At 34.8% G+C, this 72089-nt stretch overlaps 3 protein-coding genes and 2 pseudogenes across 3 annotated transcripts; 3 read left to right on the forward strand and 2 right to left on the reverse strand.

The window, feature by feature from the left end:
- The first annotated feature begins 1824 nt into the window (after window positions 1-1824).
- Window positions 1825-2787, forward strand: LOC134375727 (olfactory receptor 52N2-like). Its single transcript, XM_063094396.1, has one exon. It carries the CDS (start codon window positions 1825-1827, stop codon window positions 2785-2787), a length of 963 nt encoding a protein of 320 aa, XP_062950466.1.
- Window positions 2788-16297: 13510 nt separating this feature from the next.
- On the reverse strand, window positions 16298-17232 carry LOC134375726 (olfactory receptor 52N5-like; annotated as a pseudogene).
- Window positions 17233-27249: 10017 nt separating this feature from the next.
- LOC134376366 (olfactory receptor 52N1) lies at window positions 27250-28215 on the reverse strand. Its single transcript, XM_063094947.1, has one exon. The coding sequence runs from the start codon at window positions 28213-28215 to the stop codon at window positions 27250-27252; it is 966 nt and encodes a 321-aa protein (XP_062951017.1).
- Window positions 28216-46181: 17966 nt separating this feature from the next.
- LOC134375717 (olfactory receptor 52N2-like) lies at window positions 46182-47149 on the forward strand (annotated as a pseudogene).
- Window positions 47150-62811: 15662 nt separating this feature from the next.
- LOC134376367 (olfactory receptor 52N2) lies at window positions 62812-63768 on the forward strand. The gene has a single exon (XM_063094948.1). It carries the CDS (start codon window positions 62812-62814, stop codon window positions 63766-63768), a length of 957 nt encoding a protein of 318 aa, XP_062951018.1.
- Window positions 63769-72089: the final 8321 nt, after the last annotated feature.

The following is a 72089-nucleotide window of genomic DNA, read 5'->3' on the forward strand; positions in this document are numbered from 1 at the left end:
GTGCCATGGTAATATCTTGGGAAGAACACAGCAGGCAGTGAAAATGGCATGTGGAAATATCCTGAACTGCACATTTGAGTTTGAAAAACCTCCAGAGGTATGAATGGACTGAGAGTGTCAGAGTTAGAATGGTGGGAGATTTACATTCAGAGATTTAAAAGGTTTCTAATAATGTATAACATTTTGTAAATAAATGTAAGAACGTAGGTGTTTGCTCTGAGTGATATGGAATAACACAGGAGATTTTAAGGGAAGGATAGACACAATTTCTCTTACATTTATTTTATTGATAAAATAATGGTAATAATACAAACAATAATTGTGATAGTCCTAGATATTTTGGTTTTTGTGTGCCAGGTTGTACTGAAAGTTTCCATGATTTACTCTACTTAATGTTAAAAGCATTTAATAATATTCAGTTCTTAACTTTTTCTGTTTTCTAGAAGAATTTGCTTTGTCTTTTTTATGTATTGAGATTATTTACACAGCAACGTTTGAAAAATTTTCCACTGGTTAAAATTAATGGTTAAAAAACCCCACTTATATAGAAAACTCTGGGCGATATATATATATCGAGGTGGAGGGAGGGAGAGAGAGAGAGAGAGAGAGAAAGAGAGAGAGAGAGAGAAAAGCCATCAAAATTAGAGATTAGGAAAAAGCTGTTACATGGGGGATATTAAAATGAAACAGAAGATGATATAAAATATAACTTGTGAAAATGCAATAAAGTATGCTATACAATGCTATGGGAAGATGCATAACTCAAGTTGATAATATAAAACAACCAATCACTAAGAAAATATTTTTAAAATATAAGATAATGAAGAATTTTCTCAAAAAAAAAAAAAGAGCCTGGAATCTAACAATTTTAATCAGAAAAGCTTTCAGGATGGACCCATGTCTCAGAAAATAGAAGAAAGATGAAAAGCGAGGTGTTGTCAAAAAATGACTAACATTAATAAGGATTCCACCCTACCCAATATAATTGTCTATAGTTATTTGGTGCCTAAAAATAATATATCAAAAGGAGACATAAAAATTATGGTTACATATATACTGAATGTGTGTCTATATACATATATTGTATCCATATATATCATGCTTATATACTTAGAAACTTGAAAGGAATTAATATATTGGAATTAGAGCTGAACAATGTCAGTGGTGAAATGTAAATATTATGAGAATATTTGATGTTTACTAGCAAGAAACAATTAGAGATATAATACAAAATGCACATGACTATGCTTTGTAAGTTGTAACTTATTACGAAACTTTTTGGCCTGTCATATCTTGTGCTCTTGATTATTCTGACTTGCAGACTTGCCAGAGTTAGACTTGTATAAAGATCAAGTCAGGCCCCATAATAGATGTGTGTAATAAGCAATTAGCTATAGCCAGATGGGAACATTTGAAATGACTTCTTGGAACAAGGGAATTTATGTGGGCAGTTAGGAGAAACAATGTTATTTAAACATCACTCATAATATGAAAATTAGTTGAGGGGGCAAAAACAAGCCTTAGTGACTGGACTGCGAATATGAGCAAGTACATATGCACAGCATTTATAGTATAAAACCAAGCCAGGTCAGGGCTTTGAACTATGCTTGCAGTTATGTTTGCATACTTTTGATTCAGTAATAAGCTTAGGACAATGCAGCAGGCTATAGAAAAAAACATAAATTATTTTCTCTAAATTTATCATTTATATTGTACAAAATTCTATTCATCTTTTGTTTCTGGATGACAATAATCTCACTCCTCTCTTCCTGTACAGGACACCTTTATTACCACAGAAAGTAACATGTTTTCTAATTGACCATCATGCATGGGGCTAACAGCTCCAGCCTGACACCAAGGTACTTCATCCTTAATGGGATTCCTGGGCTGGAAGCCGCACACATCTGGATCTCCCTGCCATTCTGCTTCATGTACATAATTGCTCTCATGGGCAATTGTGGGCTCATCTACCTCATCAGCCATGAGGAGGCCCTGCACCGACCCATGTATTACTTCCTAGCCTTGCTGTCCCTTACGGATGTTACTGGGTGCACTTCATTTGTCCCCAATATGTTATGTATCTTTTGGTTCAATCTGAAGGAGATTTACTTTAATGCCTGCCTTGTGCAGATGTTTTTCATCCACATGCTGACAGGCATGGAGTCTGGCGTGCTCATGCTTATGGCTCTGGATCGCTATGTGGCCATTTGCTACCCTCTGCGCTACTCCACCATCCTCACCAACACTGTAATTATCAAGGTCGGGCTTGCCACCTTCACTCGAAGTGTGTTGCTCATGATCCCATTTACTCTCCTGATCAAGCGTCTTCCCTACTGCAGAGGCAACCTCATTCATCACACCTATTGTGACCATATGTCTGTGGCCAAATTATCCTGTGGCAACATCAAGATTAATACTATCTATGGTCTCATAGCTGCTATATTGATTGGGGGGTTTGATATGTTCTGTATCTCCGTATCTTATACAATGATTATCCGTGCTGTAGTGAATTTGGCATCTGCAGATGCTCAGCACAAAGCCTTCAGCACCTGCACATCTCACATATGCGCTATTGTCATCACCTATGTCCCAGCCTTCTTCAATTTCTTCACTCACCGCTTTGGGAGATGCACCATACCTCACCATGTCCATATTTTTATAGCCAACCTCTACCTGTTGTTGCCCCCCACCTTGAATCCAATTGTCTATGGAGTGAAGACCAAGCAGATTCGTGAAGGAATGATCAAATTGTTTTCCAGAGAGAAAGATATATTTAGTATGAGATAAATCTATGATATAGATTTCTGCACTTAACATAAAGGTGAATAAATTTATAGTGGAGGAGAGTAAATACAAAATTCATAAACCATGAGCTCAGGAGAAAAATCTCTGTGAATATTCTGCCATAAAATTAATGAAATCATCAAGAGATATTTAATCAATGACCTCTAAACTGATAGAAAAAAATACAAAGGAAACAATTATACTTTTCACATAATTTCTCTTTAGATAGACCACATGGAATGGACACACAAAATGAAACAGCTAGAATATCCAACTTCAGGTAAACTCTTGATGATTAATGCACTTTTGACTAGTTATACTTGGAGAGTATATAGAAAATAATAAAGAATGTCAGATAGTCTAGAGATATTACACAAGATTGAGGAAGGCACATAAACAAACTATCCCATGTGTTACATGGAACTATTCCCCAGAATGTTTGTACTGAATTGCAGGGGTTCATGTCATACTTATTGCAAATTTAGGTGAAACATATATAACTTCCAGGAGAAAAAAATCTTCACCTGTTCATTTGTCCTTGACATTCTGATGACTGGTTAATTATTCACAGTCTTCTGAACATACCGGTGCATACAGAAATAAAGCTGGAGTAAGTATCAGTAACTGAAGTTCATCATAACCTGAGAAGGACTCCTTGCAGTTAATGTCAAAATGAATTTTGAAAGATACAGTGGTTACTATTTTACAGCTGTATGAGGAGAGGATTGACAAGTAGAGGAAAGGAGACTTGAAGAAAACTTATATACTTCACTAATCATGGGTGTCTGGGCTTGACTCTTCTACCTGCCTTTAATTTAGAAGGAGAAACAGTAGAGTGGTGAGAGACAATAAGAAAAAAATAGCACCTTATTTAGATTTCTGAAAATGCCAGAGGATAAGCATGGGAGAAGAACGATTAATGAGGTATTAAGAAATAGCAAGATTGAATGGAAAGTGGGAAAGAATGAGAGCATAACCCAAGAGAAAATTGGAGTAATAAATAAAATGTGATCAGGAAATAGATTTAAATAGATAAATAGTAGAGATATTATTTATATTGATGAAAATTAAATTATCTACTAATACAAAAGATATATTTTAATATTATGTTATATGTTGTGTATGATAAAATGGTTGAGAAATATATCCATCGCAGCATGTAGTTTGCAATATAATTTTTACGTGTTTGGAAACAAAACCAGAGGTTTTTTAAAAAATGTATTAACATTATAAACATTCCTCTCTGTAACATAAATTTAAAGGTTATCATCAGTAAAGTTGCTATATCTTGGAATTACATCTTTGGATATGGTAAATTTTGTTTATCATATAATGTCATCTAAGCCATATCAAAACATTATCAAACAGATAAATTATTTTTACTAAACTGCCATATTTAAATATATACATTTTTTCAGGTACAATAATGCTTTAAATATATCATTTCATTGAGTTTTATCTCAAAATTATGAGGTAGGTATAACTGAATTTTATAAATAAACATGAGCTACAAAAATGCAAGAATGGGTGAATCTTAGAACATTATGATTAAAATTTAAAGACAATAATGTTAGTGAGCCTATGCTGTAGGTTGGGGGAGAAGAAAACAACAGCAACAACAACAGCAATGAAGTAAAACCAGAGAATAAGCTTACAAATCCAGATGAATAAAAGGCAATTAATAAATTTTATTTTAGGCACATTGACTACAATTAATTTTGTCATCTTCCCCATTATAAACTCAAAAGTGTGTTTCATACAAAAATAATAACTTTGTGAACTGAGACTCACAACTGAATTGGAGCCAGCAAGCCAGAATGTTTGAACAATTTAAAAAAAAATTAAAAGAAACATGGTGATGGAAGAAAATTCTACTCAGTATTCAGGGGAGAGAAAGAGGGAGAGAAGAGGGAAAGAATAAGAGGGGAGTGGAAAGGAAACAAGAGAAGTGGAAAAAATGGTCAAAAACACTTCATTTCAAATACTATCTCTTGTCCTAGGGACCAAGTGTTGAGGCAGAGATCAGTGGGCTTTGTGAAAAAAGACCCAGTATTTCTACATCAACCTCATACACTTTGATTAGATCTAGAACCAAGGTATAAGAAACAAAGTCACACCAAGCTTTCAATTTAGTTAAGCCTTATTTCTCTTCTAAACATAAGAGATATTAACTATCAAATTGAAATAAAAGAAGTGAAATTACCTTTGTTTTCAGATGGTATGATCTTACATGTGGAACAGCCTACAAATTACACACACACATACACAAAAATTGTTAAAACTAATAAGTGAATTAAGCAGAGAGATCAGATACATAGACAATACACAAAAAATAGTCGCATTTGTATAAACTAACAATAAATGATCTGAAAAGAAAATTAGGAGAATGATTTCATTAACAATAGCATCAAAACGAATAAAATATATAAGACTTAACCAAGGAAGTGCAAGATTTGTACAATTAAAACTATAAAACATTGCTAGAGGAAATTAAAGACCTGAATAAATGGAAACACATCCCATGTCCAAGAGTTAGAAGACTTAATATTGTTGAAAAGTCAATGCTACCCAAAGTGATCTACAGATTTAATAAAATCCCTCTCAATATCCCGATAATGTCTTTTGCAGAAATGGAAAAACCCATCCTAAAATTTATATAAAATCACAAGGGACCCCCACTTTCCGTAGCCAAAGCAATCTTAACAAGAAAGAACAAAGATGAAGTACTCATACATCCCAATTTCAAAACTTACTACGAAGACAAAGTAACCAAAAGTGTGCTTCTGGCATAAAGACAGATCTAGAGACCAATAAAATAGAATAGAAAGCCCAGAAATAAATCCTCATATTTATTCTCAAATGACTTTTGGCAAGAGTTCAAATGGTGCTGGGAAAACTGGATATCCACAGGTACAGTAATGAATTTGGACCCATATGTAATACCATGTACAAAAGCTAAATGAAAATGAATCAAAGACCTAAATATAAAAGCTAAAACCATAAAACTCAACAGAAAACACAGAGAAAAAGCCTCATGACATTGTACATGGAAATAATTTCTTCAATATGACACTGAAGGCACAGGCAACAAAAGAAAAAATAGACAAATTGTACCCCATGAAAAATTTTGAAAATCGTGCATCAGAAAAACACTATCAACAAGTAAAATTGCAACCCACAGAATGGGAGGAAATATTTGCAAACCATGTATGTGATAAGGGATTAGTATTCAGAAAATCTGCAGAATTCTTAAAACTCAACAACAACAGAAGTCTGATTTCAATATTGGGGAATGAGCTCAAATAAACTGTCCTTAGAGAAGATATACAGATGGCTAATAAGCACATGAAAACATGCTCCACATCAACAATCATCAGGAAAATGTAAATCAAATAAAATACCACCTCACAATAAAATACCGCCTCACATTCACTAGGATGGATACTATCAAAAACAAAACAAAGCAATATAAACAAATCCAAAAAGAATAATAATTAGTGTTGGTGAGGATGTGGAATACCTGAAAACCTTGTGTTCTCTTGATGGGAATGTAAAATGCTCCAGCTTCTGTGGAAAACAGCATGATTGTTCCTTATAAAATGACAGGTAGAATTGCCATATGATCCACAAATTTTACTTCTGGATATATACCTAAAAGAATTAAAATTGTTGTAAAGTTGTTTCAGTACCTTGTATATTCTGAATATTAATCCTTTGTCAGATGTATATTTTGCAAATATTTTCTCCCACTCTGTTGATTGTCTTTTAACTCTGTTAATTGTTTCTTTTGCTGTGCAGAAGCTTTTTATTTTGAAACAATCGCATTTTTAAAATTTTTCTTTTGGCTACCCTTCTTTTCGGGTCATATTCATGAAGTCTGTGCCCAGTCCTACTTCCTGGAGTGTTTCCCCTATCTTTTCTTTAAGAAGTTTTATTGTTTCAGGGTGTATATTTAATTCTTTAATCCATTTTGAGTTGATTTTAGTATATGGTGAGAGGTATGGGTCTAGTTTCTTTCTCCTGCATACGGATATCCAGTTATCCCAGCACCATTTGCTGAAGAGGCAGTCTCTTCCCCAGTGTATAGGCTTGGTGCCTTTGTCAAAGATCAGATGGCTGTAGGTGTGTGGGTTGATTTCTGGATTCTCTATTCTATTCCATTCATCAGTGTGTCTGCTTTTATGCCAGTACCATGCTGTTTTTTTATTATAGCTTTGTAGTATAGTTTAAAGTCAGTTAGTGTTATGCCTCCAGCTTTATTTATTTTTTGGCTCAGAATTGCTTTGGTTGTGCATGGTTTTTTGTTATTCCATATAGATGTCTGGAAAGTTTTTTCCATTTCTGAGAAAAATGTCATTGGAATTGTGATGGGGATTGCATTGAATTTGTATATCACTTTGGGTAGTATGGACAATTGCAGATAGATCTACCATATAACCCAGCTATCCCACTGCTTGGAATATACCCAGAGGAATGAAAATCATCAAGTCGAAGTTATACCTGTTCTCCAATGTTCATTGCAGCACTCTTTACAATAGCTAAGAGTTGGAACTAGCCCAAACGTCCATCATCAGATGAGTGGATATGGAAATTGTGGTATATCTACACAATGGAATACTACTCTGCTATAAAAAAGAATGAAATACTGCCATTTGCAACAACATGGATGGACCTAGAGAGAATTATATTAAGTGAAACAAGCCAGGCACAGAAAGAGAAATATCACATGTTCTCACTTATTTGTGGGAGCAAAAATAAATAAATAAATACACAGATAACTGGGGGGGGAGGAAGGCACAGCAATTACAATTCCTTGAAGTTGACATGACTAGCGTACAGAAAAGAGGTTGTTGGGAGGGAAGGGGGAGAGGAAGGAGGGAGGGAGGTTTCGGTAATTGGCCACAATAACCAACCACAGTGTATATTGACAAAATAAAATAAAATAAAATAAAATAATTAAATTAAATTTAAATTTAAAATTAAAATTGGAGTCCCAAAGACATATGTGTGCACCCATGTTCATAGCAGCATTATTCACTACAAATAATAGATGGAAGCAACCAAACTGACCATCAATAGGTGAATGGATAAGTGAGAGATGGGATATATGAATACATATATTGAAATGTTCACCCTTTAAAAAGGAAGTAAATTCTGACTTATGCTACAACATGGATGAAACTTAAGGACATTAAGCTAAATAAAATAAGCCAGTCACAAAAAGACAAATATTGTATGATCCTGTTTATATGAGGTACTTAAAGTAGTCAGAATGATAGAGACAAAAAGATGATGGTTGCCAGAGGCTGGGAGAAGGGATATGGGATATTATTGTTTAATGGATATTGAGTTTCAATTTTGATGGTTTATGACATTATGAAATGAGTGTATTTAATACCACTGAACTGTAGAGTTAAAAATGCTTAAGATGGTAAGTTTTCTTATAGATATATTTTTTTCTTAAATATATAATATATATAAGTAATATATATATATATAAATATATTCTATCACATTACAAAACTCAGAAAAAAAGAGAATGAGTCGGATCTAACATTGCCTAGGTCAATATTATTACAAACATTTATGAGCAAAACTGATAGATTATAGGGCACCCTATTAACTCTATTTGAAAAACCTCTAAATGAGGTCTTGATGCAGTTGGGTATGACCAGCTTAGGAGTTTAGGAGCCATGGTCTCCAGTATAAGAACTCTGCTCTGTATCTAACCAATGCTTCATGCCTATTCTCATTTCTCTATATTTTTAGATCTAAAAGGAAAGGATTACAATGATAACTATATGTAATTTTGTTGCAGTTTCATTGATTTAAATTTTCTCAAAAATTTGAGCATATTCTATTGGTCCGTGACAAAATTAAACTTTTTAAAATTTAAATAAAAGTGGTAATTTCAAGTAGTCACCTACTTGAGGGAGTCTTTGTACTCCTTTACCTAATTTTCCTAATGCTAAAAGCTAAACAAAACAAGAACAAAGTAAAATATTAATTTTTTAAATGCTTCTTTAAGTAACTTCTAGAAGTACATACACCAGACTTCATGCTTTAATAACACATACTTCAGAGAAATAAGGTGATATGTGAGCTTACAGGAAATAGCAATTCAAAGATATGGTGCCAATTTTTGTACAGATTTGTCTGATCTGAGAAAGATACTATCTATATTAAAGCAGTACAGACAGTCATTAATCCTTAGAAACCAAAGGGCTTCATGAGTGTAAATCTAGCATGGAGGATGGATTGGAAACTAATAAAGAAAAAGGGGAAATGGCAGAAAATCCGAAAGGAAAGCATGCTGTGTCCAACCTAAATTCAAATTTTTAGTAAAATCATTACTACAAGTGCATAAAAATTGCTAATAAAATAGAGATGTACATATTTCTTCTGTTTTTTTAGTCAAGAAATTCCTTTGAAATTATGGAGTATGAAAAACCTGATATTGACTTCAGACAGAGTTTGAATATGAGAAGTACCAAACCCTTATTAAGTCAAGCATTCATTCATTCATTCACATATTTTTATTATCTACACTGCATTCCCTTGAGCAAGTTATATGGGACATTACTGAAAAATTTTATAGAGAGAATATAGGCTTTCTTTGATGTAATCAAAGCAGGACAAAAGTGCTAATTTTTGAACTACTGCCAAAACTGGAAAGTTGAACTGCTGACAAGGATTGGTCAGATCAAGATGATCCTGTAAATATAACCATGTGATTTTAGTAACAAGACTCAAGTAAACCTAGCATGGAAAGAATTAGCAAAGAAAGAATAGGAGTGGCTTATTAGAAGGTAGACAGTTGCAACCTAGCTCAAGGTTTGCTGTTGGAGTGGAGTGGAGTGGAGGAGGTGTGCTGGGGAGATGTGTGGAAAGTGAGGGTAGTTACTTAGACAAACTTTGCTATGGGACAATGAGTAGTGTAACAATGTACTGTTTAATGACCTTTAGACATCACAGTTCAAGGTCTCTTTTGCTAGAGATCTTCCTCCCTCCCTCCCTCCCTCTCTATCTCTCCTTCCTCCCTTCTTTCTTAGCACCCACTTATAAGTGAGAACATGCGGTATTTCTCTTTGCTAGTCTGGCTTATTTCACTTATATTTTTCTCCAGACTCATCCCTGTTGCTGTAAATGGCAGAATTTCATTTTTTATGGCTGAGTAGTACTCCATTGTGTATATATTCCACATTTTCCTTATCCAGTCATCTGTCAAAGGACAGTTATATTGTTTCCATATTTTGGCTACTGCAAATAGAGCTGTGATGAACATTGGAGTGCAGATATCCCTTCAACCTGATGATTTCCATTCCTTTGGATATATACCCACTAGTGGGATTGCTGGATTATATAGTAGCTCTATATACAGTTGTTTGAGGAACTTCCATACTGTTTTCCACAGTAGCTGATTCTTCACAGGTAAAGAAAAGTAATCCTAACTTCATTTGGAATAACATATGAAGTGAATAGCCAAAGCAATCCTGAGGAAAAAAATAAATAAAGCTGGAGGCATGACATTACCCAATTTCACATTATATTACAAAGCTATTGTAACCAAAGCAGTATTGTACTGGCAAAAAAACAAACACTTGCATCAACGGAACAGAATAGAAAAGCCAGGAATCAATCCACATACTTACAGCCAACTGATCTTTGACAAAGTCAACAAGAACATACATTGGGGAAAAGACCGCCTCTTCAATAAATGGTGCTGGGAAAATTGGACATCCATATGCAGAATGAAACTGGACCTGTACCTCTCACCATACACCAAAATCGACTCAAAATGGATTAAAGAACTGAATATAAGACAGAAGAACATAAAATTACTAAAGGAAAACACAGGGAAACATTCCAGGAAGTAGTGGTCAGAGACTTTATGAATAAAAAAAAGCACAAGAACAAAAGAAAAAATAAATAAATGGGATTATATCAAACTAAAAACCTTCTGCACAGCAAAGGAAATAATCAACAGAGTGGAAAGACAACCTACAGAATGAGAGAAAATAATTGCAAACTATATATCTGACAAAGGTCTAATATTCAAAATATACAAAGAACTCAAACAACCATACAGGAAAAAAACAAAGCAATTAAAAAGCAGGCAAAAGAGATGAATAGACATTTTTCAAAGGAAGACATGCAAATGGCCAAGAGACACATGAAAAAATGCTCAACATGACTAATCATCAGGGAAATGCAAATCAAAACCACGTTGAGATATCATCTCACCCCAGTTAGACTGTCCATTAATAAGAATACCAAGAATATCAAATGCTAGTGAGGATGAGGGGAAAAGGGTACTCTTCTAAGTTGTTTGTGGAATTTTCTTTTAAACAGATTCCAAATGTAAATTCGAGACAGTTTGGAACATTACATTGCATAGATTCCGAATGTTTTTTTCATGTTGAACAAATTTTAAATGACATGTACACCAAAAAAAAAAAAAAAAGTGTGTATTTTCTGATCCAATGAGGACCTGGTCTTGAGGGAAAGCCATAAAAATAAATAGCTTCAGGATCTGTGTAAAAGGCCTTTAAATCTTGTTTTAGTTACTTAATTTACTCCCACTATTCTTTTAACTGCATAATTTTGCACAGCTTCTTCAGTTATAAAAACTATATCATGTTTATCTAAGTTGTATTGATTTCTTACCAAGGAGAATATTCATATATTTATATCAGTATTATCTAAATGAAAGATAGGGATATAGGCAAAGGAAAAGGGCCATGGAAACAGAATAAACAACTTCTCAAAGAAAATTCTAAGAGATTTTTGAAAGAAGTATAAAATAAGTCTTAGAAATTAATACAAGGAGGTGGTAGAAAATGGAGGAGATTCATCAGCAAAACCTGCAAACACTTGGGTGTGGCTGAGTTCATAGCATTTACCAATTGCTACTCTCCCTCTGGACAGGTGTAAGGGAGGAATGTATACAGAAAGAGACAATGATGATAAGAACTCTGTCATGGACTACGAGAGAAAGGGGGGCACCAGGTGATGGGGATGACAGACACATAAAAGGGAGGATGAGGGATAGGAAAACTGAAGAGACAAGGAAGAAGGGAACACGATTCATCAGTGAATCTGTGGCCCACTGCAAGCATTTTATTAGGAATAGATTTTCTTTCTCCTGGTTTGGCATCTGAAATGCTACATGTTCTATCACATGACAATATTCTAGCCTTGACTTCAAGTCTTCACATTGCATCTTTCCTACTCTTATGCTCCAGGCAAGCACCAGCTCCATGCTGGAGATCATAATTATTATTACTCCCTGAGCTGGATCCCGTGGAAAATTAACTTTTTCACCAAAATATTCTGCTCTTTGTCTATTGAGTCAAGAATCAATTCTTTACCCAGAATACCATCAAAATCTTGTTACATTCCCTACCAAATAAAAGTTTGTCTCTTCAATGCAAACCTTATACAACTGCTAGAAATTGTGAAATGCACATTTGAAGTATTTAAGAAAATTATATTAAGAGAAACAAGCCAGGCACAGAAAGGGAAATGCCACATGTTCTCACTTATTTGTGGGAACTAAAAATAAACAAATACACAAACAAATGGGTGGGAGAGGGCCAGGAAGAAGACACAACAACCACAATTCCTTGAAGTTGTTAAGACAAGTGAACAGATTTGAGCTTGATGGGAGGGAGGGGGGAGAGGGTGAGGCGAGTGAGGATTCAGTAAAGGGACACAAAAATCAATCACATTGTATATTGATAAAATAAAATAGTTTTTTTTAAAAAAAGATATTGACATCAAGATTCTCAATAACAAAAAAACTTTTTTTGTAAAAATTAATTTCATTTTAGAAATTCTCCCATTTGCAACACCATGGATGAGCTTGGAGAAACTTGAGTGAAATCAGCAAACCACAGAGGAATAAATATTGTATGTACTCACTCATAAGTGAGAGCTAAGAGAGAAAGAAGGAAGGAAAGAAAGACCAAAGTGGTGCGTTGGACTTACAGAGTGAGAGAACATACCTAGGGATACAAAGTGGTGTGGGGAAAGGGAGATGTGGAGGGAAGTAGGGGATAACTGGGGGGATAATTGGGTGGGGGACATGAGATATAATAACAATTTGTGGTAATGGTCATGCTGCCAGTATGGATCTGGCCATCATATCTTAGGCACAAGTGGTGACAATTTGCTTTGTACCCCATGAATATTCATAACTAATAAAATAATTATTTAATTACATTACATTCAAAATTTTTTTCAAGTATTTTAATGCCCAAGTCAGTAGACAACAGCTACATTCTTATATCTGCTTCTGCATGCAATATGTTGAAATATGTTGTTTTGTTTAATGTTTATGAAGAAAATGTGATCTCACACAGATACATAGAAGAGGGTGGAGTTGAGCTGTTAATAACTTTTTTAGATAAATACAGATATTCTTCTTTGGTACTATAGGACAGTCAATGAAAAATAGTTTCTCAAAGATTACTTTCAATGTAAAATCTGAAGCCATATCAGTAAACTTTTGGTATGCTTTTGCATTAAAACTCCATTAGTATATCTTGCACTTGAATTAATCACTGTAACATCAAGCATTTTTCATACTTATAGATATTGACTCACTGAGTTAGGCAGATCTTCCAAATGTTGATATAGTTTATTATGCAATATTATCATACATCATGAGGACTCTTGAAAAAGTTTCTGTATATGAGGATAAAAGTTAAAAGGGAAAGAATGCTTTAGTATTACAATGAAATTTGTTGTGACTTCATAGATACCTCCAAATGGTCTTCAAGTCCTCAGGGGCCCATGTATAACACTTCAAAACAGCAGTTGTATTAGATATTCCAGAGGTAAAAGTGGAGGAAGCTGGAGATAGACGACTAATGATCAGAAAGCCAGAAAAAAATATGACTGAACTGAGAGGTTATAGTGGAAAGAGTATGTCTAAGACTTTTTCACACATGCAGTAGTTGTAGGCATTATGTATTATGTATGCCACCAGTATTCTTAATGGGCAATTGTATTCAATATAGAAAAAGACCCAAGATCACTAAATAACTGATGAAAAATAAAACAATATTCAAAAACGCTATAGGTGTTTTACATACGATATTGCATTTATTATTTTTGAGGGCTAAAATACATATTATACATATTTTTTAATTTAATGAGTAAACTGGCCTGCATAGCGTTCTATAATATGATGTTTACTAAATGCCATTCTTTAAATCTTTGTTGCTTTTACCTGTATATTATCGGCATAATTCTTTAATAATCATTGAGCAAATATGTATCTACTTTTAATACCCCTTCTATTTGCTGATATATAAAAATTTTAAGACAATAGGTACATAAATCCCTCATTATAAAGGTGTTTATAAATGGCATGCACTCGTTCTGAAGGGATTCGGCCACCAGGCAATATATTACCTTGACCGGAGAAAGAAATAAAACTCTGTCTCCTTGATAAATAGGCTTTTTCTTATCATTTACATCCTGTTTTAAATGCCATCACTCTATGGCTTTCTAATTCTCCCAAAGTTAGATGATTATCTTCTGGGATGTTTTAGGACTTGTGCAAAACTCTGTTATTTTGATCTTCTATGCTATAATCTAATTCTGTGCATACTTGTTTACTTGAGTGACTAAATTTTCATTCACTCTTTTATTCATCTGCTGCTAAGAAGACGTTCCAGTAAACACAGCTGCTCCCTTTACTTTCTAGTTTGAGTTGACTACTTTACTCTTCCACACCTTCCGTAAGACTATTAGTGTAGCACTCAATTCAACATGTGTTTATCGATATTTCAAATCCCAACTGGACTATGAGCTTTTTTCTGACAAGGGGAATGTCTACAGTGTTCCAATTGTTAGTACCTAACATAGGACTTAAACGAATGTATACTCATTCATTTAGCCATTTAATAAATATTTGTTGTATTTATTTTTTTATTTATTTATTTTTAACTCAGAAGCTATTTTATTTTTGCGTTCAAGATTTTAAATTGTCCACGGTATATTTGTTTAAAGAAATAGCAATCTTTATTCCTAAATCATTCAAAAACATTAAAATAAAGGCAACAAACCATTGTTTGATAAAAATTTAAATGAGATTAGTTTCCACTTTCAAGATTTACAATCACTACAAAATAATCAAGAAAAAAACAAATCTCTCTAAATCATGCATCTTTGAGTTTTTTAAAAATTAACTTATTTTTTTATTTTTTTTGCATCAGAAGTGTTTTTTTAATTTTAAAGTTTTATTATTAGTATATTCATTCTTACAAATCATGATATTTCTTTATGCCCTTTACCTGACCTATCACATCTCTCCCCCACATCTCTAGAATCCTTAGGTTTGTTCTCTCGTTCTGAAATAAATTAACTTTATTTTTTTATTTATTTTTATTTTTTATTTTCTTTGTATCTCATGAATATTCTTAATAAATAAAATAGTTAATAAAAATATTTGCTGTGTTTATACTTTTTGATTTCCTTTATGTTAGAGCTTGAAATTAAAAGATAAAGATATATCCAGTGCTTTCAAAGACAGCATATTTTGGTGCTAAATAAACAAATAAACTTATTATAAATGTATTGTGATAATAGCATGTATGTGACCACCAGGAAGAGGGAATATGTCTATTTTAGGCTTTAGTTGCACTAATAACAATACCCACTAATATGGAAAATAAAACAATGAACAAATAAAGCTTAAATGAGTGAATGAATCAGTCAATCATTTTATCGATTAGTTAGAATTCAACTGGTAAGCCACACCACATATCAAATAGTTCTGGCATTGTGACTCATGGAGTATATAAGTCTTCAGGTAAATAAGTCTTGTGTGTCTATTCTAAGAGCTGGGGTGACATTAGACAGTTCCTAAATTGAATATACAAAAAAAAACCCATGTTTCATAAAATTGATTTATCAAATGAATTTTAGCCTCAAAAACTGCTCAAGCTGGAAAATGTTCTGAAAAAACATTTTATTCTTAAATATAAAGAGGATTATCAACATAGACGAGAAACTTAAGGACTCTCCCAAAAGGGTAAGAAAATATCTTAAATTGACACATTACAGGAAAGTTGTTGTTAGCACATAACAATGACTTATTTAAAAGTATACTGACGATAACCACCATTCCATATTCTACTTCTATGACAGAAACTATCCTTTCCACAATGTGTTTGTGTATATACAGAGACATATTCATATATATTTATATATCACAAAACATCATGTTGTACATGATCAGTACATTCAATTTTACCTATCAATTACAAACATTTAAATTAATTTACATTTTAAAATAAACTCATGATAGGGAAAAAAATAAGGGAAGATGTAAATTCAGAATTAGCTATAAATTTCCCCAATGTAGTAATGGAAAACATACTCTAGGGGAGATTTAAAAAAATGTATACCACACATGAGTGAACTCAAGATTCCACACATGACCTTCTTTACTATGTTTCACTGGTCTCTCTCTCTTCTATCTAATTTCAATTGTCTTGTATCAGCTTGCAACTTTCTCACCCTGGAAAAACTTTGTAACACTGTCTCGGATCTGTTTGTCTTTACCCCATAAACAACGGGGTTTAGAGTTGGAGGAAGAAGAAGGTACAGGTTAGCCACAATAATGTGAAGAGAAGGGGGAATGGTGTGTCCCCCGAAATGGTGGGTAAATAAACTGAAGAGTGCTGGGACATAGGTGATGATGATGGCAGATATATGAGCAGTGCAGGTGCTGAACGCCTTCTGCCGAGCATCTGCTGAGGAGAGGCTGACCACTGCCCGAAGGATCATAGTGTAAGACATGGATATACAACAAATGTCAAACACTCCAATCAGGAGGGCAGCCATCAGACCACAGACGACATTGACCTTGGTGCTGGCACAGGATAACTTTACCACAGACATGTGGTCACAATACATATGGGCGATGATATTGCTTCTGTAGGAGGGCAAACGCTTGACCAAGAATGGGAAAGGAATCAACAGCAGCACACCCCTCAGGAAGGTAGCAACCCCAGCTTTGGCAATGAGGGGGTTAGTGAGTATGGTAGCATACCGCAAGGGGTAGCAAATGGCCACATAACGGTCCAGAGCCATGAGCATGAGCACCCCAGACTCCACACCTGTGAACCCATGGACAAAGAACATCTGGACTAAACAAGCATTGAGGATAATTTCTTTGAGATTGATCCAGAAGATGCAGAGTACATTGGGTAGGGTGGTGGTGCAGGTAAGGAGGTCAATGAGGGAGACCATGGCCAGAAAGAAATACATTGGATGATGTAAGGACTCTTCATAGTAAATGAGGTACACAAGGGAGATGATATACATTGTGCAGAGTGGGAGGGAGAGTCATACATGTAATCTTTCCAGACCAGGAATTCCATTAAGAATAAAAGATTGGGGGTCCACATAGGAATTGCTGTAAATCGGCATAACTAATTTAATAGATGAACTTTCGTTTTCCAGAAGTCTCTATTCTGAGGAGAGGAAATTAAGAAACAGAAATTTGATTCAGATTTTCCTTACAAATACAAACTTAAATTTGCAAGAAAATTGCATTTATAATAGTACCAACAATTTTGAATACTAACGACTAAGAATATACAGTTTATTGAATAATAGTATATTTCAGGTAATATTTCAAAAGTTCTTTAAGCACTCTAAATAATTTAAAAGCCATAACTACAGAGCTATAATTTTTTTTTTTTTTACTTGCTAGAAGTAGAAACTGGGACACAGAAAGGTTGAATAATGTGGGATACAACACAACTGGATTCAGGAACATAAATTGTATTCACATTTGATTTCAACACTCATACAGTCTATCAGCGTGTATCCTGTCTTGAAGGAGCACATATATTACAACAGCAAGCTGTAATTTTGTGTGAAGAATGGCCTGAAATTTGTTCACTAAATTAATTTTGTGTGGCAATATGTAATAAAACTGTGGCTATTTCTACCAAGTAGCACTTTATTCATATTTCCACTCTACCAATCGTGTGACTTGGTGAGGTTTACTTTGCTCTTGAAGTTTCTGTTGCTCATCTATAATGTGAAGATAATGATACCCACCACAAAGAGTTCTGAAAAATAATCAGAAGTTTATTTTACTCCTAGGTTAGTACTCTGGTGAACTGGACATACTAATCATTAGAGATGCAGGTATAAATGTTATATAGATATAAATTATAGGAATAATGACTCTGGAGTTCAATCTGATTTGATTGTCCATAGAAGGAGAAGGATCAATATCCCTGACTCAAATACCCTGTAATTTACCCATGTAATTGATTTCATTCATTTCCTTTCCAAATTGTCTGTTTTTATGTAATTCTTGAGAAGCATATTACCTGGGAAATATTTTAACTGTATGACCTCAAGTATAAGCAACATTAAGATAACTTTTAGATAATTAATTTCATAAATAAGCTATGTCAGAAATGCTGAAACCTTCTAAACACATGCTGGATATTTCCATTATAAATGTCCATGGAATTTAAAATTTGTCATGCTCAAGACTACACTCACCACTTCAACCCATGCCAAAGACAGGCATTACCTCTGAGTTCTCTCTCTGGGACAATAATGTCATTTCCACCATGTTATCTAAACTAGCATCTTTTTTTATCTTTTCTGGTATTTCTCCACCTCATCTTGGATATAAATTCTTTATAGAATTAGAATTCTTTATATTCTAATGTGTCCCAATCTTCACAGGGCATCTCAACATCCAATTTCTGTAGTGTCCTCAGAAAATAAAACTTTTATTTTTAATCCAGAAATATTTATAATAACAAGTTCTTCCTTTCTGTCTTTACTCTCACTGTCCACTTTAAAGACCACCTAGCCACATCCATGTATTTCTTTGCTTTCCCTTTTGCATTTTTCAAATCAAATTTGTCCTTTAGAATAATTTTGAAGATGTTTGTTTTCTCTGGAGGAAAATGAGGTTTCATGTTTCTAATCATGTTTCTAATGCAGGCTCTCTAAGGCTCCTTCTTCTTACAATTGCTCACTTGTGCATCATTCCAGTCATCTGCCAGATAAACAGCGAGAGGATTGTATAGACGATTTATATTTGTTCTTTCAAAGGGGAAATAATTTGATTACAAGTACCATTTAGACATACCCTGATGCTCCCCCACTTCCTTATTTTTGCCTACGGTTCTGGAAGAGTAAAAAGGAGACAGAATATAGGCAAGCATTGGAACTATAATATTGACAACAAAGCAGCATATCACCGCAACACATACCAACTAATGTCAATCACAATATCTCGTCACTCCTTGACAGTAGGTTCCGTTACCTGATCTAGGTGTCTATGTTCCCATGATCTTGTGGGAAGTGCAGTGATTGATACTGTCACTGCTGCTGCTTCTGCTGTTTCCTCATCATCCCACGCTGGGCAGCCACCTGACACAAATTGCATGCAGCACCCATGGTTGCTTCTGGCTGTTTGAAATGGAAAACAGGCTCCTTTGGATTATCACTTGATCCCAGCCTCCAGAAAAATATATGGACAAATCAGGTACTTAGAAGCTAAGAAAACCAAGGAGACTTAAGTTTTTACTTAATTTTCACTTCCATGCTATGCTTCTTTAATGGTGGCCGAAAATGGTGTTTGTTTGTTTGCTTGTTTGTCTGTTTGTTTGTTTGTTTGAAGGAATTTAGAAAGTGGGACAAAGAATAAATTTCTGTCAGGCAACTGAACAACAGCCTCTCCAATACTCAGAATAAGAATATCAGCAAAATGCTATATGCAGATAATAGAGCTTTACAGTCTCTGATACTATTTTTCTTTGCTGTTTTTGTTCTGAAATTTTTCTTCTGAAATGTAAAATCCAGCCTTTTAATGACACAGTGAAATTTTCAATTCCAAATGCCTCAAGTGTATAGTCACTAAATTAAGTTAAACCAATTCTATCTGTTAAATTTTTTATAAGTCCATTACCCTCCATCATGTGTGTGCTGGACAATGTATATTTGGCACTTAGCAGAAGGACTTTCTGTGTCTCTATTCTGATAAATTTAGGCCTACCTTGCACACAAATAGCTTATTTTCATACTAACTAAAATATTTATTCACAAGCCCAGGTAAAAAATAGCATTAGTACTATTTGATTTTTTCTATCTATAAAATACATTTACTTATTTGCTATTTAAATTAATATATGAATTTAATCATATCCTTATGATGAGTCTATCAGTTCATTTTTATCATAGGCTTTTTATATCGCCAAGATACAGTGTACAATAGCTTTTCCAAAGATACAGAAGTTTGTGCTGTCTGCACTAAATACTGGAGAAGCACATTCTCACCTCTCTTAAGCCAAACCAGATTTATTATTTGAAATTCATTTTTATTTCTCTTTACAACCCTCATATTTTATCTACTTTTTAATGACGATGATAACCTAGGAACCTGTGCTAGAACGATTTATATTTATCCTATCCCATTAGTGACCTATGAGCTGCTTTAGTGTGTGGGACAAATCTACCCCCTATTTTACCCCATGAATAAGGACAGTACATGGATTAAAAAAGACTACTCAGTAAATTTAAATTTTAATGAATGACTGCAAGTTGCATGACTGAATTTAAGAAAGGGAAGCAGGTGGGGAGGGGTAGGCTCGTGACTCGGAGGCAAAAGTATGTACCTATTTCTTTTCCAGATTTAAGGTATCTTAACGTTGTGTTTTCTAATTCTCTGTCTTTGGCATTGCAGCAGATATTTCAAAAAATGAATAAATGTAAGGAGAAAGGGTTTCCTATACTCTAAAGGAGATTTTGAGAGCATATAACCTGTGATTTGCCCACCGAGAACTCACATTCCTTACCAATGCTGTCCCTACTTTGAATGTGGAATGACCATTTTCTGTTTCCAGTCTGAGGGATTAGCAATATCCTCTGTAGGTCAGTGCCTTTGCTCCTTATGATGGCACAGACTGACTAGAGCAAGACTTGGCTTTGTCATACAATAAGCCTAGGATTGAAATGTCTGGGAGGCACAAATCCTCCTTTATCTACATTATAGCTCCAGATGAGAAGGAATGTGAAAGGTGTTCATCCCAGGGAGAGGGCCAGGAATGTATGTGATGACAGCACCCTGGCTTCACTTTATAGTCTTTGGATTGGAAGTACTTAGTCTAGCTGAGTTCCCTCAGGAAACAGGTATACTCTCCTATACCCTCAGGGGTCCCAAGTCTCAATGTAAAATAGGGTGTAAGAGCCCCCAGAGACCACCCAGCCCTAAGGAAAAGCGTGATATGAACCTTCATACATTTGGTGAAAAAAAAAAAAAACCAACTTCCCCAACCACAAATCATAACTGGCCTCCAAAGGAGGAACTCCTTTGGGAAGAAAGCAATTCACATGCCACAGATATCGCACCATGAGGACTGGAAGTTGGAGATTCTTGTCTAAAGCAATTAAAAGTAAGCCAAAGATATCTATGTGAATGTGATATTATATGTGTTTAGCTACTTATTATTGCTAATTCAAAAATAGTAAATGCTCAGAAGATGAAAAAGAGAAAGAAGTAATGATAAAGATATTTCTAAATAACACATACTCTGATACTCAAATGTCTGCTATTATGATTTTGTGTGTCTTTATTTCCATGTCTGTGTAATTGTTTTCAGAAATTTATGATCATAATTCACTGGGTATTTCATCACTGGCACCTCTACCAAAAATCTCCTAAAGCTGATAAACAAATTCACTAAACTTGCAGGATACAAGATCAACACATGAAAATCAGTAGTGTTCTTATACATCAACAACAAACAAGCAGGAAAGAGAAATCAAGAAAGCATGCCCATTTACAATAGCTACCAAAAGAATAAAATACCTGGGACTAAATTTAACTAAAGAGGTGAAAGATCTCTACAATGAGAACTACAAAATTCTGCTGAAAGAAATCAAAGAGGACACCAAAAGAAGGAAAGACATTCCTTGTTCAAGATTGGAAGAATTAACGTGGTGAAAATGCCCATACTACCAAAGTAATCTAGAGATTCAATGCAATACCCATCAAAATATCAATGACATTCTTCACCAAAATAGAAAAAAAAAATCCTAAATTCTCATGGAACAACAAATGACCCCGAATAGCCAAAGAAATCCTAAGCAAAAAAAAAAAAAACACCTATACTACCTGACTTCAAATTATATTACAAAGCTATAGTAAACAAAACAGCATGGTACTAGCACAACAACAGGCATATGAACTAATGCAACAGAATACAGAACCCAGAAATCAACCCAGGTACTTACACCTGACTGATCTTTGATGAAGGCACCAAGAAGTTACATAAAGAAAAGGATAGTTTCTTTAGTAAACGGTGCTGGAAAAATTGGATATCCTTATGCAGAAGAATGAAACTAGATCCATACCTATGACCATAGGCCAAATCAACTCGAAATGGATTAAAGACTTAAAATATAAGACCTGAAAGTTTTAAAAAAAAAAAAAAAAACTTAGGGGAAAAACTTCAGTATGTAAGACTGGGCAAAGACTTTACAACTAAGACCCCAAAAGCACAAGCAACAAAAGAAAAATAAACAAATGTGATTGTATCAAACTAAAAAGCTCTTTCAGAGCAAAGGAAACAATCAACAGAGTGAAAAGACAATCTACTGAATGGAAGAAAATATTAGCAAACAATACATCCAACAAGAGATTAATATCCAGAATATACAAGGAACTCAAATCAACTTCACAGTAATAAATAAATAAATTAATTAATTAGCTAGTTAGTTAGTTAGTTAGTTAGTTAATTAATTATTAATACAACTAAAAAATGAGTAAAGGAACTGAATAGACATTTTTCAAAGGAAGACATACAAATTGTTAAGAGGTACATGAAAAAATGCTCAACATCACTAATCATCAGGAAATGCAAATCAAAACCGCACTAAAATATCATTTCATCCCAGCTAGACTGACTATTAACTAAAACACTGAGAATAAGTGGTGGTGCAGATGTGGAAAAAAGAAACTCTTCTACACTATTGGTGGGACTGTAAATTAGTGCAGCCATTATGGAAAATAGTATGGGGTTTTCTCAAACAATTACAGATAGAAATACCGTACAATGCAGCAATTCCTCTTTGGTGTATATAACCAAAGGAATGGAAATCATCATATTGAAAGGATACCTGCACTCACATATTCATCTCAGCTCTATTTACAATAGCGAAGATATGGAACCAACCTAAATGTCCATCAACAGATGACTGGGTAAGGAAAATGTGGTATATATACACAATGGAATGCTACTCAGCCATAAAAAAAAAAAAAAAAATGAAATTCTGGTATTTGCAATAATATGAATGAGCTTGGAGAAAATTATGTTAAGTTAAATAAGCCAGGCAAAGAAAGAGAAATATTGTGTGTCCTCACTCATAAGTGTATGCTAAGAAACAAAGAAAGAAAGACTGTAATAAAACATTGAACTTTCAGAAGGACAGAACAGACCTATAGCTCCTAGTGGTGGGAAATGGGGAGGGTGAGAAGGGATTGGGAGTAACTGGGTAAGGGACACAAAAAGTAATTATGATTTGTAATGATGAAGATGCTAATAATATTGGTTCAATCATCAAAGACTGTACACTAATACTGACAGTCAACTCTGTGCCCCATAAGTATGTATAAATAAATATAATAAAAGTTAAAAATTAAAAATAAAAACTGACTCAAGAAAAAAATTAGTGAATAAACCTATCATAAGTAAAGACATTGCAAATATATATATATAATAAACTTTTCTCTCATTAATAACTTCGTTACATGTTTCCCAAAGTCAGTATAATAGTCTACTTAATGACTATAAACTTTTCTTTAAATATTTCTCTAACTTAGAACTTAATTTTCAATATGTTATATTATAGCTTTATAATAAGTATCAACTCACCCATGGCTAATTTTATTGGAAAATTCAGAAAACGAATAGATATTAAGTAAAATAATCCTAATTTTAAAGCATTTATAATGCAAAAATATACCCCAGAAAGGTTTTTCCAAAACTGTACACTCCATGCCCTTGAAAATGATGGTGAATATATATGTCTCCTTGTTCAGTGAGTTTCTCTATGAGTAACTGGTCTTCTTCAACCCCAGTTGCCAGGTAATGGGAAGCCTACATATTATACATATATAATACATCCATATTATATATGTATAATACATACATATTATATATGTATATATAATACATACATATTATATGTGTATATATATATAATACATACATATCATATATGTATATATATATATAATACATATCATATATGTATATATAACAATATATAATAGAATATTAAGTCCATTATTTTTAATTTTTATTATTTATTATTAGCATATTCATTCTTGCAAATCATATTTCAGATCAGCCTAGAAGACATTATACAAAGTAAAATAATCCAGACACAAAAAGACAATTACTTCATGATCTCACTTATATGTGGAATCTACAAAAGTTGAGTTCATAGAAACAGAGAATAGAAGGGCATCAGGGATGTAATGTAAATGGAGAGATGTTAGATTAGATACAAACTTGCATTTATAAAATGAATACATTTTGGAGACCTAATGTACAGCATAATGACTTTGGTTTATAGTAACACATTGTATATTGAAATTTGCTAAGAGAGTAGATCATACATAGAGTCCAGATTTGAGTCTTCTGTAAACAATTTATCTAGGTATTATGGAATTTCTTGGCATTTCTTCTTGTTTCTTAAAATACAAATTTAAAATTTGGATATGGAAGATATTATTTGATAATGGTTTGGTTAAATTCTGCCCTTCCTTTTAACAGTATTTTCTTTTAATGACAAACCTATAAGGCAAACATTTGCCCTCCTGGGTAGAGGATCTATATCTCTTTACTTTTTTTTTTTTTTTCATGTTTTATATTGCCTTGCCTTTTTTGCCACCATTCATTTTTATTTGTTATAAAAGTTATTTTATAACTTTCTGCTTGATTCTTTTCAACAGAAACACTTTCATCTTTTGATCAGTGCAATATATTCTCAAATATTTCTGGAAAGTGTTGATGCTGGAAATATACTTCAAGAACAGTAAGCATGATGGAATTAAACCAATAAAGAAGGGAATATGATCCTGATGTGGCAGTAAAATGATCAACAGTCATATTTAATTTTCATATTAATATTCATTAATTATAGTAATTAAAATATTATTTGTTAGTTTTCAATTATTATAATCAAGTTATAGACAAATCTGGGAAGATTTCCAGAATCATATCAAGTGGTAATGATCTTAAAAACAGAAAATAATATATGTGACTGACTAACACTGAGGTTGGAAACAGTGGGGAAAGAAGGAACTATACCCATATATACTTTATATATGTACTTAATATATGAAATATATGTGCCATTATACATACATCTAAATATTATAATATTTTGAGGAAGAGGGCAAGTGACACATGCAGTAATTGAGATAAATCCTTACTGTGTATAACATAGGGGTAGGTAATCTAATTAAAGTTCAAACATAGCTTGGAGTAAATGAAATAACCACCAAAAGGAGTACAACAAAAACCCACATGCAGACAATATTTTTTAAAAAGGTCATTTCTGGAACTGAACTACATGAAGGTGAATTTTGAGATGGAGGTTTTGATTTATTTTTTGCAATGATCTTGGCTGCAGAGTTTGGTTTTAATTTGTAAAAACATGTGCATATTATATACACTAACTTTAACTTACTTTTGAAAGAAAAGAAAATATACACACCAGGTAAGCCATTGATACATGGCACAGGAGGCAAGAAAAAAATGTTTCTCATGACAGAAAGGACACTGTGCATGCTCAAGACATTAGCAGCAACATGGATGAGCTGTAGAGAAATAAGTCAGTCACAGAAAGACAAAAACTACATGTTCTCTCTCATATGTGGGAGCTATTAATAAATGAATGAATGAATAAATGAATAAATAAATAAATAAAAATACTAATAATAAGTTGAACTTTTAGGAGAGAGAACTGCGGTTACTAGAGGTTGGAAAGGGTGGAAGGAAGAAGATAGTGAAAAGCTGGTTAACGAACTCAAAATTACAGCTACTTAAGAAAAATGAGTTCTGCTGGTGTACAATTGAGTTAGGGATCTATAATTAACAATAATTTATTGCATGTTATCAAATGACTAGAAGAGTGGAGATCAAATGTTTACATCATGAAGAAAGGTTTAAGTTTTGAAATGATGAATATGATAATTACCCTGATTTTATCATGATACATGTGTACTTGTAGTGAAATATAACTCTGGGGCCGACCCCGTGGCTCACTCAGGAGAGTGCGGAGCTGGGAGCTCCGAGGCTGTGGGTTCGGATCCTATATAGGGATGGCTGGCGCGCTCACTGGCTGAGCGCAGTGCAGGCGACACCAAGCCAAGGGTTACAATCCCCTTACCGGTCACAAAAAATAAATAAATAAATAAATACAAATTTAAAAAAAAAAAAAAATATATATATATATATATATAACTCTGTACCCATAAATATGCATAATCAATATGTTTCAATAAAAAGACATTATTTTAGATAAATATTTTATTAAAATACTATTATACACGCCATAAAGACCATATACCACAAGTGGCAGCTTCATGAAAGAGTGCCGAGTTGGTACCACCCATGCCTAGAATTAATGTCAGTTCCTCAGAAGCACTGCATTACCTGGCCTCTCATTCTAAAAGGTAAAGATTATCCTAATTTCTATTACAGTAAATTAGTTTTCTCTGCCTCTGAGTATTATATTAATGAAAATATCCAATAAATATTCTTCATATATTTCACTCAATGTTAGATCTGAAAAGATCACAACTATTCATGTATGCAGTCTAATGTTGATGGACGTTTATTTCCTTCTTCTAGGTATAAGTATGCTGAAATTTACATCATTTACAATTTTCTATATGAATTTCTATTGGATATGCAGTTGGCAAACTTGGGATAGAAAGCAGGAGATAAGAACTTGGGAAACAATAATAAACTCTAAATGATTTTGGCCCAAGAATGTTCACATAAGTAAATTAGTGCAGACATTAATAAGCATGGCTCACGTTTTGCCAAGGATTTAAATTTTTAAAAAAGTTTATTTAACTCCAATCCTAGTGATTCAACCACTGTGCTGCAAAGTTGTGTAGACTGTCATTCAGGAACATATACCTGACTATGAAGATTAAATGCAGTGAACTTTGAAGTCCTCTATGAATAAAGAGGTTTGAGGTATATGGAGTTTGATAAATCAGGGTCTATACCTACATGACCATCATAATACCCTTTCAAAAGAGGTAGAAAATCTTGGTCACACAAAAATATATCCCGTAGCCAGTTATCTAATTTTATTCAAGCATCTCCTGTTGACTTTGTGATCCCAACCTGGCCAGGAGAACTCTCACTGCTCAGAAGACTCTATTTAAATGTTACAAAAAGAATTGCCCTTTGCCTTAAGCAAGAACCTAACAACACTTTCTCGTATCTGCTTGGTTTTCACCCCATACACAATAGGATTCATTGTGGGAGGCATGAGTAAATAGAGATTAGCCATAATAATGTGTATATGGGAAGGAATGGTGTGTCCCCCAAAACGGTGTGTGAAAAAGGTAAAGAAGGCTGGGACATAGGTGATGACGATGGCACAGATATGTGCAGTGCAGGTGCTGAAGGCCTTCTGTCGAGCATCTGCTGAGGAGAGGCTGACCACTGTTTGAAGGATCATAGTGTAGGAGACTGTGATGCACAAAATATCAAAGCCCCCTATCAGGAGGGCAACCATCAAACCATAGATAGCATTGACTTTAACATTACCACAGGATATTTTGGCCACGGACATGTGGTCACAGTAGGTGTGTGGGATGACATTGCCCCTGCAGTATGGCAGGCGCTTGGTGAGGAAAGTGAAAGGGATAACAAGCATCACACCTCGAAGGAAAGTGAGGAGCCCGGCCTTGGCAATGACTGAATTAGTGAGGACAGTGACATAGCGCAGTGGGTAGCAGATGGCCACATAGCGGTCCAGGGCCATGAGCATGAGCACCCCAGACTCCATCCCTGTGAAGGTGTGCACAAAGAACATCTGGGCTAGGCAGGCTTTGAAATCGATCTCCTTGAGGTTGAACCACAATATGCAGAGGGTGTTGGGCAGGGTGCTGGTGCACATGAGTACATCCGTGAAGGAAAGAAGGCCTAGGAAGACGTACATAGGTCTGTGTAAGGCCTCTTCAGAGTAGATGAGGTAGATAAGGCCAAAGTTCCCTGTAATAGCAATGCTGTACATGGTACACAGCGGGAAGGAGATCCACAGATGAACTTCTTCCAGACCAGGGATGCCATTTAGGATGAATGAAGCTGGACTTAGGCTGGTGCCATTTAGAAATGACATAATGACTGTTAGAAGTTCATGGTATGGCAGTTACAGAATTGGCTCTGTAAGACAAAAAAGAAAAATAAACAAAGTTTACTTCCTCATAATGGCTAAATTTTCTTTCTTGTAGATCAATGACCATATCTGTTCTCTTATGTTTAACATGTGATATAAACTCTATTTGAGTCCATGCCTTAAGCAATAGATGTTAAGATGAGCTGATTGAGTCTAGTCAATGTGTCTGGTTCAGAATGTGTCTAGGGTCCTTTTTTATCATGAACTCCATTCTCCGGCTGAAGTTGGCCACTACTGAACAATTGGAGGATCAAGAATTGTATAAATATTTGTGGTATGGTGCTCATTATCTTAGAGAATCTCATTCTATTCTGAAATGTTAACAAACTTTAATAGTTTATGTGGGTGTACCTTTTAAAGTTAATCAGCCTTCAGGAAGTCTGGGCCCAGTCCTACTTCCTGAAGTGTTTTTCTTACATTTTCTTTAAGAAGTTTTATTGTTTCAAGGTATATACTTAATTCTTTAATTCATTTTTAGTTGATCTTAGTACATGGTGAGAGGTATGGGTCTAGTTTCACTCTCCTGCATATGGATATCCAGTTATCCCAGCACCATTTGCTGAAGAGGCAGTCTCTTCCCCAGTGTATAGGATTGGTGCCTTTGTCAAAGATCAGATGGCTGTAGGTGTATGGCTTGATTTCTGGATTGTCTATTCTACTCCATTGATCAGTGTGTCTGTTTTATGCCTGTAACATGCTTTTGAGTAATTATAGCTTTGTAGTATAGTTTAAAGTCAGGTAGTGTTATGCCCCCAGCTTTATTTTTTAGGCTCAGAATTGCTTTGGCTATGTGTGGTCTCTTGATATTCAATGTAAATGTCTGAATAGTTTTTTTTTTCCATTTCTGAGAAAAATGTCATTGGAATTTTGATGGGGATTGCACTGAGTTTGTATATCAATTTGGGTAGTGTGGATATTTTCACAAAAGAATGGGAAACCAAAGGAAAAACAAACAAGTGGGATTGTATCAAACTAAAAAGCTTGAGCACAGCAAAAGAAACAATTAACAGAGTTAAAAAACCACCAACAGGGTGGGAAAAAATATTTGCAAAATATACATCTAACAAAGGATTAATATCCAGAATATATAAGGAACTGAAACAACTTTACAACAAAAAAACAAGTAACCCAATAAGTAAATAGGCAAAAGAGCTAAATAGGCATTTTTCAAAGGAAGACATACGAATGGCCAACAGACATATGAAAAAATGCTCAACATCACTCAGCATTCGGGAAATGCAAATCAAAACCACACTAAGATACCATCTCACCCCAGTTAGGATAGCTAATATCCAAAAGACTGTGAAAGATAAATGCTGGCAAGGTTGTAGAGAAAAAAGAATTCTCATACATTGTTGGTGGGAATGAAAAATGGTGCAGCCTCTATGGAAAATGATATGGAGGCTCCTCAAACAATTGCAGACAGATCTACCATATGACCCAGCTATCCCACTGCTGGGAATATACCCAGAGGAATGGAAGTCATCAAATCAAATGTATACCTGTTCCCCAATGTTCATTGCAGCACTCTTTACAATAGCCAAGAGTTGGAACCAGCCCAAATGTCCATCATCAGATGAGTGGATACAGAAAATGTGGTATATCTGCACAATGGAATACTACTCTGCTATAAAAAAGAATGAAGTGCTGCCATTTGCAACAAAATGAATAGACCTAGAGAGAATTATATTAAGTGAAACGAGTCAGGCACAGAAAAAGAAATATCACATGTTTTCACTTATTGTGGGAGCTAAAAATAAATAAATAAATACACAAATAAACTGGGGGTGGGGGGCAGAAGACACAATTACAATTCCCTGAAGTTGATATAACAAGGTAACAGATATGAAGTTTTTGGGAGGGAGGGGGGGGAGAAGGAGGGAAGGAGGTTTCATTAATGGGCCACAAGAATCAACCACATTGCATATTGACAAAATAAAATTAAATTAAAAAACCACAAAGTTAATCAGTCTTAATTAATGGACATACTGAAAATGATTTCAATCTAGTTTTAGCCCTAACTCCCTACTTTTGGTTTGCAGGAAGTTTAAAAGCAGAAAAATATAAAACATCACCTTGTGGCAATAGTTCTCACTAAGCAAAATCCAAGAATAATCTTATAGCTAAATCATCATCATCATTATCATCATCATCATAATCATCATCATAATCCCCTCTCTAATATCATCAAAAGGCCACCTATTTGATTAGTACCAGAATAAGTACATGATGAAGAATCAATGGAAATACAATAACTTATGAGAAACCAATATTTTTCTAATATTACAGTCTATTGGGCTCCAGAGTCCTGTTCAATGAGAATAAATATGCTTACCATGTTAAAGTAAATCAATTGACATTTCCTTTAGAACATAGTGCTTTATTTTTCACCCATATCACAACTTTAGGGAATCATAGAATCAAATATTTCTCAGGCTAAACTAAATTTTTCTAGTGTAAAGGAGATGTTCAATACATTTTCTGAATTTCATAGAACAGGATGTGGTAGAATAAGGATTGACAAAATCCTTACTTAAGAGTAGTGAGGGGAAGAAAGTTGGTGTGAGAGGATGTTGTGAGTAAATAAGAATGAAGAAGTTGTGAACATAGGACGATGCAAGCAGGATGCACAAATCTGAAGAAGTGGACTATGTTCAGCTGGAATGTGTTGATTAGAGAAGAAAAGGAACAGGTACTGTGACAAGGGGAGTAGTCCTACATAGGGAGATATTGAAAGGAATATAAATAGTCTCTTTGAAAAATATCAGTGTCCAAATTTATAGTACCCTCAGGGCATATGGATGTCACCCACCTATCACTTTAGGGGTGTCTGTATTGGAAATCAAATGATATATAAAGTTGGCTCTCCTTTCTTCATGTGTGTCTTTTATGAAATTTTATATCTTTATTTTGTAAAAGATGAGAGGTGAATAGATGAACTCTAGGGTCCTTTTCAACAGATAAATAATTCAAATATCATAACAATAATGTGAAATGAAGGAAACTCCCTGAAAAGAAGAGTAGATGAGAAACATAGAACATTATGGAATAAGGCTGTCAACATTCATTTATTTTCTCCAACCACAAGATAAATTATTTTTTATCGGAAATGTTTTAACTTTCACAGTAAATGGGACCAAATTTCTCCCTTTAGTATACTCCCCACAAGGGTTACATTTCTGCAGTTTGAATGTGAATGTTTTATCCAAAGTAAAAATGGAGCATAGAAGCCAGTATGTAAAATTAGCCTTATAGTAAAGTACATTATACCTTCTCAAATGTTAGGAGAATAACATTTTCTGACAACTTTTATTAATCCTCCCTCTTCAGCTGTTATAATCTGTTCCCATTCCTTTAATAAAAATAATGCAACCCCAATTCAGAAATCTGCTCACCCTGAAAGCTACTGCAGTTCCTGAAGAAACTGAAGACATATCCATGGATTAAGTCATACTCGTGTCTGTGTGATGCACTTGGCGCTGCAGGGGAAATATAAGAACTTGAGAGACAAATGGAAGAGGAAACATCTCTGGGTGTGTGTGTGTGTGTGTGTGTGTGTGTGTGTGTGTGTGTGTGTGTGTGTGTGTGTGTGTGTGTGTGTGTGTGTGCAACATGAAAAAAAAAAGACTGAAGGATCAGACATATCTGGGTCCTAAGGACACTGGCTGAGCCATTGGGAGTTGTCTTAGGAACTATTTTGTCCCTCATTACAATCTAGGACTCCTGAGGGCACAGTCTTTCACACGTACAACGAAAACTATGTAGATCTGAAACTATTTGGAATTTCAGAATTAAATCCTTTTGGGAGACAGAAGTATACTTTAACTTTTTCAAAACTCACACAATGTCATGCACAAAATTGGTACTTAAAAAAATATTTTTGAAGAAAAATTAAATAATGATGGTATGGAAACAATTCACTTGTGCATGTGATATTGTATGTAATGTTCTTAATAAATTTACTTATTAATAATGATGATTTTTAGTTGGGATTATCTGCACATATACATATATATACCATCACATTGTCTCTGAAAGATGAACATTTTGTTTCTTCCTTTCCTATTTTTATGCATTCCCTCTTGCCTCATTGCACTGGCTAGGATCTCCCTCTTGTGCAATGTTTACCAGGAGTAGTGATTATGGATATCTTTGTTTCATTACTGATAAGTGTGTATAGTGAAGCCTACTGAGAGTGAAGAAACCTGTTTCCAACTGATCATATTAAGTCATGGACTTATACTACAGTGCAGAAGCACAGATATGCAATAATAGAAATATTATAAAATGAAAACAAATCCCCTATTCAGAATGAATCATACTTGGCTAAATGCTTATAGCAACATGAAGTAACTTGTAATAGTGTATATGTGTCCAGTGATTAATAAAACTCAAATAAACCCCTACACATACCTTAAAATGACTGTTCAGGATGTTCAGCAAAGTGTAATTTATTGCTGGGAATTAACAGCAAATATTTAACCATTTTGCATGATGTTTACTATAGATTTATATATATATGTATGTGTGTGTGTATATATATATACACACATATACATATACATATATATATATATACACTCTTAATCAGCTTAAAGATATTCCCCTCTATTCCAACATCACTTGGCTATTTTTTCTTACAAATGGATTTTGAATGTTATGATATTACGTACTCACATCTGTCGGGATGATCATATGACTGTTCTCCATTTTATTGCTAATATTGATTTACGTTGATTGTTTTTTTTTTAAATCAACTTTATTGAAGTATTATTCACATACACAAAAAGGCACATGTTGTAAAAATGCAGTTTAAGAAGTTTTGACAGACATACACAATTACTATTCAACACTCCCCAAAAATTATTTTCTTGTGTCCATCTCAGTCAATCACAACCACATTTCAATTCCCAAATAACTCCTGATCTACCCTGAAAAACTGCAAGTTATAGTTGTCTTTCCTATAAATTAGTATACATAGGGAAATATCATATATTCTTTCATGTCTGGTTTCTTTCACCCAGCGTAATATTTTTGAGACATGTCCATGTTATTATATTAGTGATTTATTCTTTTTCAATTGCTTTTAGTGTTCCATTGTACAGATATACCACAATTTGTTTATTCATTCGTCTGTATTGATGAATATTTATTTGTTTCCTGTCTGGAGCTATTATGAATAAACTTTCTATAAACATTCATGAGCAAATCTTTGTATGTATATGTATTTTCAGCGTTATTAGTTAAATATCTAGAAGTGGAATTGCTGAGTCACATAGTAGGTACATGTTTAAGTTTTCAAGAAACTGGTGAAGAGCTTTGCAAATGATTGTACTGTTTTGCATTCTCACCAACTGTGCATGAAAGTTCTAGTTGCTCCACATCCTTACCAATATTTCATATAGTCAATCTTTTAAATTTTAAATGTATTAGTGTGTATGTTGTGGTACCTCATTATAATTTTTCTTTGCATTTCCCAGATGACTGATCACATTAAGCACCCTTTTGTGTCCTTGTTTATTTCCCATATGTCTTCCTTGGTGAAGTGTGTGTTCAAATATTTTGCCATTTCTTTTTTTTTTTTTCTTTTTTTTTTTTTTAGCACTTGAATAATTTTATTTAAAAAATTTAAAACAAAAGGAGTTTTTGCAAGTGAGATTTATTTAAAAGACGGGAAGTATAACACTTCTGAGTGGCTTTTTGGATGTAAAGTTGCTAATTTATTTATATTTTTTTTCTTTGGGACACAGTTGATTGTGCATATCTGTGGGGTACAGCACAGAATATCAATACCAGTGTGCAATATGTGATGTTCAAATCAAGATAGATAGTATATTCCTCATTATACAAAGTAATCAATTTTTGTGGCTCTTTACCAATTACTGTGTTTCCCCTTATCCTCTCCCCCTTTCCCATCCAAGGCAATCTAAGTTCTTTTCTCTTCTCTTAAAAAGTTTGAAGTATTATTGTGATTGTTGTATCTTTTTTTCTTTGGTTTGTTTGTTTGTTTATTAGCTCCCATGTATAAGTGAGGACATGCAGTACTTCTCATTCTGTGCCTGGCTCATTTAACTTAATATAATTTTCTCTAAGTTCATCTATGTTGCTGCAAATGGCAGTATTTCATTCTTTTTTATAGCAGAGTAGCATTTTATTGTATAAATATGCCACATTTTCCTTATCCACTCATATGAAGATGGACATTTAGATTGGTTCCTACTCTTGGCTTTAAATGGAGCTGCAATAAACATGGAAGTGCAGGTGTCACTTAGACAGCATGATTTTCATTCCTTTAGGTATATACCCAGCAGTGGAATTGCTGGGTCATATGGCAGTTTTATCTGTAGCTGTTTGAGGAAACAACATACTGTTTTCCATAGAGGCTTCACTATTTTACAATCCCATCAACAGTGTAGGAGGACTCCCCTTTTTCTGCATCCTTGTCAGCATTTGTTATTCTTTGTCTTTTTGATATTAGCCAGTCTAACTGGAGTGAGACAATATCTCAAACTGGTTTTGATTTGCATTTCCCAGATGCTTAGAAATGTTGAGCATTTTTTCATATGTATGTTGGCCATTCCTATATCTCCCTTTGAGAAATGCCTATTTAGCTCCTTTTCCCATTTCTTAATCAGGTTACTTGATTTTTACTGTTAAGTTGTTAGATTTCCCTGGATATTTTGGATATCAATTTTTGGTCAGATGCACATTTTTCAAATAGTTTCTCTAACTGCATTGGTTGTATTTCTCAGTGTTAATTGTTTCTTTTGCTGTGTAGAAGCTTTTTGGTTTGATATAACCCCTTTTTTTTTTTCTTTTGTTGCCTGTAATTTGGGGGTCAGATTCACAGTCTTTACAGAGTCCTATTTCTTGAAGTGCTTCTCCTATGTTTCTTTTATAAGTTTTATAGTTTTAGAACATATATGGAATTATTTAATCAATTTTCGGTTGATTTTGGTATACTGTGAGAGGTACAGGACTAGTTCTATTCTACATATGGATGTCCAATTTTCCCAGCACCATTTATCAAAGAGACAGTCTTTTCCCCAGTGTATGTTCTTAGTGCCTTTGTTGAAGATCTGTTGGCTGTCACTATATGGGCTGATTTCTGGGTTCTCTATTCTGTTCCCATGATCCACATGTCTGTTTTATGCAAGTACCATGCTGTTTGGGTTACAATAGTTTTGTAGTATAATTTGAAGTCAGGTACTGTTACACCTCCAGCTTTATTTTTTTTTTTTTTTTTGCTCATGAAAGCTTTGGTTATTCAGGGTCCTTTTTTGTCCCATATGAATATTAGGATTTTTTTTTTCCATTTCTGTGAAGAATGTCATTGGTATTTTGATGGGGATTGAATTGAATCTGTAGATCACTTTGGGTAGTATGGACATTTTCACAATGTTAATTTTTCCAATCCAAGAGCATGGAATATCTTTCCATCTTCTTGTGTCCTCTTTAATTTATTTCAATAATGATTTGTAGTTCTCATCATAGAGTTATTTCACATTCTTGGTTAACTTTATCCTAGGTATTTGGGGGGGTGATTTTTTCTTGATTTCTTTTTCTGCTATTTCATTGTTGGAGTAGATAAATGCTACTGATTTTTGCATGTTGATTTTGTGTTCTGAAACTTCGTTGAAATCATTTATCAACTCTGTGAGTTATTTATTTATTTTTGTAGAGTATTTAGGCTTTTTTATATATAGGATCATGTCATCTGCAAACAGGGACAATTTGACTTTATCTTTTCCAATCTGGATGCCCTTTATTTCTTTCTTTGGGGCAAATATTACCCTGATACCAAAACAAGACAAAGATACAACAAAAAAGAAAACTATAGGCCAATATCTCTGATGAATATAGACAGAAAAATCCTCATTAAAATATTAGCAAATAGAATACAGCAATACATCCAAAAAATTACATACCACGGCCAAATGGGATTCCTCCCAGGGATGCAAGGATGGTTCAACATATGCAAGTCAATAAATGTGATACACCACATGAACAAAATCAAAGACAAAAAACATATGATTATCTCAACAAATGCTGAAAAAGCATTTGAATAATTTGTACATCCCTTCATGATAAATACTCTCAGCAAATTAGGTACAGAAGGAAAGTTCCTCAACATAAGTAAATCCATATACGACAAACCCACTGCCAATATCATCCTGAATGGGGAAAAGTCAAAAGCTTATCTCTGAAGAATGGGAAGAAGACAAGATGCCCACTCTCACCACTACTATTTAACCTAGTACTGGAAGTACTATCCAGTGCAGTCTAATTATTAAGACAAGTTTTAGGGCATGTAATAGTGTGGATTTGCTTCTGTTCTGGTAGCCAGTTAGAAGTACCACCTCTTATTTTAGTTTAGTTTAGTTTATTATTGAAATGTATCAGTTATAAATATTTGTGGGGTACAGAGTTAGATTTCAATACATGTATACAATTTATGATGATCAAATCAGGGTAATTAGAATATTTATCATTGCAAAATTTAATCATTTCTCCATGATGTGGTCATTTAATTTCCTCTCTTCCAGCCTTTTGATAACATGCATCTGACAAGGGATTAATATCTAGAATAAAATAATAGTACAGTAAAAATTCAATAGTAAAAAAAAATAATAACAGTCCAACCAAAATGAGCAAAGGAGCTGAATAGATATTTCTCAAAAGAAGGCATACAAATGGCCAACAGGTATATGACAAAATGCTCTATATCACTAATCTTCGGGAAAATGCAAATGAAAACCACATTGAGGTATAATCTCACTCCATTTAGACTGGCTATTATCAAAAAGACAGAGAATAACAAATGCTGATGAGGATGCAGAGAAAGGGGAATCCTCCTACACTGTTAGTGGGACTGTAAATTAGTACAGCCACTATGTAAAACAGTAAGAAATTTTTTCAAAGAACTGCAGATAGAACTACTCTATGATCCAACAATTTCACTACTGGGATTTTGCCATTTCTAATTGGGTTGATTTTATTGTTATTATTATTGAATAGATTCTTTGTATATTCTGGACAAAATCATTAGTAAGGTATATTTATTGCAATTTTTTTCTCTCAGTATCTAATTTGTCTTTTAATGTTATATATCATTAAGAGTCTTTTAAAGAGTGGGAGTTTTTAATTTTAATGAAATACATCTGAAAAAATTATTTTTAAATATCAACGAATTTTTATGTCATGGTTTTTACTTTTTGTTGTCCAGCTAAGAAATATTGGCCTATACCAAAGTCATAAATGTATCTTCCTAATTTTAATCTGGAGTAATTTTAGCATCTAATTCACTTATATGATGTATGTAAAGGTAATTTTTGTACATGGAGTGAGGTCAGGGCAGTGGTTCATTTGTCCCTAGGGACACACAATTATTCCAGCACTTCTTGTTAAAAGACTATTCTTTCATTTCATACTTGGACTGCTTTGTGAAAGTGAATCTATCATATATGTGTGGGTCTATTTCTGGACTCTCTTTTCTGTTTAATTTTTACTTATATTTATATCCCTATACTATTACCATATTTTTAATTACTGTAACATTATGAGTCTTTAAATTAGTTGTTGTAATCCCTCTGTATTTGCAGCTCCTTTTTAAAGATTGCATTGATTATTCTTTGTTCACATTTCCAAAGATATATTAGAATTAACTTTTTGTTTTCTACAAACAGCTTTCATGGATTTTTAATATGATCTAGATTAATATGATTTTTAATCTAGAGATTGAGAAAAACATACGTTTTAACAGTATCAAGTCTTCTAATTCTCGAACATATTGAACATGTTGAATTTATTTATTTAGGTCTTCTTTGACCTCTTAGTAATGTTCTGCAGTTTTTATTATAAAGATCTTGCAAATATTTTGTTAGAAATATACCTAAGTGTTTTATCATTTTTGAAACTATGGTAAATCATTTGCTGATTTTTAGAATCTTAATTTTGTACTGTTTACTGCAAGTATATATAAATATACTTATATTCATCTTATTATTCACCTTCCTTATTTGGTGTTTTAGAAAAGAATGCGTGTTGTGTTGTTTTTAGGGTAGAGCAAGAACTAGCAGGAATGGACCATTACCTCTGGACCTGAATTTCAACACGTGTAACATGATGACCTGCAGAGAGTGATGCCTGTTTTTTCACTTCTGCCTTCCAAGTCAATCTCATACGAATTCTTCTTTTGGCCAATTCTAACTCACCAACATACTGGAAGAAAGTTCTTGGAAATGTATTTCCACCTTATCAATATTAACACTGTACAAATAACCACTGGGTTATTTTCTCTCCCAACAAAACAAACAGAGTTCAAAAGTTATTTCTTCACATAAAAATACTAAAGTTTTAATCACTCCTTACTCAGAAATAGGGTTGTGTTGATATTAAATCATAAGATCTCCTTTCTTCTGGTCATTTGAAAACACAGTAAATTAATGTTAATTATAGGTGCCTAGCTCAACTGTACATTAATAGAGCCTGTTTTTCCTAACTAACTGCTTGTGTCCATTAACCCATTTTGTGAACTTACCATCCTGCTCTGCTTTCCCGTCTCTAGTAACCACAGTTCTGCTCTTTCCTTCTGAAAGTTTAACATAATATTGTGATTCTTTAATGTGTTCCTGTAATCTGATTGCTAGTATTTTGTTGAGGATTTTTGCATCTATGTTCATCAAGGATATTAGCCTGAGGTTTTCTTTTTTGTTGTGTCTTTATCTGTTTTTGGAGTCAGGGTTATGTTGGCCTCATAGAATGAGTTTGGGAAAATGGATTCTGCTTCGATTTTTTGGAAAAGTTTGAAAAGATGTGGTATTAATTCTTCTTTAAAGGTTTGCTAAAGTCAGCCATAAAGCCATTTGGTCCTGGGCTTTTCTTTGTCAGAAGATTTCTGATTATTGTCTCAATCTCATTGCTTGTTACTGGTCTGTACAGGTTCTCTGTTTCTTCTCTATTCAGTCTTCCTGGTTTGTATGTGTCTGAAAATTTATTTATTTCCTCCAAGTTTTCATATTAGTTGGTGTGCAACAGTTTATAATAATCTCTGATGATTCTTTGTATTTCTGTGGTATTGGTTGTAATGCCTCCCTTTCCATTTCTGATTTTTGTTACTTGGGTCTTTTTTTGTAAACCCAGTTTACAAACCCAGTTGATGATTTCTCTATTTTATTTATCTTCTCAAAAAAACAACTTTTTATTTCACTAATCTTTTTTATTGTTTTCTGGGTCTCTATTTCATTTAGTTCTGCTCTGATCTTGATTATTTCTTTCTGTCTCCTACTCAAAAATACTATGCACCATGGTCAAGAGGGATTCATCTCAGGGATGCAAGGCTGGTTAAGCATGCATAAGTCAATAAATGAGATACACCACATTAACAAAACCAAGGACAAAAGCCACATGATTATCTCAACTGATGCAGAAAAGGCATTTGACAAAATACAACACCCTTCATGATTAAGACTTTCAGGAAATTAGATAAAGAAAGAAATTATTGCAAAACAATACAAGCCATTATGATAAACCAATCGCCAATATCATCCTGAATGAGGAAAAGCTGAAAGTTTATCCCATAAAAACAGGAACAAGACTAGTATGTCCACTCTCACCACGACTATTTCACATAGTTTTGGAAGTACTAGCCAGAGCAATCGGGCAAGAGAAAGAAACAAAGGGCATCCAGATTGAAGACAATGAAGTGAAACTGTAACTGTTTGTCGATGAGATTATCTTATATATTAAAAAACCTATAGACTCTACCAAAAAGCTCTTAGAGCTGATTAACAATTGCAATATGTTACAGGATACAAAATCAGTACCCAGAAATCAGTAGCTTTTTTATAGTCCAATAACAAACTAGCAGAAATTTAAATAAATCAAGAAACAGGGCCATTTACAATAGTCACCAAAAAAAAAAATTACCTAGGTATCAATTTAACCAAGGAGGTGAACAATATCACTATCTACAATGAGAACTACAAAACTCTACTGAAAGAAGTTAAAGTGGACCAAAAAAAAGATGGAATGAGTTACCATGCTCGTGGATGGGAAGAATTAACATCATGAAAATGTCCATTCTGCCCAAAGCAATCTAAAGATTCAATAAAAACCCCATCAAAATACCACTGACATTCTTCAAAGAAATTAAAAAAAAGCAATCCTAACATTAATATATAATGGCAAAAGACATCAAATAGCCAAAAGAATCCTGGGAAAAAAATAATAAAGCTGGAGGCATAACTCTACTCATCTTCAAATTATATTACAATGCTATTATAACAAAAACAGCATAGTACTGGCAAAAACAGACACGTCGATCAATGGAGCAAAATAGAAAACCTGGGAATCTACCCAAATACTTAAATCCAATTGATCTTTGAAAAAGATAGCAAGAACATATGTTAGGGAAAAGACTGCCTCTTCAATAAATTGTGCTAGGAAAATTGGACATCCATATGCAGAAAAATGAAACTGGGCCTGTACCTCTCACCATATAACAAAAACAACTCAAAATCAATTAAAGACTTCAATATAAGACCTAAAACCACAAAATGACTGAAGGAAAACCTAAGGAAGCACTCCAAGAAGTAGAATTGAGCATAGAGCCAGCCCTGTGGCTCACTCGGGAGAGGGTGGCACTGGTAGCACTGAGGCCATGGGTTTGGATCCTATATAGGGATGGCCGGTGCGCTCACTGGCTGAGCGTGGTGCAAACCACACTATGCTGAGGATTGCAATCCTCTTACCAGTCCAAAAAAAAGAGGAACTGAGCATAGACTTTATGAATAAGACCCCAAAAGTACAAGCAACAAAAGACAAAAAATGGGAATATATCAAAATGAAAAGCTTCTGCAGAGCAAAGGAAATAATCAACAGAGTGGAAAGACAACATACGGAATGGGAGAGAACATTTACAAAGTATACATCTGACAAGGGATTAATATCCATAATATGCAAAATACTCAACTATACAGTAAAAAGAAAAAAACCACAAATAATCCAATTGAAAAATGGGCAAAGAAGATGAATAGACATTTTGCAAAGGAAGACATACAAATGTCCCACAGGTACATGAAAAAATGCTCAGCGTTCCTAGTCATCAAAAAAATAGAAATCAAAACCACATTGAGATAAGATCTCACCCAAGCTAGAACTGCCATTACTAAAAAGACAGAATAACAAATGCTGGTGAGGATGCAGGGAAATCTTCTACACTGTTAATGTGACTGCAAATTAGTACAACCAGTATGGAAAACAGTAAGGAGTTTACTCAAGCAACTACAGCTAGAACTACCATATGATTCAACAATCCCACTACTGGGTATATATCCAAGGGACTGGAAATCATCATGTAGAAGGGATACTTGAACTCCCACATTCATTGCAGCTTTATTTACAATAGCCAGAATATGCAACCAATCTAAGTGTCCATCGACAGATGACTGGATGAGGAAAATGTGGTGTATGTACACAATGGAATACTACTCAGCCATAAAAAAGAATCAAATTCTACCATTTGCAGAAACATGGATGAGTCTAGAAAACAATTATGTTAAGTGAAATAAGACAGACAAAGAAAAAGAAATATAGCATGTTCTCACTCCTAACTGGCTGCTAGGAAGGAAGGAAGGAAGGAAGGAAGGAAGGAAGGAAGGAAGGAAGGAAGGAAGGAAGGAAGGAAGGAAGGAAGGAAGGAAGGAAGGAAGGAAGGAAGGAAGGAAGGAAGGAAGGAAGGAAGGAAGGAAGGAAGGAAGGAAGGAAGGAAGGAAAGAAAGACCACAACAATTCATTGAACTTTAAGAAGGAGAGGACAAACCTAAGGATACTAGAGATGGGGAGAAGGGAGGTAGGGTGTTTGGAAAGTGATAGGTCAGGCAAGGAGCATAAAGAAATATCACAATTTGTAAGACTGTATATGCTAATAATAAATTAAAATTATAAATAAAAAGTTTGTGGAAAAATAGGATTAAAAGATAATACAAAAAATAAAAGAATATTCAAAACAACAAGTAAACAATTAACCAAATGTCAGTAGTAAGTACTTACCTATCAATAATTACCTTGGTTGTAAAAGGATCAAATTCTTCAATCAGAAGACATTGAGTGGCCAGCTGGAGATATATATATATATCCACATACACACTGCTTACAAGTGGATCACTTCACCTTTAAGGACACATAAATTGAAAGTGAAGGGATAAAGAAAGATACACTATGCAAATAGAAACCAAAAGATAGTAGGGGGAGCTATATTTCTATCAGATAAAATAGACTTTAAGTCAAAATATTCAAAGGTCATGATATAATGATGAAGAGGTCAATTAATCAAGAAACATAGGAATTGTACATATATATGCATTCAAAATCACAGAACCTAAATATACAAAGAAAATATTAATAGATCTGAATAGAGAGATAGACAGAAAAACAATAGCAGTTGGAAACTTCAACATTTCACATTTAACAATAAACAGAACATCCAGATCAAAAAAAAATCATTAAGGAAGTATTGGGCTTTGACTACACATTAGACCAGACAGACATACACAAAACACTTTATAAACTAACAGACATATGCAAAACACTTCATCCAACAGGACAAAAACCATATGATCATCTCAATAGATGCACTGAAACATTTGATGAGATTAAATGTTCTTTCATGATTAAAACTCTCAACAAATTAGATACTGAGGGAATTTACCTCAATACAATAAACACCACATAGCACAAGCCCACAGCAAATATTAAACTCAGTGGTAACAAGTTGGCAGCTTTTCCTCCAAAATCAGGAATAAAATGAGAAATTCCACTCTCACCAATTCTATTCAGCATAGTACTGGGTGTTCTAGCCAGAGCAACTCAACAAGACAAAGAAATAAAAAACATTCTAATTGAAAAAAAAAAGAAAAGAAAAGTATATTTGTTTACGGATAATATAATTTTATATATAGAAAACTGATGATTCCACACAAATACACAAAAACTGATAAAACTAATAAATGACTTCATCTTTTCCAATGTGAATGTCCTTTATTTCTTTCTCTTGCCTGATTGCTGTGGTTAATACTTCCAATACTATGTTGAATAGAAGTGGTGAGAGTGGATATCTTTGTCTTGTTCCTGTTCTTAAAACAAAAGCTTTCACTTTTTCCCTATGCAGGATGAGGTTGGTGGTGGGTTTTTCACATATGGCTTTTACTGTGTTGAGATATTTCCCTTCAATAACTAATTTGCTAAGAATCACTATCATAAAGGGTTGCAGAAATTTGTCAAATTCTTTTTCTGCATCTATTGAAATAATCGTATTTTTTCTTTGCATTTGTTGATGTGGTGTATCACATTTACTGACTTGCATACATTGAACCATCTTTGCATCCCTGGGATGAATTCCACTTGATCATGGTGTATAATCTTTTTAATGTACTGTTGTATTCTGTTTGCTAATATCTTGATGAGGATTTTTGTGTTCACCAAGGATATTGGCCTGTAGAAATTTTATTTTGTTGTGTCTTTGTCTGGTTTTGGTATCAGGGTTATGTTGTCCTCATAGAATGGATTGGGAAAATGGCCTCTGTTACAATTTTTTGGAGTACTTTGAGAAGGATTGGTGTTAATTCCTATTTGAAGTTTCAGTAGAATTCAGCACTGAAGACATCTGGTCCTGGACATTTATTTCTTGGGAGACTGCTGATTACTGCTTCATACTCCTTGTGTGTTATTGGTCTGTTCAGGTTTTCTGCTTCTGCTTGGTTCAGTCTTGGTAGTTTGTATGTGTCCAGAAATTTATCCATGTTCTCCAGGTTTTCAAATTTCTTGGCATATAGTTGTTCGTAATAGTCTCTAATGATTGTATTTCTATGGTATTTGTTGTAATGTCTCCTATTTCATTTCTGAATTTTGTTGTTTGGGTCTTTCCTCTTCTTTTTTTAGTTAGTATGGCCAATGAGTTGTCTATTTTGTTTGTCCTCTCAAAAAACAATATTTTGTTTTGTTGACTTTTTTGTATCAATATAGAACAGCACTCTATATTTAACCAATGTTTCACACAAATTCTCATTTCTCTAAATTCTTATATCTAAAAGGAAAGGGTTTACAATGATACTTGTTTTTGTAACAGTTGTGTTAATTTAAATTTTGTCAAAAACTTTGTGTGTTTTGTTGTTTGTTTTTATTAAAAAATTTAATGTTTTAGACACTTAAATAAAAGTGGTCTTTTCAATTAGTCATCTTGGGAGTCTTTATATGCCTTTATGTAATATCCCTAATGCTAAAAGCTAAATAAAACAACAACAAAAGTAAAACATTAATCTTTTAAATGCTTCTGAAAGGAACTTCTGGAAATACACACCCCAAACTTTAGGCTTTAATAGCATTTACTTGAGAGGGGTCAGGTGAGATGTGAGTTTACAGGGATGGTGGAACTTAACTTTCAATTTTATATCATTTCACACAAAAGATTGTGGTGTTTTTTGTTCTTGTTGGTTTGTTTGTTTTGTGTGTTTGTGTGTGTTAGTAAAAGAGAGGAAAAGGTTTAAAAAATGCAATTTCTTTTCAACATAACATAAAATTTAAAGCCAAATGCTATCTTGGAAAATATGTTTGTAAATGACAACAGAAAATGGGTTTACATTTTGACATTGAAATGCCAAGCAATCAATAAATAAGCACTAACACCTTCACTGAAGAAGAATAAGGAAGTGGATGAATAATCAATGTACAAGAAAAGTATTGACCAAAAACACTTTTTAAATGTTTATAATTACTACTAGTGAAGTTAATTTTATTTGAACTTAAAATACCAATGAGATCTGTAAATTCCTTCAAATACCATTCAAATATTTCTACTTCCTCTACAAGAAAGAGCAATTCAAAAATATGGTGCTATATTTTGTACCAATTTGTGTGTTGTGACAATAACAATGCTAACTTAAATTAAAGCAGTACAGAGAGTTAGTAATCCTTATAAATCCAAGAGCTTCATGCATGCAAATCTAGCATGGAAGATGGATAAGAAACCAATAAAGAAAAAAGTCAAATGGCAGAAAAGCCAAAAGGAAAGGATGCTGTGTCTAATTAAACTCAAATTTTTCAGAAAATCATTACTAAAATTATATGGAATTTGCTAGTGATAAAGAAGAGTAATTTTTTTTATTTATTTATCTTTTTTTTTTTGGCAAGAACCATCTTTGAAATTGATATTGATATCAGAGTTTGAATACCAGACATACCAAATCCTTATGAATTCAAACATCCATTGATTCACATATATATTTTTTGAGTATCTGCCATGTATTATCTTGAGCAAGTTATATAGGAAATTACTGACAAAAGTTATAGAGAGAATATATGCTTTCTTTGTCATAATTGAAGCAAGACAAAAGTGCTAACTTTTGAACTACTGTCAAAACTGGAAAGTTGAATTGCTGATAAGAATTAGTCAGATCAAGATGATCCTGTACATACAACCATGTGTTTTTAGTGACTCAGGTACACCTAGCATGGAAAAAATCAGTAAAGAGAGAACAGAAATGTCTTATGAGAAGGAAGATAGTTGCAGCCTAGCTCAAGGCTTGCTATTGTAGTATGGTGGAGTGTAAGAGGTGTGCTGGGAAGAGGTGTGGCAAGTGAGAGTAGTTATTTAGACAAATTTTGCAATGGGACATTGAGTAGTGTAAGAATGTACTGTTTAATGACTTTTAGACATCATAGTTCAATGTCTCTTTTGCTAGAGTTGGACAAAAACTTCTGGATATCAAAAGAAAGTGAATTTTCATGGTATTTGAAGGTCATATTGTCAAAACCAGTGACTTTTATCTGGTCTCTAACCTTACCTCTCCCTCTCCTAGTCAGGAAGCAGTTTCTGTTAGAGAGAGTAAAATGCTTTCATTTTATCAGCCATTATGTCTGGGGCCAACAGCTCCAGCCTGACTCCAGGATTCTTTATCTTGAATGGTGTTCCTGGGCTGGAAGCTGCACACATCTGGATCTCCCTGCCATTCTGTTTCATGTACATCATTGCTGCTGTGGGCAATTGTGGGCTCATCTACCTCATCAGCCATGAGGAAGCCCTGCACCGGCCCATGTACTACTTCCTGGTCCTGCTCTCCTTCACTGATGTCACCTTGTGCACCACAACTGTACCCAATATGCTGTGCATATTCTGGTTCAACCTCAAGGACATTGACTGACTTTAATGCCTGCCTGGCCCAGATGCTTTTGTCCACATGTTGACTGCGATGGAGTCTGGGGTGCTCATGCTCGTAAGCCCTGGATCGCTATGTGGCCATCTGCTACCCTTTACACTATTCTGCCATCCTCACCAACCCTGTCATCGCCAAGGCCGGTCTTGCCACCTTCTTGAGGAGTGTGATGCTCATCATCCCATTCACTTTCCTCACCAAGCACCTGCCCTATTGCGGGGGAAACTTCATCCTTCACACCTACTGTGATCACATGTCTGTGGCCAAGGTATCCTGAGGCAATGTCAAGGTCAACACTATCTATGGCCTTTTGGCAGCCCTTATGATTGGAGGCTTTGATATGTTCTGTATTTCTTTGTCCTACATCATGACTTTACAATTGGTTGTGAGTTTGTCATCTGCAGATGCTCATCACAAGGCCTTCAGTACTTGTATCTCCCACATATGTGCTATTGTCATCACATATGTTCCAGCCTCGTTCACCATTTTTGCTCACTGTTTTGGGGAAAAAAAACATTCCACACCACATCCACATTTTAATTGCCAATCTCCATCTGATGTTTCCTCCCACTCTGAATCTCATTGTTTATGGAGTGAAAACCTAGCAGATCCAGGAAGGAATGATTAAATTATTTTTTAAGGAGAAAGATGTCTCAGGTATGAAATAGATTCATTAATTAATATTCAAAAGCCAGAAAGGACAGGAATATTTTATAGGAGACGAGTGTTAAATTACAACTAGCTGGTCTCATTTCAGAAAGCAATATTTGTTTACTATCTGCTACAATATAACTTTTGTAACAATATTACAACATTTGACTTTTTTTGTAGAACTCATCAGTGATGGAAATTAATTGCACAAATAAGAAACAAGCCACCTGAATTTGAGAAGTTTTCTTTTAAAAAGGATTCCATACAAAGTGTTCTAGAGGCTGTTTTGAACAGTTACATTGTACAGATTCCTAATGGGTCTTGCACATTGAACAAATCGCAAATGAAATGTACAAAAGAAATAAAATGTATATATTTCCTGGTCCAGTGAAGTCCTGTTCTTGATGGAAAGCAATAAAATAAAGTCTTAGAATCTGCAGCAAAAGGCCTTTAAAATTTGTCTTAGTGACTTCATTTATTTCCATTATGCTTTTCACTGCATAATTTCACACATCTTGTTTCACTTTATAAAAAGTCTCATGTTTATTTAAGTTTTATTGACTTCCTACTATCAAGGTGAATATTTATACATTTATATCAACATGATCTAAATGAATGATAGGGAGATAAGCAAGGGAATAGAGCTGTGGAAACAGAATAAACAACTCCTCTAGGGTAATTCTGAAGGCAACATACAATAAGTCTTAGAATTATTGAAAGGTGGTGGTAGACAATGGAGGAGATTCATCAGCAAAACCTATAAACACTTGAGTTTGGCTGACTTCATAGAATTTACCAATTGCTACCCTCCTCCTGGACAGGTGTAAGAGAGGTATGTATTCAGGAAGAGAAAATGATGAGAACTCAGTGTCATGGACTATCAGAGACAGAGGGAGTCCCAGGTGATAGGGATGATAGACACATACAAGGGAGGATGAGGTATAGCAAAACTGAAGAGACAAGGAAGAAGGGAATGCAGTCCATCAGTGAGTCTGCGGCCCACTGCAAGCATTTTATTAACAATAGGTTTTCTGTTTCCTGGTTTGGCATATGAAATGCTACTATCACATGACAATATTGACACTTCCAGTCTTCACATTGCAGCTTTCCTACTCTTATGCTCCAGTCAAGCACCAACTGTATGCAGGAGATCCTACTGGTTGTTATTCCCTGAGCTACATCACAGGGATTTAACGGTACTGTGGAAAATAACCTTTTCCCAAATATATTCTGCTCTTCATTTCCTGAGTCCAGAATCAACTCTCTAACGAGAATATCATCAACATCTTGTAACATTCTCTGCCAAATACAAACTCTTTTCCTCTTACTACTAACAAAGAGGTAATATGCATATCAGTTGATTAAATATATATATTAATATTAATATATGAGATTAGGTAACCCAGAGGAGTGGATGCCAAGTTATTTTTAATAGCAATAGTTTTGTTCCAAGTTCAACCAATACAGCTGAAAACTCTCACCTATAATTTGACTCCAAAAAGATACTGATAGCTCAAAGTTTATAATACGACCCAGTCTTGAACAAATTTTGGCTTTGTCTCCTGTAACCAGGCCATGTGCCAAGAAGCAAGATATGGAGCAGCTAAGGAGCTGTGCTTGGTGACTGCAGAGCCTCTAACAAGCCTGAAGATACTGTGTATGTGGATTTCCATGCTCTGCATCCTCCTATAACACTAACTAAATCTAGCCGAATTAAAACTTTGTTAGTTTTGTGAATTTTATTGTCAATCCAAACCTTATACCACTGATGGCAGTTCTAAAATCCACATTTATAAGTGTTTAACTACATCATCAAAAATAATTAGAAGGGTATACTATATACTCTCCCAAGTGCGCCACGGGCTTGGCCCTACTATTGTCTTGCTAGACATTTTTGACACTTTGAGATATTATATGAAGTTTCCTGAAATTATGGCATAGTAAAAATGCTAGAATAATTTAGGGTGTTATTAGATCGTGCTAAGTTGATATTACAGGGATTTCCAATCAGGCTGGAAGTTTGGACATAAAAAAGAGTGTATACTCTCCAATACTCCAAACACATAGAAATACTAGATTAAATAAATTTCTGAAATCATAGAGAGTAAAACTAAAGGTAAAAAAAAATGATATTCTAGAAATAACAAGGGAAATCATAGAGAACAGCAGGAGAAGAGAATTTACAGCCTATACTGAAATTCTTCTCAATCATACGCCTTTAATTTTTTTTTATGTTTATATTCACATGTAAAGGTTGAATTAAGCACAGAGCATAGAATCTGAAATCACTGAACCGTTTTTGAGTAAGAACTGAAATATTTATACCCACTAGCCCAAAAGTACAAAAAAAAAAAAAAACCTAATATGATTATTTGAGGAAATATCAATGTAACACACATCATTATAGATAAAACCAAAAAGGTGGAAACGTACATGAAGAAATTTTGTATGTTTGTTTTTTTTCCGCACAATCAATTATTTTTTCTCTGTAGTAGAAAAAATACTCAATACACACCCTGATATTTTATGCATCTCCGGAATCCTCCACACCCACACAAACATATGCACACAGCATACAGGGGAAATTGAAAATACAGTAAACAAGATAGAAATTAGGTATTGAAAGAAAGGGATAAAATATATAACGTGTATACTAATAAATTTAGTCCACATGTCTTCACTAATAATTGCCATAAGTGGGGCATGGGTAAGACGGACCCTGATTTAAGGAACTTCTGGGAATTGTACAGTGTACACTGTCTGTGGGAAAGAAAATAAGCAGCCATGGAAATAGAAGAATGCTCCCTCAAGAGAGGAGAGACTGATCACACTTTCCCAGAAACTGAATTGGTGTGGGAACACATATATTAATCTGCCCATCATATCTAAGTATGAGAGAGATAAGAGAGAGAGAAAAAAGACGTTTTATTTTCCAAATTTGCTAATAAACATCCAGAATAGACAGATTTAACTCTGGTCGAAAATGAACAAAGAGGAAAAGCAACCTTATCACAAATAATAATTATATTGAGCCTATAAAAATGTCCTGATACATAAAAGAGAAGAAATAACATGTAGAAAAACAAATAAAAATTACCAGAGATGTATAAAATTCTTACTGTGATATTAGAAAGACTATTTAAATAATCATTCAAAACTGGATCTAATTTTTTATGATCTATGAAAAAGGAGAAAAAAATAATGACAGAAATGCCTTGGAAGGACAGAACAGAAGATGAGATGATAAGATAATAGGATGAGATCAAACAATAATGAATTAGCAAAGAAAGTTTAATTAAGAAAGTAAAAACAATGCAAATTGACATGTATGATTTATGAGTAAATAAAAGAAGTTATGCTTTACATTAGTAATGCTGAAAGCAAATACAAAAAGTTGTTATACAATGCAGTGGGTAAAGACAGTGAGGTAAAACTGTTTACAGAAGATAAAAGAGAATCAAGAGGCAACAAAAATATCCTTGTGGTAATAAAGCAGAGCTATAAGTGGCTGAAGCATAAACAATATTTAAAGCAATATAGAAGATAATGAATCCAATTTAATACTGGTGCATGTGTGCATGTTTAAAGAAAGGACCACACACAAAGAAAAAGCGTTTCAAGAGACTTGTTCCCATAGATACTCATAGTCTAAAAATATCCCGACTACAATATTGAAAAAAAAAGGAAATTCCATCCACATATAAAGGAAAATAGCAAGTTAAATGAAAAGAAAAGAAAAAAAGAGAAAGAAATAGTAAGGAGAACTAGAAGAAGAGGAGAAGAAAGGAAAGGACAAGAAATGAGAGAGAAAAGGAAGAAAAGAGGAGAGAGGAAATGCTTCAACACCAAGATCCAGAATAGAGTGGGATGACTTGTTCTGAACTTTAAAAAAGGCAATGGTTACACTTAAAATTATTCATCATATATGAAACATTAGTTTGATCACTTTCATTCCCTAATAATATTCCAATTTGTAAACATACCACAATTTATTGATTAATTATACTATTCAGGGAGATTTTGGTGGGCTCCTACTAGTAATACTGCCATAAACATTCTTGAACATGTTTTTTAGAGCACATATGTCCATATTTTCTTGGTTTTACAGCCAAGAGTGGAATCTCTGAATCATAGAATGTTTTTATGTTCATTTTGGGCATATAATATCAACTGTATTCCAAGATGGTTCTACCAATTTAAACCCTCACCAAGTGTTAAAGAATTTCATATACTCCACATCCTTCCACACACTTGGTATTGCTGGCGTTGTAAAATCAATGCTTTTAATTTGCATTTACCTAACGACTAAGATCAAACACATTTTCTTAAGTTCTTGGCTCTTTGATTATTTTCTTTTGTTTTCTTTTCTTGAGTGGCAGCTCAAGACTTTTGCCTATTTCTCTAATGAATTTTTATTTTGTTTTGATGTGTAGGATATATTTATATATTATGGATAAAACCCTTTGTTAGTTATACATGTTGGCATATGTTTCCTTCCAATCTGTGGCTTCTATTTTTATTATCTTAAAATGTTGTATTTTGATTAACAGAATTTCTTGATTTTATTGTAGTTTACTTTTATCATTTTTTAAAATATGTTACCAAAAAAGAAAAAAAAACCCTGCTGTTGCAAACATTCCTGTAAATATTGTTGGCGAATTTAAAACAGCATTCCTCTATGGCATAGAGCCAGGAGACCTGGTAGAAAAATTGTATATGTATCTTCAGTTTTATAAGATGTTTTGTAAATATTTGTACCAATGTATTAATGTAAAAACAAAGAATAATAAAAATTAAGCATTCTTAGATTTTTTGTCATTTTTGATAAAAGGATTATGGTGCTGAAGTCTTAAATATACTACCATATGTTATCATCTAAAATATTATTTTAACATTCTAGTGAAAAGCAACAATATATTTTGTTTTGATTGTCGTGTATTATAGGATTCCAGAACAAAGATTTACTTTTTCTCAGTTGACCCACCACCATTGTTGTGATCACTGGCCTTTCTCCCTTTAGCAGTTCCATTTTTGCAATATGTTGGGTGTTTATGGGTTCATGGGTTTGTTTCTGGACACTCCCCCCTGTTCAATGGGCATATTTTGTTTCAAGACTACAGTGTCTTTATTACTGTAATTTTATAATATATCTTGACATTCAGTAGGTAATCAAATTTTGTTCTTCTTCATAAAACAGTACCAATGTTTTTCAAGGAAAAAAAACACAAAAAAGGATACACTACACATTTATCAACAAAATAATTGCTAAATTGTGATATTCTACAACTGTTTGTTCTTTAGCCAGAATTTTGTTTCTTCTGTTTCTCTAAAAGTGTTGTGTAAGCTATTGATGTTCTGTTCCATTTCAAAATATAGCTCCAGGTTCTTATTTTTAAAAACTGAAAATGAATAATAAGTACTGGTTTTCATATTTCATTAAATTTATAAATTACTTGAAGATAAAATTATTTCTATACCATATTAGTCTTTGGGTCCCTGGACATAGCCATTTTTTTTATAGCTTTCAGTGAAGATTTTCAAATTTTCAGTTAAATTAGATTCCAGATATTTGAAACTATTGCTAAGGGTATCAGTTTTTAATTGTCATTTTCTAATGTGCTACTAAATTATTTATAAATATAATAGTGAACCTGTTCCCACTGAAATTCTTAAGTTAACAAATTAATACTAAATTCATCTGTAGATTCACTTATATTTTATGTATGCACAACTAATCTGCAAAAATTAGTTTTAATTACCTATGTTCAGTCATTACCAAGTTTTGCCTTATTTTACTAGATGGAACTTTTACACAGTGTTGAATAGAAGTGATGGTAGCTGAAATCCTAGGTTTGAACTGATCTCAGAAGGAATGCCTTTAATAGTTTACTATTATAATGCTAATCGTACATTTTTATATGCCTTTCATTAGACCAGTATTTTGTGGTTTTTTGCTATTGAACTATATTATATACAATAAATTGCACAGCTCTTAAGTGTTAGTTTAATAAGTTTTGACAGCAGTATACATTTATATAAATGACACATAACACAGGATAAAAAATATTTAAATCCTGCCAAAAATTCCCTTTTTGCTCCTATTAGTTATTACCTCTTCCCCAGAGGATGTCATTTTTTCATTTCTTTCAATTAAAATTATTTTTGCTTGTTCTCAGGCTGCAAATGAATTTAATTACAAACTGTAATTTTGTATCTGGGTTTTTTGGCTCAGTATAATGTTTTGAGATTTATTTGTGTTGTAGTTTTATATCTTTTTGTTATTATTTCTCAGCTATAAACTATTGTGTATATATAAAATACATTATTGGTAGATTTATTATGTTTTTAATTTTTATTATTAATTATAAGCATACTCATTATTACAAATCATGATTTTTCTTTATGCCCTTTACCCATCCTATCACTCCCAAAACCCCCACCCTGCCTTCCCCCCCATCTCTAGTATCCTGACATTTATTCTCTCCTTCTGGAAGTTCTTTTCTTCCTTCCTTCCTTCCTTCCTTCCTTCCTTCCTTCCTTCCTTCCTTTAGTTCTTTCATTCCTTCTTTCTTAGCACCCAGTTATGAGTGAGAAAACGTGGTATCTCTCTTTCTTTTTCTGGCTTATTTCACTTAACATAATAGTCTCCATACTCATCCATGTTGCTGTAAATGGCAGAATTTCACTCTATTTTATGGTTGAGTAGTATTCCATTGTGCATATATTCCAGATTTTCCTTATGCAATCATCCAGCATAAACACTTAGGTTGGTTCCATATTTTAGCTACTGTAAATAGAGCTGCAGTGAACATGGAAGTTCAGGTATCCCTTCGAGATGATGATTTCCATTCTTTGGATAAATGCCCAGTAGTGGGATTACTGGATAATACAATAGTTCTATCTGTAGTTGTTTGAGGAAATTCTGTACTATTTTCCATAACGGTTGTATTAATTTACAGTCCCAACAACAGTGTAGAAGAGTTGCCCTTTCCATGCATCCTTGCCAGCATTTGTTGTTCTCGGTCTTTTAGTAATGGCCAGTCTAACTGGGGTAAGATGATATCTCAATGTGGTTTTGTGGCATTTCTCTGAGAACTAGTGATATTGAGCATTTTTCAGGTACTAGTAGGCCATTTGTATGTCTTCCTTTGAAAAACGTCTATTCGATTCCTTTGCCCACTTTCTAATTGGATTATTTCATTTTTTACTATATAGGTGTATGAGTTATTTATACATTCTGAATATTAATCCCTTGTCAGATGTATAGTTTGAAAGTACTTTCAAACATTCTTTATGCTGTCTTTCTGTTCTGTTGATTGTTTCCTCTGCTGTGCAGAAGCTTTTTAGTTTGATATAATCCCATTTATTTATTTTTTCTTTTGTTGCTTGTGATCTGGGGTTCTGATTCATAAACTCTATGCCTAGTTGTACTTCTTGGAGTATTCCCTATAAGTTTTCCTTTAGTGATTTTGTGGGTTTGGTCTTATATTTAAGTCTTAAATCCATTTTGAGTTGATTTTGATGTATGGCGAGAGGTACAGGTCCAGTTTCATTTTTCTGTGTATAGAAGTCTAATTTTCCCAGCACCTTTTATTAAAGAGGCAGTCTTTTCCACAACGTATGTTCTCATTGCCTTTGTCAAAGATCAATTGGTTGATTCCCAGGTTCTCTATTCTGTTCTGTTGGTCTGATTGTCTGTATTTATGCCAGTATCATGATGTTTTGGTTTTAAAAGCTTTGTAATATAATTTGAAGTCAGATAGTGTTATGCCTCCAACTTTGGTTTTTATTTTTTTCCCTCAGGATTGCTTTGGGTATTCAGGATTTTTTGTAGTTCTGTCTGAATATTAGGTTTGTTTTTCTATTTTTGTAAGAAAGTCATTTGTATTTTAATGGTGATTCCATTGGATCTGTAGATTGCTTTGGGTAGAATGGACAAGTTTTACAAATGTTTATTCTTCCCATCCAAGAGTATAGTATGTCTTTCCATCTTTTTGTGTCCTCTTTAATATCTTTCAGTAGTATTTTGTAGTTCTTATTGTTGAGATCATTCACCTCCTTGGTTCAATTGATTCGTAGGTATTTCATATTTTTGACTATTGTAAATGAACTTGCTTTCTTGATTTCTATTCCTGATAGTTCATTTCTGGAGTATAAAACCACTACTGATTTTGGGGTGTTCATTTTGTATCCTGCAACATTACTAAAATTGTTAATCACTGCTAAGATTTTTTTAAATATAGTCTATGTGTTTATTTAAATATAAGATCATGTCATCTACAAATAGGGAAAGTTTGTCTTCATCCTTTCCAATCCAATTGCCCTTTATTTTTTTCTCTTCCCTGGTTGCTCTGGCTAGTACTTCCAATGCTATTTAATAAAGGAGTGGCAAGAGTGGGCATCTTTGTTTTGTTCCTGTTCTTTAAGAAACCACTTTCAACTTTTCCCCATTCAGGATGATATTGCCAATTGGTTTGTCATAAAAGGCTTTTATTGTGTTAAGATAATTTCCTCTTATACTTAATTTGCTGAGAGTCTTTATCACTCAGGGATGTTGCATTTTGTCAAATGCTTTTTCCTGAATCTACTGGTATATCATATGTTATTTGCCCTTGGTTTTGTTGATGTGGTGTATCACATTTATTGACTTGCATATGTTGAACCATCCTTGCATCCTTTGAATGAATCCTATTTGATCATGGTGTGTAATTTTTTCTTTTTGTGTTGCCATATTCTGATTGCTAATATTTTGTTGAAGATTTTGGCATCAATGTTCATGAAGGATATTGGCCTGTAATTTTTAATTTTTGTTGTATCGTTATCTGGTTTTGATATCAGGGTGATGCTGGCCTCATAGAATGAGTTTGGGAGAATGGCTTCTGTTTCAACTTTTTGGAAAAGTTTGAAGAGAAGTGGTATTAATTCTTCTTTAAGGTTTTGATAAAATTCAGCAGTAAAGCCATTTGGCCTTTTCTTTGTTGGAAGATTGCTGATTATTGCCTCAATTTCACTGCTTGTTTTTGGTCTCTTCAATTTTCTGTTTCTTCTTGTTTCAGTAGAAAGTTTGTATTTGTCCAGAAATTTATCCATTTCCTTCAAGTTTTCATATTTATTGGTGTACAGTTGTTTATAACAATCTCTGATGATTCTTCTTATTTCTGTGGTACCAATTGTAATGTCTCTCTTTTCATTTCTGATTTTCCTTATTTGGGTCTTCTCTCCATTTTTTATTTATTTATTTATTTATTCATTCATTCATTCATTCATTCATTTATTGTTAACTAGCTAATGGTTTCATTATTTTATTTATCTTCTCAACAAAACAAACTTTTTGTGTCATTGATCTTTGGTATAGGTTTTCGGGTCTCTATTTCATTTAGTTCTGCCTTGATCTTAATTATTTCTTTTCATCTGCTAATTTTAGGATTGGATTGTTGTTGTTTTTCTTGTTCTTTGAGGCATAGTTTAGGTCATTTATTTGAAGTATTTCCATTCATTTGATGTAAGTATTTATTGCAATACACTTTCCTGTTAGCATTACTTTTGCAGTATGCCACAGATTTTGGTATGATGTTTCTTCATCTTCATTAGTTTCAAGAAATTTTTTGATTTCCTGTTTAAGTTCTTGTTGGACCCATAAGTCATTGAGGAGTCTTGTTTATTTCCCATGCACTTGTATAGTTTCCAGAATTTTGCTTGTTATTGATTTCCAGTTCTAATCCATTGTGGTTGAAAAGATACTTCAAATGATTTTAATTTTTTGAAATTTGTTGAGACTTGTGACCTAACATGTGGTCTATCCTGGAGGATGTTCCATGCGTTCAAGAGAAGAATGTGTATTCTGTAGTTGTTGGATGAAATGTTCTGTAGATGTCCACCAGGTCCAATTTGTCTATGTTGTAGTTTAAGTCATGTACTTCCTTGTTGATTTGTTGCCTGGAAGATCTGTCCAATGCTGAGAGAGGGGTTTTCAGGTCATCCACTATTATTGTATTCTATCTCCTTTTTTAGGTCTAAGAATGTTCACTTTACATAACTAGGTGTTCCAGTGTTAGGCACATACATATTTATGATCATTATGTCTTCTAACTAGATAGATCCCTTTATCATTATATAATGGCCTTCCTTGTTGTTTTGTTTTGGTTTTTTTATGGTTTTTGTTTTGAAGTCTATTTTATACAGTATAAGAATAGCTACTCCTGCTCACTTTTGGTTTCCATTCACATGGCATACTTTTTTCCATCCCTTCACTTTTAGTCTCTGTGTGTCTATATAGTTGAGGTGGGTCTCTTGAAGACAGTACACAGTTGGTTCTAGGTTTTTAATCCAATAAGTCAGTCTTGGGAGTTTAATCCATTTACATTTAGGGTTATTATTGACAAATATATCTTTACTCCTGTCAATATTCTGCTTTATGTTTAGAAGTTTTAAAATCATTTGTTCCTTTTTTCCCCTTTTATTTTTCATCTTCAGTGTTACTTGGATTTTTGAAGTGATGTGATTTAGCTTCTTTCTCTATCTCATTTGCATTTTGGTTTTAATGGTGGGTTTGGTTATTCTTGCAAATCTGTGATAGTGATTTTCATTTTCAGATTCTAGATGTAGGACTCCTTTGAGTATTTCTTGCAGGGTTGTTAGTGTGGTAGTTAACTCCCATAATTTTTGTTTGTCTGGAAAATACACTATTTCTCCCTCATTTTTGAAGGAGAGCCTGGCTGGGTAAAGGATTCTTGGCTGGAAATTTTTTTCTTTTAGTATTTTTAGTGTATCATTCCACTTTCTTCTGGCCTGTAGGGTTTCAAATGAGAAGTTTGCCATTAGCCTGATGGGGCTTCCCTTGTAGGTAAATTGATGCTTTTCTCTTGCTGGTTTTACAAGTCTCTCTTTATCTTTGAGCTTTGCAAATTTGACTATAATATGTCTTGGAGAAGATCTTTTTGGGTTGAATCTGCTTGGGGACCTTAGAGCTTCCTGTATCTGAAGGTCTGCATCTCTCCCTATGCCTGGGAAGTTTTATGTATTTATTTTCTTGAATGGGTTTTCAATATCTTTTCCTTCCTCCTCTCCTTCTGGAACACCCACAATTCAGATGTTAAAGCACTTGAGGTATCTGCTAGCTCTCTTAGATTTTCTTCATTGTTTTTAATTCTTTTTACCTTTTTTTTTTTTTTTTTTTTTGTCTGCATGGGTTATTTCAAAAAGAGCAACTTCATGATCTGAAATTCTTTCTTCTTCTTGTTCTAGCCTGCTGCTCAAGCTCTCTGTTGTGTTTTTTATTTCATTGAGTGAATCCTTCATATCTAGGAGTTTTTTACATTCTTTTTTAAGGTACTAATCTTATTATAAATTTCCTCTTTCATATCCTGGATAATTTTTCTTATGTCATTATGCTCTGATTCTTCTGTTATCTCTTAGTTTTATTAAGATCTGTGCTTGTAATTCCTTTTTAGACATTTCAATGGTTTCCTGTTCTATGGGGTCTAATACTTGAGAATTACCGTATTCCTTTGGTGGTATCATTTTTCTTGTTTATTTGTAGTTCTAGTATTTTTTGTGGATGTTTGGTCATCTGGTAGCACACTTGCTTCTTCTATTTCTATGGAATGAGCTATGAGGAGAAAGATTTCCTCCTCTATTTGTATGGTCTGCTGGTGACTCTTCTTGTATCAATGCAGTTGAGTGTGCAGTGGGCTGCCAGGGCTCCTGTTCAGTCAATGGGAGAGCCTCTCTGGGTCTCAGATGGGCATGTGCCAGTGTCTGTGTCAGGGCAAGGGTCCGGGAACCCCACTCACCTGGGATGTCCGCATCATCAGTGTGTGGGCCTCTCTGGGGTTCGGGGCAGGCATGGGTCTGCACCTGCATCAGGGCCGGTGCATGGGAGTGGCAGTCACCTGGGGTGCCCACTTGGTCAGTCACTGGACAGACCCCTCCAGGTTTGGGGGAGGGTATGGGCCAATGCCTGCATTGGAACCAGGTCACAGGAGCAGTCCTTACCTGGGGCTCCCACTCAGTTGGTCAGTGTGGGCCTCTTTCAGGTTGGGGTGGGCTTGGGCTGGCATGGCCCTCAACTGGGGTGCCCACTAGGTCCTGGTTCATTTATTAATTGGGGGGTTACATGAACATTTAATATTTTATTTGTAGACAAATTATTTCTTTTATCTCTTTTTAAAACCTAAATGTGAAATTGATAGGTCATGAATTTGGTATGTGTATAACTTAATAAGAAACTGCTGAAATGTTCTGTTAAATTATTACAAAATTCTACACATCACTTGCTAATGTATTATAGTTTCAGATTGCAGTTGTGATATACTTTCAATGACAACTTAAGGAGTATATCCAACATTTGCTGAATTTGGTAGAAATCCTCATACATTTACCATCTAAAATTACAAAAATCATCTTAATTTGCTTTTAATTTTCTTCAGGAGAAATCTTCTTCACAATAAATATCAAAAGGAAAACTCAAGTAATAAAAATATATATAAGTATATGCAAAACTGTTTTCCAAAATCTTCCCCCAAAATAAATGAACATGTAAGAGTATGTACGCTATGCACATATGTGTGTTTATGTAGCCATTAATTCATCTAACAAACTCAGAACAAGTCATAAATTAGACATAGCACAATTCTATATCTTTTATATAATACATGTGAGTCTCTATCTCTGTCTCTCTGTCTCTTTCTTCCTCTTTTTCTATTTATATATATATAATATATATAATACATGTATACACACATGCATTATATACACATATACTAATATATGCACATACATATACATATATATGTATACACACCTCGGTGGTGAGATGGTGATATTGAAATTGTCATCATCGAGGTAAATTAAAAACAATTTTTATGACAATGAAAACTCTTGGTCAGAATCTACACTTGGGAGAATATATTTAACTTTAATCCTATTTTTAATTTTTGCTGTTTCACCCTTACTCAAAGAGCTAGTAAATATAGAAATAATTTCAAAAGTCCCAAAGGATATTTTTCTTCTAACCAGAGCCCTCTGAGGCAGCCTATGGAGACCCAATCAGGTATGGACACTAGAGTCTAGAGAATTCTCAAATGGTACAGAAATGCTATGTAGAGGTAGAATCTGATTTTGTAGAACTCCTGATCCTCAAGACTCTAAGTCATGCACGCTAGCCTCATCTTCGGCAGCACTGAGGTGAGTCTAAGCAATCCCAAAAGGCTTATATTTTTCTAAAATGCAAAGATTTTAGTGCAAGAAATGCAAGTGTTTGAGATGTGATTTATGGGAAGTTCAGTATTTCTCCTTCACTCCAATCAAAATAGATGACCATTTATTTGGAACTAGGAAGGGAAACATGGTTCCCTAAATGTGATATAAATTTAAAACTATTTCACAATTTATTTAATGTAGAGAAGTACAGGCAGTAGAGGATTCCAATGGGAGTGAAACATTTTTTTTTTTTTTTTTGCCTTACTTAATAAATTCCTATAACTCAGAATTGCTTTCAGTGGGAGAGGTCTTTGTGGATAAATGGAAAGTAACCCAAGACTAAATTTGAATCCTGGAAGACAGTGAAATTGCTGGAAGAAAAAGCCTTACAGAAATCTTGCCATGCAATTCTCCTACCAAGTGCTTTGCAGCATCTGTGTGAATGAACGAGTCCCGAATCTGGCTATCTCACCAATATATTCTCTCTGTGTAGAGAGTTCCTCTAGCTAAAAACTTTCTGTAACTTTACACATTTGTTCTGCCTTTTCCCTAAGATAAAGATAAGCTTTCTCTTTCTCCTACTTGAAAATTGGCTTCTTCCTATGTCATCATGACTTGCTTAAGCTAGTTATGGTCAGTTTATGCAACTATTCTTCAGGATTAGGATCAGTAAGTTAGAACAACAGATGTAGATTGATGAAATATATGCCCTAAAGCCAAACAAATTTGGACTTGAATCTTGGTTCTACCAGTATTAAATTTTTGTGGCTTAGGTATTTTATTGAGTCACTCTGAACCTCCATTTTTTCACCTATAAAATAAAGATAACAACATATATCCGTGGTTTTATTATAAGTTTGAATATAGTAATGAACCCCCATTGAAATATTAGCTCCATGAGTGAGAAGGATTTTGTCTGGTTGAATGAAGTATTCTTAGAAGCTAGAATGGTACCTGGCATATGGAAGACAATCAGTAAATATCTGTTCAACGAATAATATATGTTTTAGCACATAATCTGACAGTTATTATAATAGATAACATATATTGTGTACTTACTAGATGCCAGGTAACAATTGGAAGATGAATTCTTATTTAACCATTTTAATACCTCTATGACACGTAATATTATCACCCCCCCTTTAAAAGTTATGAAAGTTGTGCAAAGAGGGGTTTTGGACTTGTTCAAGTTTATCCAGCTAGACAGTGATGAGAACAAGATTTAATCCATGGAGCGTGAGTGGCTTTGTCTCTAGAGCAGCATGCAGTAAAACTCTGATCTTATATTTTCAAAGAACAGACACTGAACCATCGATTTTTCCTTCTTTTGAATATATTCTAGTTTTAAAAACAGCTCACTAGTAGCAGAATTCATGTACATCTCTGAGAATCACGCGGAAGGGAGGGTGCAGAGAGTTTTGTTTTTTTTTTTTTTTTTTTTTTATTGAGGAGGGGTAAGAAAAAACTGGCTCTGAGTTTATCTGTTTTCCTGTTTGTGATTTAATAAGTGTGGATTGATTTTTTAGTTATATGGTATTGATGCTTAGAACAATCTGAGATTTTTCTGTGGTGGGTGATCATTTTAATTAATACTACCTTGTGCAGAGCTGAAAATTCCTACTTCTGATATCCTAACTTCTTTGTCTTTTCCTTCCTGTTTTGTGGCTCTGGTGCCCTCTGGCTACCTTAGAAGGAGCAGAGACATTCAAAGCAGCATTCACCACAGTTCTCTTTACAAAAAATTTAATGTCTGCTTGCTTCATTACTTAGAGTTAACATGATACTTGCAAGGATTTAGCTGAATGAGATTTTCCCAGATTTTATTCCAGGTTAAAGAGGCATTTGTATATTTCTTCTGTCTACAATATGAAAACATGTTTTAATCTCTTTGAGACCATAGTAACTAGCATTTATTCTCTAAAGTTCACTTCACAATCCCCCGATATACAAGTAGTTAGTTTTCAAAATCTCATACAATCTTTCTCACCCTGAAGTGCACAATGGGACTTGAATTAAAGCAGCTCCATTTAAATGTACATATATTAATCATGGTATGTTTGATGTCATGGAATGCTTTATATAGAGATTTTTAAAAAGACAACAACGGCAATAACAACAGTAGTGATTACTGCTAATATTTATTGTGTGTTCACTATGTACTGTGCACATTTTCATCACATTATGTAGGTTATCTTATTGAATGATTCTGACAATTTTCTGAGCTTGATGCAATTATTACTGTATTTTAGATAGAGAAAACTGAATCATAAAGTGGGTAAATATCTTGCCAATATCATACACCAGGTAAGAATCAGAGTTGGCATATGAAGCTAGACAGTGTGATTCCTTTCAAAAGTCTAATAGAAGCCACACTTTTTGCATTTAGTTTCCATGCCTTCTACTCATATTTGATTTATTTTCTGGTCCAGGAAGCTGCCACTGTTAAGGAGAGTAAAATGCTTTCATTTTATCAGCCATTATGTCTGGGGCCAACAGCTCCAGCCTGACTCCAGGATTCTTTATCTTGAATGGTGTTCCTGGGCTGGAAGCTGCACACATCTGGATCTCCCTGCCATTCTGTTTCATGTACATCATTGCTGTTGTGGGCAATTGTGGGCTCATCTACCTCATCAGCCATGAGGAGGCCCTGCACCAGCCTATGTACTACTTCCTGGCCCTGCTCTCCTTCACTGATGTCACCTTGTGCACCACAACTGTACCCAATATGCTGTGCATATTCTGGTTCAACCTCAAGGACATTGACTTTAATGCCTGCCTGGTCCAGATGTTTTTTGTCCACATGTTGACTGCGATGGAGTCTGGGGTGCTCATGCTCATGGCCCTGGATCGCTATGTGGCCATCTGCTACCCTTTACGCTATTCTGCCATCCTCAGCTACCCTGTCATCGCCAAGGCCGGTCTTGCCACCTTCTTGAGGAGTGTGATGCTCATCATCCCATTCACTTTCCTCACCAAGCACCTGCCCTATTGCCGGGGAAACTTCATCCTTCACACGTACTGTGATCACATGTCTGTGGCCAAGGTATCCTGTGGCAATGTCAAAGTCAATGCTATCTATGGTCTTATGGTTGCTCTCCTGATTGGTGTGTTTGACATCTGCTGTATCTCTGTGTCTTATACTATGATCTTGAGGGTGGTAGTGAGTCTGTCATCAGCAGATGCTCGTCATAAAGCCTTCAGCACCTGTACATCTCATATTTGTGCCATTGTGATAACCTATATCCCTGCTTTTTTCACTTTTTTCACTCACCGTTTTGGAGGACACAGTATCCCCCATCACATACACATCATTGTGGCCAATCTTTATCTGCTTCTGCCTCCTACCATGAATCCAATTGTTTATGGAATCAAGACCAAGCAGATTAGGGAAGGCATAATCAAATTTTTACTCAGAGACAAGACAGGCTTTGCCTAAGACAAATAGATTACAAAGTAGATATATTGCTTGACGTGGAGGACAAAATAGTGAAGAAGAAATTCATAAAAAATGTGAATAAAATGGTTAAAAACATGAGTCACTCTAATACATAGATTTTCTGAAGTCTGTGCAAATGTATATTACAAAATTTTTCTTGTGAACAAAGGTCTGCCAAAGTACCAAATGCAAAGTAAGGAAGTAACAGACAAACACATTCCTTACAGGGCTTATGTTTTTCATAATGGTTTATAGACTCAAATGTCTAGTCAGACCAGAAAGGTAATAAAATGAGGAATGTAGGCCTAGTGTCAATCTATGCATTATGTGTAAGATGAGGAGGCTGTAACATCACGGAGCAAGCATGTTCTCTCCATAAAGTACAAATTATACCCGAACCAAGCACACAGTTGTCATGGGGTAACATGAGCCCAGTGTTACAATATATTGTAGTATTTCTTAAGACAAGCTAGATTTAGATGTTTTATGAAATCTTGTAATTTTGATTGTTGGCTAAATGTCTTTTAAAATATGCTATAATTCATTCAGGAATGTCTAAGAGTTCTTTCTTCCAGTGTCAGTACTTCGGGACTTTCATTTAAAATAGATCAAAAAGCAGGCGGAAGCATTCAGTTACTAGTATATATCATCATTCATTCATGCATTCATTGAGACACTAATTTAGGTACTATTATTAATCATATCTTGTATTTAACGAGATAGAGGCAGAGTTGAATATGATACAGTCCCTGGTCTCAGGGTACTAAGAATCTAGAACTCTGGCCAGAAATACATGAGTAAAAACACATATAAAAGAGAAGAGATGATAAAAAAAAATGGATGCAATTTGAAGTAAACAAAAGTTAATAGGAAAAAGTTGGAGGATATGTAATACAAATTTTGGATTCAATTTGGACCAAGGTGTAAACCCTCTGTCTTTTAATTTCTAACCACTAGGTTTGAACAGTCTACTTAATCTTTCTGCATTTTGGCTTCCATATTTTGTTTCAGATGTGTTATGTATCTGGCTTATTAAATTATCTAATGCAAAAGCAAAAGCATGTAGCATAATTTCTGATTTAATTAATTGTACCTGACATTACTTACAAGCTTCTAGTTTCAATTATGACTTATTCTTAACATAATAATTTGAAGAGAAATCTTCCCAGTTTTACAGGCAGTAGAAAATCAGGTTCATATATGTAAGCTTTCATAGAGTTCTCACAAACATGTCAATATCAGCCAACAAGTCTTTTGGGTATTCTCTGTATGCCTGGCTTTATGTTATGCATTAAGAAATATAAATGGATACAAAAACACTAGTGAGTTCCTCATCTAGTAGAGAATATACAATGCAATGGAATGATTACTATAAAATGATAACAAGATAATTGCACAACAAAACATGAAAACCAAGAGAATATTTTCGGTATCTATTGAAGGTAGTGAGTAAAGACTTTACAGGGAAAGTAGTATATAAGGTGAATCTTGAATTATACATATGAGTATTCTACAAAAAAGAGCAGATGGAAATTATTTGGAAAAAATTGAACAATATATGCATATTATTAAGGCTAAACAAAGAATAGCAAGTTAGTATGTTTGGAGGTAAAAAAGATGGGAGGAGGAGAAAAAGATGGGTCTAGAAAGGTAAACATAAGCCCTATCAAAAGGTGGCTTTTTTATCAATCTTGGCATGACCCCCACCATGCCAAGCACTGCTCTTCACTTTTGAGAGATACCAAATATCTTAGAATAACCCTTAACCCTTAATCCTAAAGCAGCTTCTGCTCCTTTGGTCTCTGAGTTTCTGTACTGCTCAGGATCACCACCATAATAACCTCTGCCTCTTAAATCCATCTTTCTCTTCTTTTCCTCTTACTTTGTTTTCTCTTCCATAAAGAGTTTCTACTCACTTCTTCAGTTCACCAACCCAGGTTCTTAGAACTCAAGTCATTCCTGTGTTGGGTAGAGATTCCACATAGTTACTTTTTTTCAAGGTTTTGACTATTTCCCCCCCCCAAAAAAAAATGTTTTCAATATAATAACTACATTGAGCATATTCCTTTCTACACTGTTATAAATTTTACATATTTATTATGTTTACTGTTTATTGGATACCCTCCCCAACCTTACTCTTTAGATTATTAACCTCATTAAAACAGGAATCTTTACCAATATTTTAATGAGGTATCTCAGATACCAGGATGATTGTTTGCTGCATGTTAAGCACAATAAAATAGTATCACTAGGCACCTAACCTAGACAAGGTGGGTATATTGCTGAGAAAGGAATATATAAATTGCCACCTGAAAGTGGAGAAAGAGCCTGCTAATCAAAGAAAAATAAATATGCTAATATGATATAATTTTTAAAGCATAGTTGTAAATAATTTTTATAGCTCTCATTTTATTTCATAATATACTATAAACATTTTTTAGATTCTTCATATAAGTGAGATCATACAGTATTCGTCTTTCTGTGCCTGGCTTATTTCACTTAGCAAAATGTCCTCCAGATACACCCATATCATCACAAATGACAGGATTGCCTTCTTTGTTAAGGCTGAATAGTAGCCCATATTTCTTTAACCATTCATCTGTCAATAAACATTTGTGTTGCTTCTACCTCTTGACTATTATAAACTGTAATCCTATAAAAATGGGTGTGTAGATATCTCTTCGGGATACTGATTCAATTTCCTTTGGATATATACCCAGAAATGAGATTGCTGGATCATATGGTAGTCAAATCTTTAATTTTTTGTGGAACCTCCCCAATTTTTTTCATAATGGCTGCAATAATTTACATTCCCATCAACAGCGTAAAAAGATTACTTTTTCCTTGTATCCTCACCAGCATTTGTTGTCTATTGTCCTTTAAAAAATTAAAATCAGAACCCATGCCGAGGTGAGCCAAGCAGCACAGCAGCAGCAGCGCAGCACCACGTGGCTAGATGCAGCCCCTTCCTCCTCTTCGGTCCTGGGGGGAGAGCACCAGTCCACAGAGTCTGTCCCACCGCGTTGTGCCTGGCAGAACAGCATGGTGCTAGGAACTTGTGCTATGACCACAGATTCCGGAATAGGAACCAAGATGGTTAAACATAACCACCATCATACCTACTGTCAAGCAAAGAAAATTCACCCCCACAGTAGCAACCAGGGCCACTCTGCAGCCAACTTCAGTGTAAGAGAAGAAGCAAACCGTCTACCAAATGACCAAACATCAATGAAAAAATACTAAATGTACAAACAATCAAGAAGAAATGACACCACCAAAAGAATACAGTAATGCTCCAAAATCAGACTCCATGGAACAGGGAATCCTCGAAGTGTCTGAAAAAGAATTTCGAGCAATAATCTCAAGAAAATTTGAAGAAATAAAGGAAGACTCAACTAGAGAACAGAATGAAACAAGAAAAAATATCCAGAAGATGAAGGAGGAAATCTACAAAGAGATTAATACCTTATAAAAAGAGTGCAGCAGAACTTCTAGAAATGAAAGATTAACTCAATGAAATAAGAAACACAACTGAGAGCTTGAGCAGCAGGGTAGAGCAAGCTAAAGGAAGAATTTCAGAGCTTGAATATGGTCTTTTTCAAATAACTCAGGTAGGCGGTTTAAAGATGGCGGTGGCTGCGGCAGTTGGCACGGAGTAGATGAGGTGGAAAAGGCGGCCACTGGGCCTTAGGCAGCTGGGAAACTTGTGGACCTTCCTCTCGCCATCTCTTAAGGGAGGACTGCTGCTGCTAGCCAGTCGTGGGGGCTGACCACCATGTTGCCCCCGGCACGAGAGGCTGCCTCATTTACAGGCAACAGCTTTGAAGTGTGGAGCAGGAAAAGAACTGTTTCTTAGCTGCAAAAGCGAGTCTCGAATCAGGGAACATGGCGCCAGGGCTGCTGTGGATGCAGACAGGATCCCGGAGGCCGGGGCTGCGCTGAAGGTGGCCAGCTGCCCTATTCAGGATTGGAAGTTTCAGGCCGGCATTAAAGAAGATTCCTGGGAGCACCGGAGCCGCTCCGCGAGACCAACTGAAGAGCCCAAGACAGCAGCAGCCGAGAACGGGGAAGGCAACAAACCAGAGGCAGAGAGTGAGCTCCGGACCTGGCACAGCCCTGTGAGTGACCCCTGGCCCAGCCCTGCTCGGGGGTGGGGGGCTGACGCCCACCCGGCTTCCGCCTGCATCACCGGGTCACTCACCACCCCAGGGCTGCCTCCATTTTCCCAGGTGCTGGCAGACCCGGCCCGGCTCGGCTCGGCCCCTCACTGAGCCTTCCCACTTGCATGGCCCGGCGCGGGGCTTCCCGGGGCCTGTGGGCCGGCCTCCCCTCCCGCTCCCTCCGCGGTTCTCTGGCGGGGCTAGTGGCATGGGGCGTCCCCGGCCAGTGTCAGGAGGGCAAGGAACTACGGGCAAGGCCGACTGTCACTCCACCACACCCTGGACTCTGGCCCCAGGAAAACTTCTTGTTACTGGGAGGCAGATACCATCACTGCGGCCACCAGTTTGGAAAAACGCCTAACCAATTTCTGTTTGGGAATAGAGTGGTAGGAGAGTTCCCAGGCCCGCTTGAACCTGCCGGAGAGCTGGCTGCAGGCGGACGCTAGACTCGGTTTATACCAGGGGGATACAAAGGTGAACAAGTCCCGAGAAAGATCTACACAGTGCTACAAAGGCACCCAGAGCGACCGGTCGTCTGTGCCTAGCAGAAACCTGGTAGACTTCCTGGGCGAGGTGGTGCCGAGCAGGGTATTGAAGGCCCAGCTGATAGACAAGGGTTGCAGAAGACATGCCCCAGCCCAGCACAGTGCGCACAGAGTGGGGAGACGTGCGGCCAGGGAGGTGGAGACTCGACAGAAACCACAAACCCTGTGGGGTCGCGACTGCACGATCCAACAGCCTGGGCCAGAGCACACGGAACAGGGAGAAGTCCTGCACAGGAAGTGAAAGCTCAACAGAGATCACACACCCTGTGGTACGTGATCCACCAGCCCAGCAGAGTCCAAGCTGACCAGAAAAGTGGCTCCCCGGAGAGGCCCAAGACCCGAGGCAACCATACACACAAGGCACTAGAGGCCAACTGAGCAGTCACGGAGGTAGCCATATGAAATTGGCAACCACAGCAACATCTTAGTTAGTCATTAGTCTCAAACCAGTGGACAGTGAAACCCCCTGCCACAATGAATAAACACCAAAAAAAGATACCAGAAATACAGAAAGTCAAGAAAGTACACAACCAAAAGTTAATAAATCTCAAACTCTAGATCCTATAGAACAAGAAGCCCTTGAAATGACTGACAAAGAATTTCGAGTAATAATTCTAATGAAACTGAATGAGATACAAGAAAACTCAGCTAGACATCATGATGAAATGAGGAAAAGTATACAGGATCCGAAAGAGGAAATGTACAAGGAAATCAATGTCCTGAAAAAAAATGTAGCAGAACTTGCTGAACTGAAGAAGTTATTCAGCGAAATAAAAAACACAACGGAGAGTTTAACCAGCAGGCTTGTCGAAGTTGAAGAGAGAACCTCTGAACTTGAAGATGGGCGGTTTGAAATAACACAAGCAGACAAAAAGAAAGAAAAAAGAATCAAAGACATTGAAGAAAATCTGAGAGAGATATCAGACAACCTTAAGTGCTCAAATATCCGAGTCATGGGTATTCCAGAAGGGGAGGAAAATGGAGATTCCATTGAAAACATATTCAACAAAATAGGGGCAGAAAACTTCCCAGGTATAGGAAAAATCACAGATCTTCAGATCCAGGAAGCTCAACAATCTCCAAACATATTCAACCCAAAACGGCCTTCTCCAAGACATGTCATAGTCAAATTGGCAAAACTCAGACACAAAGAGAGAATCTTAAAAGCTGCAAGAGAGAAGCATCAAATCACCTATAAGGGGGCCCCAATCAGGCTAACATCAGACTTTTCATCACAAACCCTAAAAGCTAGAAAGGAATGGGATGATATTTTCAAAATACTAAAAGACAAAGATTGCCAGCCAAGAATACTCTACCCTGCAAGGCTATCCTTTCGAAATGAAGGGCAAATAGTATATTTCTCAGACAAACAAAAACTGCGGGAGTTCACTACCACCACACAACCACCCTTAGTTTAGACTTTAAACTAAAAACCATAAAAAGAAATCCTCAAGGGAGTACTGGGTTTGGTTCCTGAAAAATAACTACCACTGCCATTAAAACCCAAGAAAAATCAAAACCCACTTGTAGAATATAAATGGCATTCATGACAAGAAAACAATCAAACAAAAACGCTATCTAAAACCTAAGGAACCAACAAACACAGAAACCAAACAGTAAATCAGAAAGCAAGGAACAAAAGACACCTAAGACAACCAAACAACCAATAAAATGCTAGGAATAAATCAACACCTTTCAATAACAACTCTTAATGTAAAAGGCTTAAATTCCCCAATCAAAAGACACCGATTGGCTGACTGGATCAAAAAGGAGGACCCAACTATATGCTGCCTACAAGAGACCCACCTCACCCATAAAGATTCACACAGACTAAGAGTGAAAGGATGGAAAAAGATTTACCATGCAAACAGAAAAGAAAAATGAGCTGGAGTAGCTATTCTTATATCTGACAAAATAGACTTTAAACTAAAAACCATAAAAAGAGACAATGAGGGACACTACTTAATGATAAAAGGACTGATCCATCAAGAAGACGTAACAATCATAAATATGTACGCACCCAATGTTGGGGCAGCCAGATTTATAAAACAAACTCTATTAGACCTAAAGAAGGAAATAGACACTACTACCATAATAGCAGGGGACCTGAACACCCCACTGTCAATATTAGACAGATCACCTAGGCAAAGAATCAGCAGAGAAACACAAGATCTAAACTAGACTCTACACCAATTGGAATGGGCAGATATCTACAAAACATTCCACCCAACAACCTCAGAATATTCATTCTTCTCAGCAGCACATGGATCATTCTCCAGGATAGATCACATATTAGGTCACAAATCAAGTCTCAATAAGTTCAAAAAAATTGGAATTATCCCATGTATCTTCTCAGACCACAATGGATTAAAACTAGAAATTAATAACAAACGAAACTCTGGAAACTATACAAACACATGGAAATTAAACAGCTTTCTACTTAATGACATATGGGTCCAAGAAGAAATCAAGCAGGAAATCAAAAAATTTATTGAAACTAATGAAAACAATGATACATCATACCAAAACCTGTGGGATACTGCAAAAGCAGTATTGAGGGGGAAATTTATTGCATTAAACGCTCACTTCAGAAGAATGGAAAGATGGCAAGTGAACAACCTAACACTTCACCTTAAAGAACTAGAAAAACAAGAACAATCCAAACCTAAAGTTGGCAGACGGAAAAAAATCATTAAGATCAGAGCAGAACTGAATGAAATTGAAAACCAAAAACAATTCAAAAGATCAACGAATCAAAAAGCTGGTTTTTGAAAAGATAAATAAAATTGACAAACCATTAGCATGGCTAACAAAAAAAAGAAGAGAGAAGACTCAAATAACAAAAATTAGAAATGAAAAAGGCGATATTACAACTGATTCATCTGAAATACAAGGAATCATTCGAGACTACTATAAACAACTATATGCCAACAAATTTGAAAATCTGGAGGAAATGGATAAATTTCTGGACACACACAAGTTCCCAAAATTGAACCGTGAAGATGTAGAAAATTTGAACAGACCAATAACAATAAAGGAGATTGAAGCTGTTATCAGAAGGCTCCCAACAAAGAAAAGCCCAGGACCAGATGGATTCACAGCAGAATTTTACCAAACATTCAAAGAGGAATTGACACCGATTCTTTACAAACTATTCCAAAAGATTGAAACGGACGCAAATCTCCCAAACTCATTCTATGAAGCAAACATCATCCTGATACCAAAACCAGGTAAAGATATAACCAAAAAAGAAAACTACAGGCCGATATCCTTGATGAATATAGATGCAAAAATCCTCCCTAAAATACTAGCAAACAGAATACAGCAACACATACGTAAAATTATTCATCACGATCAAGTGGGATTCATTCCAGGGATGCAAGGTTGGTTCAACATACACAAATCAATAAATGTGATACACCATATTAATAAACTCAAATACAAGGACCATATGATCATCTCTATAGATGCTGAAAAAGCATTGGATAAAGTTCAGCACTCATTCTTGACAAAGACCCTCTATAAGTTAGGTATAGAGGGAAAGTATCTCAACATAATTAAAGCCATATATGCCAAACCCACTGCCAATATCATCCTGAATGGGGAAAAGCTGAAA

The sequence above is a fragment of the Cynocephalus volans genome, chromosome 4 (genome assembly GCF_027409185.1).
Source record: "Cynocephalus volans isolate mCynVol1 chromosome 4, mCynVol1.pri, whole genome shotgun sequence".
Taxonomy (NCBI): Eukaryota; Metazoa; Chordata; class Mammalia; order Dermoptera; family Cynocephalidae; genus Cynocephalus; species Cynocephalus volans.

Coding starts and splice junctions, on each gene's coding strand:
- LOC134375727 (XM_063094396.1), top strand. CDS start 1,825: ATGCATGGGGCTAACAGCTCCAGCCTGACACCAAGGTACTTCATCCTT.
- LOC134376366 (XM_063094947.1), bottom strand. CDS start 28,215: ATGTCATTTCTAAATGGCACCAGCCTAAGTCCAGCTTCATTCATCCTA.
- LOC134376367 (XM_063094948.1), top strand. CDS start 62,812: ATGTCTGGGGCCAACAGCTCCAGCCTGACTCCAGGATTCTTTATCTTG.